The sequence below is a fragment of the Pongo pygmaeus genome, chromosome 14 (assembly GCF_028885625.2).
Source record: "Pongo pygmaeus isolate AG05252 chromosome 14, NHGRI_mPonPyg2-v2.0_pri, whole genome shotgun sequence".
NCBI lineage: Eukaryota > Metazoa > Chordata > Mammalia > Primates > Hominidae > Pongo > Pongo pygmaeus.
In genome coordinates this window covers 98,962,270-99,034,358 of record NC_072387.2, presented here as the reverse complement: position 1 = coordinate 99,034,358, position 72,089 = coordinate 98,962,270, and the positions used below count along the sequence as shown (strand labels likewise).

Below are 72,089 nucleotides of genomic sequence, written 5' to 3'. Positions count from 1 at the left end.
ATTTTTGGTCTAGTCAGGTATATTTTTAAATGTTTATATATTATGTGTTAACGTAATATTTATAAAATAATATTTTGTTTCATAATAAAATATGTTTCCTTCAATTTTTATCTATTGGTTATCTACTATCTAATACTTTAAACTGTAGTTCTTATTAAACTAGAAAGCATTCTGAATGAGTGAACTGAAATTTACAAACATTAGTAAGCAAACACAAGCATGCAGAAAGAAGAGAGAATTGAATGAAACAAAATATTTTTAGTTATAAATTCTATTACAAATTTCAAATATTGATGCTTTCACAGCCAAAAAAACCTTTGATTAATTTTCTTTGAATAGTGTAGTTTTTATACAATAACATACAAACAATTCTATTACCTCCTATGACATCTTTGCAAGTTAAATATTTGAACTTGCTAGAAACTAGAACAACCCCTCAGAGAAATCACACACACAAACACGCACACGGTTTGTCAGTCTTGTCTCAAAATTATTTTAGTTCTAAAGCCAGACAAAATGTGAGATAGAACTTGCCAATCTAGAACAAATATATAGTCAAATCTCAAAATACTGCAAACATGTGTTTTCTTATTTTGATAAGAATCCACATTATATATTTGTGCATGCAAGTGCTCAGACAAATGGAATAGTGAGATTTTGACCAAGTCATCTTCTGAGTGCTACAATTTTCCTAGTGAAATAGGAGGCTACATCAGTTAAATAAGATGGAGTGGGGGGTAAAGTTAGAGGTTGAGAAGAATGTAGAAGTTATGAACTAAGTACCCAGGAGAGATGTGGAGTGAATAATAACGAAACAAAGTAAGATTTTTGGGAAGCTGAAAGGAAGATGCCAGATTGCATTCAGGATAAACTTTCACTTTTGTACTTATAAATTACAGTGAACAATGAGCATAGCTATGAATAACTTTTCAGCCAGGTTCTGCTGCAGAGTTTTGGATGTTTATTATGGAGAAATTTATATGTAATCAAAATTTTGTATGTAATCAAAATAAACAGAGAAATGGAGTTGAGGATACATGAAAGCAATTGATAAAAATGTCTGACTGTGGAATTTCATCTTTAAAAAGCAAAATGTTAAAACAAAGTGTTTTTTTAAAGGTGAAACAAGGTATATGAGGTTAGAGATAGGAATAGGGCAAAGGCAATATAATTAATGAAGCTTAAATATTCATTAGTCAAAAGATTTTGGTGTGAGGAAGCTGGAGAGAATACACTCAAAGTACAAAGGCCAATGGACAGCAAGCAGAATGTATGCTTTTGTAATTATAGACAATGTGTCGCCATTGATAAAGACAAACGGTTTGGTTATGACAAAGGGAATAATTGGTCACAATAGGATGAAGGACAAACTTATAGAGGAAGACAAATTCCAAGAGCTGAGAGTCCAGATTATTGGAAGGACCTCCTACATCTATATAAAATTGACCAAGATTCAAGATCAAGTTAGATTTGGAGATATTGGAGTTAGTTAAAAAAAAATCATTAAAAAAATGAGAGGCTATTGGCTGACATAATGAGAGCACATAAGAGTCAAGGCCTGATTGTTTTAGGCCAGTTGGAGAAAAAAGGTTCTGGAGGTAACTCTCAGAAAGAGAGCATTTTTCCATCCAGTGTTACTAGAGCTGTGGTGGAAAACACACATACTGTCCTACATGAGTCTTCATTAAATTAAACTTATAAAATCAGTCAGTGCCAGTTGTGGGTTGAGTTGTATCCCTCTAAATCATATGTGAAACCGAAACCCAAGTAGCTGTGAAGGTGAACTTATTTGGAAATAGGGTCTTTGGAGATGTAATCATATTAAGACAAGGTCATTAGGATGGGCCCTGATCAAATATAATCAAAGATACTTTATAATAGAAGAGACGCAGACATATAGACACACAGAGAGAAGACCATGAGATAACAGTGGCAGAGAGTGGTGTGATGGAGAGACTCCAAGGAATGACACAATTACTGCCAACTACCAGAAGCTGAAAGACGCAAGGAAGAATTCTTCTGTAGAGCTTTCAGAGAGAAGCACCTGCTAACACCTTGATTGTGGGCTTCTCAACTCCAGTCTTTGAGAATAAATTTCTGTTGTTTTAATCTACCTGGTTTATGGCAATGGATTACCAAAGCCTTAGAAAACAATGCCTAAGATATTTGCAGGGAAATCGATGTTCTCAGGAAAAAATCATGTTTTCTGTCAGAGTAAGAAGGGAAATCTAAGGGACAGAGTTGTGATTTTGGTGATTATTGGACTAAATTCTAAAGGGCAGAGTGAAAGCATGTTAGAAATATTTTCTCGCAGTACAGATATTGACTTAATGCTTAAAAATAGATTCTCAGGTAATAAATATACATATTGTATTATCTAAAAATACAAAAGATAAAGTTTATAAATTAAATTTAATTATTGTTTATCTTAGTATTGTGAATAGAATCAGTCTGTTATTTTCAATACAATTAAAAGTTGGAAGGATATAATCATTTTTCTTTCAATAGGTTTATAATAACCTCAATATATTGATTTCTTTGTTAATAATTAACCAATTTCAAAGAAATATTCTTCATATGTAAAACAAAAAAAGTTATAATAAAAATGAAAAGAAGAACATACATATATTCTATTAAACATGTATAATAGAAATGAAGGACTAATACCCTCATTTCTTTGTCATGGATAATTTTTCACTTTTTAAAGTAAATTTGTTGATGAAAACAAACATCACTTAATTTCATCATAAATCTCAAAGAGGAATGGTAATAAAAATATGTCCATCTTCCTCTGTTCATTATAAGCTAAATTTATCTATGGGAGATAAGGGTGTTGTTTCAATTCAATTAAACTTGGACATAAATTAAGTATTTCTTTTCCAGAAAATATGAAATAATCAAAGCAAGTTTTAAAATGGTAAGATCCATGTCTCTATGGTTTAAATACATCTGTGGCACATGCTGAAAAAATTTTTGCTGCTATAATGAAGCAAAGGTTCTGGTTACTGTATTTCTAAAATATGTCACACGCTAGTCCTTTCACTATATATGCTGTTTGTTATGCTTTGGAGCAATCTTGGTAAATGCCATCATTGACATTTAATTAAAAGGTGGTAGATACTAGCACTGTAAAAAAATTCTCCTCTAGGCTTCAAGTGTATCAATTTATCTAATTTATCTTTTTTATTTAAACTACAGGTAGATAGATATAGTTGTATAGAGATATATATAGATACATAGATATTCAACAGAGGGATGTGAAAGCTGTTAAACAAGTGATACAAATAAAATATACTGATCTTTGAGCACTTTACCCTATCTCTCTCCCTTTCTGTATCAGTTCCTGTTGGTACCTTGTCCATCACCCAATGATACTCAGTTTTGCTCTTATATACTAAGGAGTTTCTACTTCCAGAACCTGTGATTCCCCATGAAGTCTTCATCTGCAGGGATCAGTTCAGCCTAAGTACAGGACAGCTCAGAAGTGCTGCATAGTTAATGATCCCAGTAGTGCCCTCACTCAATGATAGAAAGGAATTGGTGAGTAAATTATTGCAACTCTTGTCCTTTGAGAGATAAAACCCTAAGTGTATTTCATGTGGTCTTTCAGAGGTCTTGGTATTACTAAACACCAATTCCCCACAGTGGTCATCTCACAGCACACACTTACTGGCTTCCTTTCTTCCTTTCCTCTCATTCCTTCATTCTTGTATCATTCAAATAAACTCTTAATATTTGAATTCATTCTTGTTATAAGACCTATTTCTGGGGGCTCCCAAACTTTGACATTTAGCAAAGAACACCAACACAGATACACTCATCTTTTTGATCACTATCAATCCCTACTCGCCACTTCCACTACATTACTTTCACCTTAAAAAAAAATAGTAATAATCCTGACCTGAGTTTACTCTTCAGTTTATGCCCAATTGCTTCATTCCCCTTTGCAGCAAAACTCCTTGGACCTATTGCTCAAATTTAGCTGTAATGGACAGAACACACTCTTATTTTTTGCTTGTATTTGTCAGAATAATGACCTCTGAAAGATATCAACTCCTTATCCCTGGGACCTGTGGATATTAACTTGTAAAGAAAAAAGATGTGTTTATGTCAGGGATCTTGTCATGGAAAGATCACTATTAATTATTGAAGTAGGTCCTCAATTCAATCAGAAATGTCATTATAGGAGAGAGGCAGAGGGAGATTTGACACATACAAAAGAGAAAATGTGATGTGAGACTGAAAGGGAGATTGGAGTGATGTGAACACAGCAAAGAAAACCTGGCAGGAGCTGGAGGAAGCAAGGAAAGCTTCTCCCCAGAGCCTCTGGAGGGATCATGTCCCATTAAAACTGGGTTGAACGTCTGATCTCCACTATTGTGAAATAATAAATTTCTGTTGTTTTATATCACCAAGTTTGTGATAATTCGTTAAGGCAGCCACTGGAAACTAGCACAATGCCTATCTCAAAATTTGCTCCTCAATAACTTTGCCGATATTTCACCTATTAATGATGACTATTCCATATTTCACAGCTCCGGATACTCATCTATTTCCTGTCTAGAATCTTTCCTTTTATAATCTCATTAAATTTTATCTTTAAAAATTATATTTTTGCCAATAATTTTCATTTTTTTCTAGATTGCTGCTTTCAACTGCAAATTCATCTAACCAGTTGACATACAGGCCTAATAGAGATAAATCAATGTCAAATCAAGCTCTGGTCTTTCTTCCTTGAAACTATTCCCCATGCCCCACCTCATCCTCCTTTACTCAAAGTGTCCCCCTTGTACTTATTTAAATATAATAATTTGGGGTCATATTGTTTTTCTTTCTCTTCTTTCTTTTCTTTCTTTCTTTCTTTCTTTCTTTCTTCCTTCCTTCCTTCCTTCCTTCCTTTCTTTCTTCTTTCTTTCTTTCCTTCTTCCTTTCTTCTTTTTTTTTTTTTTCCAAACATGATCAATACCTCAGCAAATCTGCTTGGCACCACCGTGGAAATACACCTAAACTGTAACCGCTGATCATCACTCTGATTATCTTGGTTCAAGCCAATAGCAATGCTTCTCCAGATTATTACACTAGCCTCCTTCTCCTGTCCTTAGAAGGGTACATTCTATACTCCAGACAGCCGCTAAGGTGATACCTTGAAAATGCGAGCCAGTTATGTTACTATTCTGCTTTAAGCCTTGTAGTGATTCCGCATTTTATGCAAAGAAACAGCCAAAGTCACTATAAGGGACTAACAAGTCAGGCTCCCATTTACCTCTCACACTTCGTCCCCCACTATTTTTCCACTGATTCCCCTTTCAAGGTCACCTTAATGTTTTGTTTTGTTTTGTTTTAATAATCCAAGGGTAATCCTTTCTTGTCTCCTCTCGCTTTGCCTCTTCCTTTTATCAGGGATGCTCCTCTGGATATTCACCAACCTAACTCACTTCAAATATTTGCTTAAATTCCACCCTATTAATAAAATCTACCATTTTCATCCTATTTAAAATGAAATAACAACCTATTTCACATCCTATCCACTCATTTCAGCATTCATGATACAATTCATCCTCCTCAAGTTTTCCAAAACATTAAAAAAACATATTATTTGTGCATGATATTTACTTTTCGTTTTCTCCTCACACCACAGAATGTAGGCAAACCAGTAACATATATGTAGCATTTTCTCTTTAAACTGATATACTTAGGTTCCTAGCACAGTGTCTTTCACGGAACAGGCACACAGCCAATATTTGACTGACTGAGGCAATTAACAAAGAACAGCTATTAACATTTTCATTTCTATATATCAAGAGCACAGGAATTTCAGTCTATTTCTGAAGTGCAAGAAACATTTTTATTTACATTTCCACAGTTCTTTCATTGTTAACACTATTACATTTTAAGACTTAAGAACCTAATTGATGAACACAAAGTCATCAAAAAATATACATAAATACCCATAGTTGCTGGGTAAAATTATTAAAAATTTATCAAACCAAAGGCTTAATTATCTAGATTTATGTTCTGAAACAAATCTCTTAGTTTGTGGCTCTCATTTGTTTAATCCAAATGCTCATTCTTCTTCTCTCTGTCCACCTCCTTTATATTGTTACATCAGTTTCACTGAAAGTTATAGGCTCAAAATAAGTGATTAGTTCTTAGTGACCCTATCATTAGATAATTATTGAATTGCACCCTGATTGTTAATTTTCAAAATGAATGATGCTCATTATCACTCAAATTGTTTACTCCTCGTAATAAAATATGAAAATATGCACTTGCCCAGAAGATAAGAAAAATAAATAAAGCCAGTTGAGTATGAGCATAAAAATGTAAGATGTGGAGACTCTTTTATAATGAAGCATTTATACCTTTTGAAATAAATGCAGGTGCTATCCACCTAAATGTGATCTTTGAAAAACCTTGTGGTTTTTGAAGAAAAAGTGGGTAAGCGTATTTTTAGAATGTAGAACAATACTTTATTCCTTTGTTTAAAAATATTGTTTGAGCTACAACCATCCAAGCCAAACCAAACTCATATGTGAAATGGATTTGGCCTGCAGGCTACCAATATGTGACTGCATTACTCCATCATCCCCAGAAAAATGACAACCCATTAATCACTGCAATTTTCTAGGTTAGCAAACATTTAATAAGATTAAAAAGTGTTTGCAGGATTCCTTAATCTCTAAAACCTAGTCCACACTTTATTTTCCACATACATAGTCCCAATCCTTAACAGAGAGTTATCAAGGAGAGAAATTTTCTGATAGTTTATGATTAGCTCATGGTCATATATCCTCTGCATTTTATTAATTCATGTTTTGATTTAAGCAATATACCTGTTTACCTACATGAGTTTGTAATCTAGATGCATATGTATGAATGAGTACCTGCTTCGTTTTCATTCTAAAATGTCACATCAATACAAAACAGTAGTAACATCAAAGGCATAGGCAACAATAAAAGTAGACAAAATGGACTTCATGAAAATTAAAAATATTTGTCCATCAAAAGGCATTATCAAGAGAAGAAAAAGATAATTCACAGAAGGGGAGAAACTACTTGCAAATCATGTATCTGATAAGGGATTGATAAACAGAATATATAGAGAACTACTGAAATTCAACAACAGAAAAACAGCCAGATTCAAAAGTAGGCAAATGGCTTGAGTAGATGTTTCTCCAAAGAATATGTAAAAATGGCCAATAAGTATACAAAAATATGTTCAACATCACTAATCATTAGATAAATGAAAATCAAAGCTACAGTGAAATACCCTTTAGGATGACAACTATCAAAAAAAAAGAAAACAAAATAGAATATAACAGATGAAGATGTGGAGAAATTGGATTCCTTGTGCACTGTGGGTAGGAACATAGAATGGAACAGATTCTATGGAAAAGAGTATGGTAGTTCCACTTATGGTTTTGTACCCCCCTCAATTAAAAGCAGAATCCTGAAGAGATACTTGTACACTCATGTTTTTAGCAACATTATTTACAATAGATAAATGTGGAAGCAACCCAATTGCCCAACGACAGATACATGGATAAGCAAAATATGGTATACATATACCATAAAATATTATTCAGGCTAAGAAGGAAGGGAATTTTGACACATGCTACAACATGAATGAGTATTGAAGACAATATACTAAGTGAAATAAGCCAGTCACAAAAAAGACAAAGACTGTATGATTCCATTTACATGATATACTTAAAGTAGTCAAAACTATAGAAAGTAGAAGAGTGGTTGCTAGGTGCTGGGTGACAGAGTTTATAAGAATTTGTTGTTTAATAGACATAGACTTTCAGTTTTACGAGATGAAAAGAGTTATGGAGATGAGTAGTAGTGATGTTTGCACATTATGAATTTATAGAAGACCATTTTAAGGGGATAAGGTTGCAAATTTTATTATACATATATTTAATCACAATAAAATACAAATAAATAAATAAAACATAAAACAAATCCCACAAGTCATTTACTGCAAACTGGTGGCTTTACACTGTGGTTTAAAGGTATTCAAGGAAAAATATGAGGCATCATTACCATTCTTGGCTTCCTGCTTAAATAATTGTTGATAGAATAACACCAAAAACAACACTGAAAATGAAGCAGTTTAACACAAACAATATTTTGTATTGATCACACTCCATATTCAATGAAGGTTGTTATAAAAAAAATAAAGGTACCCTACAATGGCACTCAGGGACTCAGTTGAATCAGTCTCCCCTTCCAACGTTCCTGGGTATCATAGTAGGAGAAGGAATAGGATTTGCTCACAGTGTGTTGTTCAAAATGAGATACTTGGCCATGCCTAACATCAAGGGGGAAGAATATGTTAGACTGGAGATTAACTGGTGAGACCCACTCTCTGTGCCTGACTGGAACTAAGGCATTTTTTTGGTTGTAAATTTATTCCTTTCAGAATATTTTGTTTTCAATGAAGTATATTGACCTGAAAACAGTCAAATTTTCTCAAAATTAAAATTTTTGTAAATATTGTATTATTCTTAAATGTCAATTTCGAAATGTAAGTTTTCATATTCCAAATCATATTGTATTGATAGGAAGTACATTTTTGTTTCATTAATATTATCTATCTGTCTAGTGACTTCAGTGTGTATGCATGAAGCTTCACATAATACAGTTCTTCAAGAAACTTAAAGACAACCAGAAATTTTAGAGGATAAATTATTTTATAATAACTTAGACCTTGCCTGTGAAATGTGTGTGTCTCTCTCTCTCTATATATGTATGTATTTATATTTAAGTATGTGCACATATATGTGTGTAACATTCTATTTGGTCATTAAAATCCTATGCAGTACATTGCTTAATAAAATTATTTAGAAATGTTTCAGATTTTAATTAAATATGCGGCTTTTTATTTATGTGACAAGTAAAATTGTATGCATTTATTGCGTGCAACATGCTGTTTGAAATATATACATATATAGCAAAATGGTTAAATCTAATTAATTCATGTATTCATTACTGCACAAAGTTATTTTGTGATGAGGACATTGAAAATTACTTTCTCAGTATTTTTTCAGAAGAGATAATATTGTTGTTAACTATAGTCACTATGATGTGATATGGATCTCTTGAACTTATTTCTCGTAGCTAACTGAAATTTTGTATTCTTTGACCAATGTCTCCCCAACACACTCAACGCTCCATTGTCCCAGTCCCTGGTTACCACATTTTACTGCCCTAAAATTGTAGTTTAATGTATGTTAGAAAATTATATGTTAAATGCTTTTTATGAATCACATCTAATTATACTATGTGGCCTAAAAGGGAAAAAAATTATAAGTGTATCATTAAATTTTAAGATCAACACAGTCTTGAAATATGAAAAGAAATGAATGGTGAAATGTGATTTAAAGCAGTGTTTAATCATCTTTAGGTTTTTAATAAATGCAAAATAATGGATGTTTAAAAAGAGACATGATCTACCATGACTTCTAAGGGTAATGGATTGATGATGATGATGATGATGATGATGATAATGATGATAATAATAATGAGGAGGAAAAGGAAAAGAAAGAAGAGCAAAAATAAAAGGGAGAGAAGGAAGAGGAGAAGAAGGAACATTTTTGGGAGGTAGGTTAAAATTCCTTTCATAATTTTTTGATTTACCAACCCCAAATATGTGACTTGGGAAAAGGAAGCATTAGCTTCTCTGAAATATCATGGAGCGCTGAATAAATAAAAAATTACGTACTAAACAAATAAATTAAATGAACGTTTGGAAATGGCACAGTTAATGTATTACTACCATCTTAAAAGTTAATGTGATCCATGACATTCACAATTTGATCTATTATATATCTTTCTCATTAAGTTAATTCCAGTGTTAGTTATGCATAGTTAATTTCATTCATAAATGGCAAGCAGGATTTGTATGAAAAGTGCTTTCTTGCATATAGGATTTGAGGGGTAAAAAATTTTCTCCTGATCTATGTCCAGATATAAATCTTACTGGACTACTTTATTGATCACACCACCCACCAAATGAAAGGCCACTGTGTATCATTATGACTTATCTCCCTCATCACTAATGATTCTTTAGATTAAAAAAAATTATTACACAAATAATTTCCGGAGAGTGCTTATTAAGTATGACACCTCAGACTGGTACATTCTGCCACATAAATAAAACTGCTGCCTGCTTTGAGAACCTATCTTTTCATACCTAAAGAAAAGAAAAAAAAATTTAACCTAGACAAGCCTTCTCTGGGCATGTAGAAGCACTGTTACTTCTTGGCCAATTATCTTGTTCATTTTTTCACATCTTGCAATTCATTACATATCAAGTGCTGTGCTGAGCCAAGTGCTGTGATGCCAAGTGCTGTGCTGAGCACTAGCCATGTACAAGTGAAAATGCATCCCCCATGCCCTGTTCCCAGTGAAGTTAATATTTGACTTCGAACAAATATGATAAACTAATATATTTAATACAATGATGATATTTATTTAATAGAGTGAGTCCAAAGGAAATGGCACTCCAAAGTCAGCGAGAGATTTGGGAACAAACTTTATAAGGAATATAGCATTGGATTAAGATTTACAAATGATGAAAGGGGCAGATTTACAGGTAGATGGAACAACATGAAGTGAAGTGTGTGACACAAAAGAACCTAGCAAGTTCATCAAGAAAACAGTCAATTGTGATTTTTAAAAAAAATTTAATGACAGAAGACATAATTGCAGAAGATGAAGGGCCAGATCCTGGAATTCTTTCTATGCAAAAGCCCAGTTATTGGAAATTCTTGATACATAGAAGAGGAAGAACTTGACATTTCCCTCAAGATTGTCTGTAGTTACTGGATTCTAGATATTAACATTGTCTGAAATAGATTGAAATACTAAATTGATTAAAAATGTTTAGTTTAATATGTGTAGAAGTTAAATGTTGTGGTATATTCAGTTGGAGATGTACAGTAAATTATCACGTACACGGGTAGCCAAGTAGCGAATTGTGACCTAAAGGCTAAAATCAGGGTCTCCGCTTGCATGGCGGTAGAATAAATCATTATGGGTATAAAAAATGATTAGGAGGAATATATGTGATAGTGTTTCTCCACCTATATTTTTAAACATGTATTGAGGTGTAATTGGCACATGATATACTCTCTTAAAGTGTAAAATTGAGTATGTTTTACATGTGTTTAATATTGTCATGTGTACATCAGTGGAGCCATCAGCGTCAAATAAGTAACCAATGTATCCATCACACCCAAAAGTTCCTTTGTGTCCTTTGTAACCTTTCTCACCAGCCCTTTAGGATCCCTCCTCTCCATCCCCAGGCAAACACCAATTTGCTTCCTGTCACTATATAGCAGTGTATATTTTCTAGAATTTTACATAAAGAGACCCAAATAGAATGTATTCATTCTTTTTCTCTAGCTTCTTCTATTCAGCATAAGTATTCATGATTCATTTATGTTGTAGCTTATATCAGTAATTCATTTTTACTCCTGAGTAGCATTTCATTTAATTGTGTTTAAGTCAGGATTCTCCAGAGACATAACCAATAGAATATATGTGAAAGGTGACTTATTAGGGAGTATTGGCTTACATGATCACAGAGGTAAAGAAGTTCCACCACAAGCCATCCACAAGCTAGAGCACCAAAGAAGCAGTTAGCATGGCTTAGTCTGGAAGCCTCAGAACTACAGAAGCTGATGATGCAGCCACCAGTTTGAAGCCAAAAGACCTATTGCCCCTGGGAAGCCACTGGTGCAAATCATAGAGTGTAAAAGCCAATGCATCTGGAGTCTGAGTTCAAGGGCAGGAAGAGAAAAAGCATCCTGCCCCAGAACAGAGAGAGAGAGTCCTCTTCTTTGTTTATCTTAGGCAGGCCCCCAAACAACTGGATGGAGTCTGCCTGCATTAAGGACGGGTCTTCTTATGCTTAGTCCACTGGCACATGTCAATCTCCTCTGGAAACACCCTCACAGATACACTGAGAAACAATGCTTCACCAGACATCCTGGCATCCTTCAATTCAGTCAAGTTAACACCTAAAAGAAAATAAACCATCAAGTGTGTATATACCATATTTTGTTTATCCATGCACTGATAGTGGGTGTCTTAGTCCATTTTGTGAAGTTATAACAGATTACCACCGACTGGGTAACTTATATACAATTTAAAGATTTATTTCTCACTGTTCTGCAGGATGGGTAGTCCAAGATCAAGTTGCTAGAATCTAGCAATGGCTGCTCTATGCTTCTGAAATAACACTTGGAATTCCTCCAGAGTGGAGGAATACTGTGATCTCACATAGCGGAGCATAAAAGAACAAAAGGAGAACTGGCTCCATCAAGCACTTTTATAATGGCATTAATTCATTTATGATGAGAGAGTCCTCGTGACCTAAACACCTCACCTGCCTCACAACATCATTGCATTGGGAATTAAGTTTCAATATGAATTTTTGGAAGGGACAAACCATAGCATTCTTCCCTGACCCCTCAAAATTTATGTCGTCCTCACCAAATATGTTTATTCCATTTCAATAGCCCTAAGTCTGAACTTGTTCCAGCATCAACTCAAAAGTCTAAAATTTACCGTCTCATTTAAATCATATATGCATTAAACTCAAGGTATAATTCATCCTGAGGAAAATTTTCCTCCAACCAAGAGTCAAAATCAAGATATGTCCTTTCAAAATACAATGGTGACACAGTCATAAAATAGGCAATTCCTTTCCAAAAGGGAGAAATAGGCAAGAAAAAAGGAGTAACATGTCCCAAATAAGTCCAAAACCCAACAAGGCAAACAACATTCAACCTTAATGCTGAAGAACAATCTTCTTTGATTCCATGTCCTGTCTTTGGGACACACAAGGCTAAGGGTTGGGCCATCAAGGCCCCAGGCAGCCCCACCACATGGCTTTGCTGGGGGTAAGCCATGCTTCAGCAGTCACATACTTGCAGCTTTTCCAGGCTATCAGTGCACATGGATGGCTCTACAGTTCTGGGGCATTTTGGGCGGTCCTGCCCCCATGGCTCCATTAAATATCCTTCTGGTGGTGGCTCTCCATAGTGAAACTTCTTCTGCACCCTGAGGCTCATTGATGCATCAGTTGAAGTCTAGGTCGGGGAAGCCATGATTTCATGGCTCTTGCACTCTGTGTAAAAGCATCATTAGCACCACGTAGACACTGTCAAGGCACAATGCTTGCATCCTCAGGAGCAGTGGCCCAAGACACACATGAGCCTACATGAATTGTAACTGGAGAAGCTGAATAGCACTGGATCAAAATGTGGGGAACAGAGACCAATGACAGTCCTGTGTAGTGAGTCTCGGTGTCCTAAAGGGGCCCTGGGCCCCTCTCCAAAAACCATTCTGCACCCAAGGCCTTAGCACTCAATGGCCTATCATGGACATGGCATCCCTGAAAATATGGGAAAATCTGTGGGGTCATTCTTCCATCATCTCAGTGAATAATGCCTGGCTGCCTTGAACCCTAATCTCCTTATCAAACTACCCTTTAGTCGCACCCTTGGTTTTCTATCCTAAGCATGCTTTCTTATTTTTTACATGGACAGTCTGAGAATTTTCCAAATATTTTCCTTCTGCTTCCATTTTAATTAAAAATCCTATGTTTAAATAGTTTCCCTCTTCTTGTGTTTTACAATAGTCCAGAGAAACAACACAGTATATCCTTAATGCTTTGCTGCTTAAAGATTTTGTCCACCCCTATATCTTAGTTCATCACTATTAAGTTCTGCCTTCCACAAAGTCTTAGGACATAAACACAATTCACTCAAGTTATTTGCCACTTTAAAACAAGGATGGCATTTTCTCCAGTTTCTAATATCTTGTTTCTCATTTCCCTCTAAGACCTCATGAGAATGGCCTTTACTGTCCATATTTCTACCAACATTCCATTCACAACTACACAAGTAATCTGTAAGAATGGGGCTTCTTTTATTTGCCTTTTCTTCTCAAGCCTCACCAGAATCATAGTTAATGCTCCATTAATGACAATCCAGGCTTTATCAAGCATTTAATTCTAAACTAGTCCAGTCTCTACTCATTACCCACCTCCAAAGCCATATCCACATTTGTAGATATTTGTTTCAGCAACATTCCACTTTTTTGATACTGATCTCTCTTTCAGTTTGTTTTGTGCTACTAAAGCGAAATACCCACAGACTGGATAATTCATTAAAAATGAAGATTTATTTCTAGCAGTTTTAGAGGTTGAGAAGTCCAAGATCATGGTGCCGGCATCTGGTGAGGTCTGCTTTCTGCTTCCAAGATGGAACCGTGAAGACTTCATATTCCAGTGGAGAGGAACACTGTGTCCTCAAATGGTAGAAGATGAAAGAGCAAGAGGGAGAAATTTTCTCTATCAAGGCCTTTTATAACATCATTAATACATTCATGATGGCAGAGTCCTAATAATCTATATGCCTCCCAAAAGGCCCTATTTCCCAACACTGTAGCATTGGGGATTAGTATTCAACGTAAATTTCTGGAGGGGACAAAATATTCAAGCCATGTTAATGGACATTTCAGTTTTGGACTATTTTAAGTAAAACTCCCATGGATATTCACATACAAGTATTTGTGTGGACATCTATTTTCATTTCTCTTATATAAATTCATAGGAATAGAATGGATAGACCATACAGTAGGGGTATGTCTAATTCAGACTAACTTTATTAAGATAAACTAAACTTTATAAAAATAACTAATCAAGTAAGAAAGTGTGATGTTGTTATAAAAATAGATAAATAAATGAATAAGGATAAGAGAGTTCTGAAATAAATAATAGACACACATCTATATATAGACAACTAATTCTTAACAAAGGTACAAAGGCAATTTATGCAGAAAAGATAATATTAAGAACAAATTATTCTTGACAAATTGGATAATCTGTTTTTTAGAAAGTGCTTTTATGCCTTATACTATATTTTTAAAAATCTCAAATATGTAGTAGATTTAAATGCAAAACCTGAATTTATTAAACTTTCAGAAGAAAATTCACTGAAGTAAAACTTTTCAACCTTGGGATTGCAAATATTTCTTAAGTACTAAGCCAAAAATACAATCTATAAATAATCTGCTGATGACTCTGACATTATCAAAATTAAGAATGTCTGCTCTTCTAAAGACAATGTTAAGATAATAAAAAGAAAAAATTGCAGACTGAGGAAATAGTTACAAATAAATTAGTTGATAATGGTACTTTACCTGGAATATATAAAGAATTCTTAAAACACAATAAAAGAATATTTTCTGATATAAAATGTGCAAAATTTAAACAAATACTATAATGAAGAAGATATAGAAAACAAAGAAGCACAAGAAAAGACACTCAAAACTATCAGTTATTAAGAAAATACAAATTGAAACCACAATATGATACTACTATGCACTTATTAGATGGACTAAAATGTAAAAACCTGACAATGGCAATTGTTCATGAGAATGCAGAGCAACTGATATTTCTCTATACTGCTGGTAAGAAATGTAAAATGCCTTATCCATTGAAAGAAACAGCATGGCAATTTTTATCTTTTCAAAACTTCAAACTCTTTTTGAGAAGTGTGAAATGTTTTTGACATTTTTAATGTAATTTAATTTTAATATAATTGAATGTTATGATAAAAGGTATGAAAATAACGATTTATAGTTTTGCTTTGCTTGGAAACTTTCTACAAGTTCCCTGTGAAATAACCCAATTATTAGAGAAAGCATCCGTCACTCACTAGAGTAAAGACAGAAGTATACAAGATTATTTGTTAAATGGCATTTACCAGCTGGAGTGAGAAAAAGACATTCTCAAGTCGGTACAAATATTTGATATATTAAAATATAGTTAACTTTGAAATCACAAATACAGAAAACAAAGTTATACCTGTTAGGTGGAAGTTATCAACTGAGGGTTTCCCATACTCAGTGAATTCAGTCAAGTTTCTTAAGAGAACTGTGCTCACATCCCTTTATTTGCAAAATAGAAAGAGTGAACCTAACTCACTGGTTTATTTTGAAGATCAAATGATTTAATACACAAAAAAAGTTTATACTCTAACTCTCCTACAAGAATTCAAAAGATATTAGTGCTCGTTATTTTAGACAGATAAAAGTTACTAGAAAGCACTTTGTGGTGAGAGGGGCAAAGCAAAATAGCAGAATAGAAGGCTCCACTAATCATCCTCCCTACAAGAGCACCAATTAACAACTGTATACACATAAAAAGCACCTTCGTGAGAAGCAAAAATCAGGTGAGCACTTACAATACCTGGTTTTAACTTAATGTCACTGAAAGAGGCACTGAAGACATCAGAAAAACAGTCTTGAATTGCCGATGCAACCCCTCCCCCACCTCATGGCAGTAGCCGCCTGGTGCAGTGAGTGATTCCGTGCACTGGATAGATGGAGAGTTCAACAACTGCAAGGCACTGAACTCAGTGCTGCCCTGTTACAGCAGAAAGAAAAGCGGGACCAAACACAGCTGATGCCCACACACAAAAGGGCCATTTAAACCAGTGCTAGCCAGATGGGAATTGCCAGTTCCAGAGGTTGGAACTTGATTTCCCACAAGCCTCATCACCATGAGCTAAAGTGCTCTGGGGCTCTGAATACACTTGAAAGGCAGTCTAGGCCACAAGGACTAAAAATCCTAAGCCAGTCCTAGTGCTGAACTGGGCCCAGAGCCAGTGGGCTGGTCAGGGCGGATGTGACATACTGAGACACTGGATAGAGGGTGGGCTAAGGGAGGGCTGACTTTGGGTGTGACCTATCATAGTCCCAGGGGTGGTGGCCACAGGGGTGCTTGTGTTACTCCACCCCCAATCCAGGTGGCAGAGGAGAGAGAGAGAGAGAGAGACAGAGAGAGTGAGAGAGAGAGAGACAGAGAGAGTGAGAGAGAGAGAGAGAGGGAGAGATTCTGTTTGTTTGGGAGAAAATAAGGGAAGAGAAAAAGAGTTTCTAGCTGGTAATCCAGAGAATTCTTCTGGATCTTATCCAAGGTCCTCAAGGCAGTACCTTTATGAGCCTGTAAGAACCGCAGAATTACTGGGCTTGGGTGCCCCCTAAAGCAGATGCAGCTTAGATCGTAACACAAAAATCCTTTCAAACAGCTGGAAAGCCTTTCCAAGAAGGATGAGTACAAACAAGCCCAGATTATGAAGACTACAATAAGTACCTAACTCTTCAGTGCCCAGACACAGAAGAATATCTATGAGCATCAACACCATTCAGGAAATCACGATCTCACCAAATGAACTAAGTAAGGCACCAAGGAATAATTCTGGAAAACAAAGATATGTGACCTTTCAGCCAGAGCATTCAAAACAGCTGTTTTGAGGCAACTCAAAGAAATTCAAGATAACACAGAGAAGGAATTCAGAGTTCTGTCAGATAAATTTAACAAAGAGATTGAAATAATTACAAAGAATCAAGTAGAAATTCTGGAGTTTAAAAATGCAATTGATATATGGAAGAATGCATGAGAGTCTTTTCATAGCAGAACTGATCAAGGAGAAGTAAAACTTGGTGAGTTTGAAGATGGGCTATATGAAATTAAAAAGTCAGAGGAGATAAAAGAAAAAGGAATCAAAAGCAATGAAGCATACCTACAGGATCTAGAAAATGGCCTCAAATCTAAGATGTATTGGCCATAAAGAGGAGTTAGAGAAAGGGTGTAGAGAGTTTATTCAAAAGGATAATAACATAAAACTTCCCAAACCTAGAGAAAGCTATCAATATTCATGTCCAAGAAGGTTATAGAACACCAAGCTGATTTAACCCAAAGAAGACTACCTCAAAGCATTTAATAATTAAGATCCCCAAGGTCAAGGATAAAGAAAAGATGCTAAAAGCAGCAAAAGGAAAAAAAATACTACACAATGGAGTTCCAATTGTATTGTATGCCTGGCAGCAGACTGGTCAGTGGAAACCTCGCAGGTCAGGAGAGAGTGGCATGACATATACAAGGTGCTGAAGGGAAAAAAATAAAACAACAAAAAACACCTTTTACCTTAAAATCATATATCGGGTGAAAATGTCCTTCAAACACGGAGAAATTAAGGATTTCCCAGACAAATAAAAATTGAGGGATTTCGTCAGTACCAGAACTGTCCAACAAGAAATACTAACGAGAGTACTTCAATCAGAAAGAAAAAGACAATAATCAATAAGAAATCATTTGAAGATCCAAAACTCTCTGGTAATAGTGATTATACAGAAAAACAGAATATTATAACACTGTAACTGTGGTATGTAAACTATTCTTAAGTAGAAACAGTAAATGATGAATGAATAAAAAATAGTAACTACAACAATTTTTCAAGACATAGTCAGTACAAGAAGATACAAATAGAAACAATAAAATAACAAGCAGGAAAATAAAGTTAAGGCATAGAGTCTTTTATTTTAGTTTTCCTTCTGCTTGTTTATGAAAATAATGTTAAGCTGTTATTAGCTTAAAATGATGGGTTATAATATAGTATTTGTAAGCCTCTTGGGAACCTCAAACTAAAAAATATACAGCAAATATTAAAAAAAATTAAAAAGCAAGAAACTGAATGATATCCTTAGATAAAATCACTTTCACTAAAATGAAGATAGAAAGGAAAGAAGGAAGAGAAGATTATAAAACACAACCGGAAAACATCTAACAAATGGCAGGAATAAGTCATTACTTATCAATAATTACATTGAAGGTAAATAGGCTAAACTCTCCAATCAAAAGGCACAGAGTAGCTGAATGGATTAAAAAAAAAACAAAAACAAAGCAAGAACCAATAATCTGTTGCCTGCAAGGAACACACTTTGTTTAGAAAGAAACAGATTGAAAATAAGCGTATGGGGACAAAATAGATTTCCAGACAAGAAGTATAAGAAGAGACAAACAAGGTCACTATATAATGATAAAGGAGACAATTAAGCAAGAAAATTGAACTATTTTAAATATATGTGAACCTAACATTGAAACACCCAGCTATATAAAGCAAATATTATTAGAGCTAAAGAGAGAGATATGCCCCCAATAAAATAATAGCTAGAGAATTCAACACCTTACTTTCAACATCAGACAGATCTTCCAGACAGAAAATCAACAAAGAAACATTGGGCTTAATCTCCAATATAGATCCAATGAACCTAACACACATTTGCAGAATGTTTCATTCAATGCTTTCAGAATACACATTCTTTTCCTCAGCACATGAATTATTCTCAAGGATAGACCATATGTTAGGTTACAAAACTAGTCTTAAAACATTCCAAAAAATTGGCATAATATCAAGCATTTCCTCTGACGACAATGGAATAAAACTAGAAATTGATAATGAGAAATTCTGGAAATTATAAAAGTACATGGAAATTAAACAATATGTGCCTGAATGACCAGTGGGTCAATGAAGAAATTAAGAAGGAAATTTAAAAAATTCATTGAGACAAATGATGAAGAAAACACAATATACCAAAAGCTATGAGATACAACAAATGCAATACTAACACAGAAGGTTATAGCAATAAGTGTCTACATCAAAAAAGCAGAAAAATTTCAAATACACGAAATAACAATGCATCTTAGCAAACTAGAGAATCAGGAGCAAACCAAAGCTGAGATTAGCATAAAAAAGAAATAATAAATATCAGAGAAGAAATAAATGAAATTCAAATGAAGCAAACAATACAAAAGACCAATATAACAAAAAAGTTGCTTTTGAAAAGTTAAACAAAATAGCCAAATCTTTAGGCAGACTAAGAAAAAAAAGAGAAGACCCAAATAAATAAAACAAAAGGTGAAAAAGGAGACATTGCAACTGATACCACAGAAATTCAAATAATAATTAGTGTTTACTATGAGCAACTATATGTCAATAAATTGGAAAATCTAGAAGAAATGAACAAATTCCTAGGCACATACGACCTGCCAAGACTGAATCATGAAGAAATATAAAACCAAAGCAGATCAATAACAAATAATGAGATTGAAGCCATAGTAAAAATGTCCTAGTAAAGAAAAGCCTGGGACGTGATGATTTCACTGCTGAATTCTACTAAAAATTTAAAGAACTATTATCAATTCTACTAAAAATATTCTGAGTAATAGGAGGATGTAATACTTCTGAAGTCATTCTATGAGGCCAGTCTTACTCTGATACCAAAACTAGATAAAGACACATCAAATAAAGAAAACTACAGGCCAATATGTCTGATGAATATTGACGCAGAATCCTTCAACAGAATACTAGCAAACTGATCTCAACAAAACATTAAAAGAACATTCTTCATGCCGAAGTGGGATTTATCCCTGGGGTGCAAGCATCCTTGAATGTACATAAATCAATTCATGTAATAAGTCATATTAACAGAATGAAGGACAAAAAATATCATTTCACCTGATGCCAAAAAAGCATTTGATAAAGTTTAGCATTGTTAATGATAAAATCCTTCAAAAAACAGGGTATAGAAAGAACATACATCAACATAATAAAAGTCATATATGACAGAACCACAGCTAGTATCATACTTAATAGGGAAAAACTGAAAGCCTTTCCTCCAAGATCTGGAACATGACAAGGATGTCACTGTTTCACCACTGTTATTCAACATAGTACTTACCAGAAGGCCTAGCTAGAGCAATCAGACAAGACAAATACATGAAAGGCATCTAAATAGGGTTAAATTATCCTTTTTGCAGGTGATGTGATCTTACATTTGGGAACCCTAAGGATTCCACAAGAAAACTATTGGAACTGATAAACAAGATCAGAGATTTGCAGGATACAAAATCAACATTAAAAAAACCCCAGTAGATTTCTATATGTCAACAGTGAACAATCTGAAAAATAAATAAAAAAATTATATTTACAATAGTCTCACATAAAATGAAATACTTAGGAATTAACTTAAGCAAGGAAGTGAAAGATTTCTAAAATAAAAACTTTAAGACACTGGTGAAATAAATTAAAATGCACAAACAGAAAAATGGAAAGGTATTCCATGTTTGTGGACTGGAAAAATCAATATTGTTAAAACGTTGATACCACTTAAAGCAATCTACAAATTTAATGCAATTTCTATCAAAATATCAATGAAATTCTTCACTGAAATTGGAAAAAAAAATTAAATGTTATATAATACCACAAAAGACCAAGAATAGTCAAAGCTATCCTAAGAAAAAAGAACAAAACTGGAGGAATCACGTTAACTGACTTCAAATTATACTGCAGAGCTACAGTAACCAAAACAGCATGTTACTGGCATAAAAACAGACACATAGACCAACGGAACAGAGTAGAGAACCCGGAAACAACTTCACGCCCCTACAATGAACTCATTTCCACAAAGTTGCCAAGAACATACACTGGAGAAAAGACCCTCTCTTCAATAAATGGTGTGGAGATAACTGGATATCCATATGCAGAAGAATGAAACTAGACCCCTATCTCTTGTCATATACAAAAGTAAAATCAAAATGGATTAAAGACTTAAATCTAAGATCTCAAACTGTATAACTGCTAAAAAAAATTGGATAAACTCTCTAGGACATTGGTCTGTGCAGAAACTTTTGAGTAATGCCCTATAAGCACAGGCAACCAAAGCAAAAATATACAAATGGGATCACATCAAGTTAAAAAGCTTCTTTGTAGCAAGGAACCCACAGAATGGGAGAAAATATTTGAAAAATACTTATTTGACAAGGTATTAATAACCAGAATATATAAGGAACTTAAACAGCTATATAGGAAAAAACAATTTTATTAAAAAATGGGAAAAATATTTGAATAGATATTACTCGAAAGAAGACATACAAATGGCAACAGGTATATAAAAAATGCTCAACAACCTTGATCATCCAAGAAATACAAATCAAAATTACAATGAGATATCATCTTAACCCAGTTAAAATGGTTTATATTCCAGAGACAAGCAATAAATCCTGGAGAGGATTTGCAGAAAAGAAAACCCTCATATGCTGTTGGTGGGAATGTAAATTAGAACAACCATTATGGAGAACAGTCTGGAAGTTTCTCAAAAAATTAAAATAGAACTTCCATATGATCTGGCAATCCCACTGTTGGATATATACCCAGAAGAACAACAACAACAAAAAATGGAAATCAGTATCTCAAAGAGATATCTGCACTCGCATGTTTGTTGCAGCACTGTTCACAGTAACCAAAATTTGCAAGCAAACTAAGTGTTCAACAGATGAATGGACAAAGAAAATGTGGTACTTATTCACAATGGAATACTATTCAGTCACAAAAAACAATGAGATGCTGTCATTTGCAAAAACATGGATGGAACTGGAGGTTATTATGTATGTTACCTGAAATAAGCAAGGCACAGAAAGACAAACATCACATTTTCTCACTTATTTGTAGGATTTTAAAATCCAAACAATTGAACTCATAGAGATGCAGATTAGAAGGATGTTTACCAATGGCTGGAAAGGGAAGTGGGTTTGTATTGGTGGGGAGGTGGGGATGGTGAATGGATACCAAAAAAATAGAAAGAATGAGTAAGACCTAGTATTTGACAGCATAACAGGGTACAATTGACGGCAGTGGCCTCTCCAGATGGCCTGCTGCTGCCGTCATACCTGCTGCAGCAGGGAGGCGTGGCCAGGGCTGCACTCTCCATGGAGTCAATGGGAGCCAGGGACAAAAGTGATCCCTGACACTTCTGAGTATGGATGGGAGCTCCCTGGGTGCTGCCGCAGCCACCCAAACCATGGCTGCAGACCTGGGCCTCTCACTCCACAGAGCAGGCAGGAAACCCACCCTCCCAGGTGGGGCTGCAGCCACCCAAGTCGTGACTGAGGATCCAAGGGATCCAAGCCTCCCTGTGCTCTTGGGGGCCAGGAGCAGGCAGGAGTACCACCACCTGCCCCCCTACCTCACTCGCAACAGGACAGTTGCACCGCCCAACCCATGGCTGCAGACTCAGGCATCCCTGCACTCTTTGGAGCCTGGGAAGAGCCCCCGCCCCTCCAGCCCTTGCAGGCTGGGAAGTGCCTGCTCCCACTGCCTGGCTTCTCCCTGCTGCCGCCGCCTGCTTCAACCTTGGAGCAAAGTCCAGGCTGGCCCCGGGCACCATGAAGGGCAGCAGGAGACAGACATATTCCTAGATGGAAAAGAGTGGGTCTCCGGTGAGGCCTCGCCTGAAGGCTGGGAGCCGGGCTGCCAGACCCACGGACTGGAGTGGGAACTTGCGGTGAATTTTTTGGGCCTTCCCATGGCAGTCCATGGACCAATCAGCACACACTTCCTAAAAGCGCTGGGCTTAGCCAGAGCAGAGAAGATGATGGAACAACTAGCTGCAGAGAGGAGCTAGCCTCTAGACATCAGGACTACTAGCTGCAGAGAGGAGCAACCCACTCCAGGGCTTCCTCTCTGCTAGGAGCCTGGCAAACAACGGGATGAGCAGCTGCAGAGAGGAACTACCCTCTCCAGGGACTTATTAGGAGAACCTACCCGCAGAGAAAAGCCACCCACTCCAATCTCTCTGCTGAGAGCTGCAGAGATGACGGGATGACCTGGCTGCACAGAGGAGCCACCCAGTTCAGAGCCTCCTCTTTGCCGAGAGCGGAACACTCAACGGGACAACCTGCCTACAGAGAGGAGCTACCAACTGCAGGTCACCTCTGAGCTGTTCTGACACTCCATAAAGCTCCTCCTCATCTAGCGCACCCTTCACTTGTCTGCATACCTCATTCTTCCTGGATGCTGGACAAGAACTCGGCTAAAGTCACCACTGGACAAAGAGGTTTCCAGCCAGAAAAGCAACATCCCAAAGATCCTGTAACACTATCTCATCAATAATAATTTTAACTGTACATTTAAAAATAACTGAAAGAGTAACATTGGACTGTTTACAACACGAAGGATAAATGTTTGAGGAAATGGGTACCCCATTTTCAATAATATGATTATTACACATTGTATGCCTGTATCAAAACATCTCATGTACTCCATAAATATATACACATACCATGTACCTCTAACAATAATTAAAAATTCAGAAAAAAGAAAGCACTTTCGTTTATCAATTATCTCCTGGACTGTGAAAGAGAAAAATTAGCAACATTGGGACATGGTATTAGTTAGCTAGTGCTGCTGTAACAAAATACCACAGACTGGATGGCTTACCAGAAATTTGTTTCTCACATTTCTGGAGACTGGATGTTCAGGAGAAACATGTTGGCACATTCAATGTTTGGTGAGGGTCCTCTTCCTGGCTTGCAGAACACCTTCTTGCTATGCCCTCACATGGCGTTTTCTCTGTGGGCACTTCCCTGGTGTCTCTTACAAGGACACAAGTCATATTAAATCTAGCCCCCAACATTATGCCTTCATTTAACTTTAATTCATATTGAAAGACCTTATCTCCAAATTCAGGTACAATTGGGGGTTATGGATTCAACATACAAGCTTTGTAGGGACACAAGTCGGTCCATAACATGGCATATGATTTATATAAACATTTCTCAGACAGTTTAAATTTAAAATAGAAACTTCCCAAAATATGATAAACATTGAAATACATTGCAACTATATTGTTAATAAGTCTTTTTATTTAAAATATATTACAATAATATTATGGTGTTTTTTCCTTTTTACTTTCCCAAAGGGCAAGTGTTAAGGTAGGTCAATTAAAAAAAAATCACCATTTTTGGAAGCTTTTCACTTTTTGTTTATACCAGTTTTGTATATTTTTTATACATCGTTGGGTTAAGTGATCATATGCAAATAATTGTAAATAATCTTAAATATTTTTGAATATATAAATATATTGGAGAAAATAGCAGTATTTTGTAATAATTAGTACCATTCATCAATAATTATTATTAAAGATAAATTAGAATTTCATGTTTATACAAAATAAGCCCATTCTGGTACACTGAGACTCTATAACCATTTGAGGACTAAGAGGGAATTGTACGGTGCAATTTTAACAATCAGCCCAAAGAAAAGCAGTATTTTTATTTACTCCAACTATAAAACAAAGTGACACCTATATAAAAAAGGAAAAACTATATTTAGTGGTATGTATTTCTAACCCAAGTTGATGCTGTTCAACTGTGTAATAGCTTTAGAAATGGTGGTATAGACTTACTTAGCTAGAGGAGATGATTTATTATATTTTTATATGCCTTTTTTCCTCCAAATGTGAGGATCTCTGAAAACTTTTGTATTTACATTTTATGGCATTTATATTTTTCCTAGCATTATTTAGCGCTCAGTTCTACATTACAACATGTAAAGGTGATGAAATTGTTGTTTTGTGAGATGAGATAGTGGTATATATTATTTTAGGATAAATGAACATTAATTCAAATGAAGACTGTGTGTGTGAATACAAGTAACTTACACAAATGACAAAACTATACTTAAAAAAATAGAAAATGCAATATTTTGCCAAGTACAACATATCTATTATAGTTAAGGTTGTTGTCAGCAGAAATGTACATATTTATTCCGTCTTGCATTGAGTCATGTTTGACTTTAGGCTTCATGAAATTCTAAGTAGCAAAATTTATGACTTTTCTGTAATAATTCTTGAGACTTATTTTGCTCGATATTAATCTCATAATACCATTATGCATGTTCTCTGATCACTATTTGTTTTTGACCCTGTCAAACAAATGTCCTTCATATACTGTTGAATTATTCTCATTACTATTCTTATTTAAATAGAGATCTTACCAAAACCCATCTCATAATGAAACAATAGTTTCACAATGCTAAACTCACACTTTATTTAGTTTAAAATTATGTTTGATTTCTACCTCTTTCCAATGTAAAGAGACAATATATATTTTTTAGGTTTCCTCAATGGAAAATATATTGTCCAAGTTGCTCATGTTAATGTCAACAATAATACATTTAATCTAACAATGAATCATAATTTCCATATTTTGTGCCTCTAGAATTTCTGGTTTAATTTGAATCAGATATCAATATAAGTCTAGAGGCAGGACATGGGGGCATTTATGAACATGAAGTAGAGGCAATATATAGTAAACATAATGGAAAATATGATAAACATTTTACTTAGTAAATAACACTTTAAAAGTCACAAAAAGAGAGGAGGAGAAAACAAAAAGTAAACCTAACTCTAGTTTACAGAGGCTCCAAATGTGCTAGTTCAAGCCTGAGGCAACAATTTCTTTTCAAAATATTTACTACTTTCACCTAAATTTCAAAACTGAGAAAAAAGATTTCTAAAATTATGTCAATATAATGCTCAAATCTTGATGAAATTATAAGAAAAGACAGCAGAATATTGTGTGTCTGAACAGTATATCATAGATTATGTGAAACATCATATCAAGATATACATTAAATTTTTAATGAACATCATGGAAAACTGTATTTTATGATATTCTCACCCAAACAGGATTAATTCTTCAGAGTTTCACTCCAACTTTGTGTAGATGTCTGACACCAATCACAAAATCAATTAAATTTTGACAGGGAGTGAATAAATGAACAATGAGCTGATCTTCTCACCTGCAAAATTACACATAACATATGGAAGTTTATGAAACTTAAACCAACAAATGAAACAAAAAATAAAACATGCATTGTTAGCTTCAGATAATTGAAGGCAGCACTGTATGGCCAAGCAAACACTCAAACACAATTTCCTAGAAATAAAAGAAATTTAAGCATAAAAGCTGTGGAATTTCATGCATTATTTTCTCTTCTCCATGATTGGGTCAAATATTGCTAATTATTCAATAATATAAACAAAATAGAAACTTTATTTCTAACTACATATAGTAGAAGCTGTTTTACTAGTGTGCAGAATGAGATACACACAAGATATTGATAACTTTAAGAGTAGAAAATGAAAGTTGGAAATTAGTAATAATTGTCCAACATCAGGAGAAGGAATAAACAAATTGTATTTGATATATGAGATATAATACTGGGAATCAGTTAATATCAAGAGACATGAATCTCACATATGTAAATGTAAGCAAAGAAATAGATGGCATAATAATATATGCTAGATAATGTCATTACACAAACACACAATGGAATACTATTCTGAATTAACAAGAAATTAATTATTGATACATGCTACAATATAGATAAATGCCAGAACAATAACTAAGTGAAGGAAGCAGTACACTAAGGCAACATACTATGTGATTCCATTTGCGTGAAATTCTTAGTAAAGTAGATCAATGGCTGCCTTTATCATGTGGTGGAAATAGGAGACTGTAATCTCTCATGAAGGAACTTAAAGGGATGATGGAAATTTTCTAAAACTGAATTTTGCTAATGGTTGAATGAATCTACATATTAACTAAAAATCCTTCCATTACATTGCATTAAATATGCATGAACTGGCCAGGCGCGGTGGCTCACGCCTGCAATCCCAGCACCTTGGGAAGCCGAGGCGGGCGGATCACGATGTCAGGAGATCAAGACCATCCTGGCTAACACGGTGAAACCCCGTCTCTACTAAAAAATACAAAAAATTAGCCGGGCGTGGTGGCAGGCGCCTGTGGTACCAGCTACTCGGGAGGCTGAGGGAGGAGAATGGCGTGAACCCGGGAGGCGGAGCTTGCAGCGAGCGGAGATCGCGCCACTGCACTCCAGCCTGGGTGACAGAGCGAGACTCCGTCTCAAAATAAATAAATAAATAAATACATAAATAAATAAATAAATAAATAAAATGCATGAACTTGCATTACATATGAATGAAATCAACTACATGCAAGTTATACCTTAGAAAAGCTGTTAAAGGTAAATAACAGGATATAAAAAAGTCCCTATATGTCTATGTAATTGACATGATATTGCTAAACCAATCAGTGGCATGCATCTTAACATTAAACAAATTTCTAAACATACAAAAACATGATAATTGATTGGTCATTGTATTAGTTTCTTAGGTCTGCCATAGCAAGTTGTTATAAATTTGGTGGGTTAAAATAAGAGAAATTCATTCGCTAATAGTTCTGGTAGTTAAAAGTCTGGAATCAAGGTGTTGGCAATCAAGGTTTTGGTAAGGCCATGCTCCATCTAAAGTCAGTCTCTGGGGTAGAAGTCTTTTTGTCTCTTGCAGGTTCTGATGGCCCCGAGAGTCCTGGATTTATGGCAGCATAACTCAATTCTCTGACTCCATCTTCACGTGGCCGCCTTTCTGTGTTTCTCTGAGTGAAGTCTCCTATTATAATGATACCAGTCATTGAATTTAGGGCCCTCCATAATCCAGTATGATCTCACCTTAACTAATTACATCTGCAAAACCCTATTTCCAAATAAGGTAACATTCTGAGATTCTAGATGCATGTGATTTTGCGAGGACATTGTTTAACCCACTAAAGCCCTGGTAAGAATATTGCCTCCTTTAAAATTCAAGAATATTATATGAAATGCCCTAGGAAAACATTCAATAATCTTTTGCAAAAATGTTATAAAAGAGTATGCTTTGGTTGTTTCAATAAAATGAATTTGTTGTAGTGGTTTTCACTGTGGCCACTATTGGGTTATTTAATTATTTTTCCAGGAATGATTCATTTGCATTCTCACACATATTCAACTAAGTCAAAAATAAAATTTGGAAAGGAGAGCGTCAACGGATCAATGCCAACACATTAAATTATTGATTTGTTTTGTTTTTTGACTGAAGAGTTTAATTTTCTCAGCAACTTGAGCCAATTTATCTCTGCTTATAGCCATGGCCTCATGCTCTGCTGTAGAAAAGCATTTCTCACTAGTTCCACAGGAAATTAATAGACACGCTGTGAATAATGGGTTCTTTAATTAAATATAGTCAGAGAAAAACTGCGTTCAACAAAGCAGGTTCGTTCCTGTCAAACTTCAATAGCTTTAAATTTGCTCACCTGTATTTTGACACACCGAGGGTGGAATCAGTTATGCAGTGTTTTATGAGTTTACTTGAAATGAAACTCCTGTTGGATGGAATATCATATACACTATGAAAAATTATGTGCCTATGCCATCCCTTAGGTAAGAGACAATTATGTCATTACTGTGGTAAATCCACCTCCAAATTTGTGATCCAAGTTTAGTAAATGGTCTCCCCCCTTGTTTCTAAATGTAAAACTGCACTTTCCTCCCAGTTTATGGTAATTGGATTTCCATCCACAGCTGAAGTTTTGATCTTGATAAACTAATAACACCAAGTGATTTAAAGGGGAGTCCTGCCTTGCATTTGTCAATTCTTTTTAAGCAATGTCACACCTTAAACCAAAAACTGTGCAGCTTCTGAGTGCTTGATTACAGATCTTTTGAACACATATTTCTTAATAGTGTCATCTTGACCATATTCCAGGACAGCAATTAATTTTGCTCTAGTTCACTCAGCCCAGTTGCTCTCCAGGTCTGTCACCACATGCTGGATCTCCCCATGGATCCTGTTACCATATCATGTTATTTCACCTCAGCTTTTAAAATTCAAATATGCACCTCTTTTCCTCATTTCATATCCTTCTAGAAATTTCACCATGTCACTTGCATCTCATTTTTTCTTTATATGTTCTATTAAATCTAGGTTCTTTTTCCCCCACCACACTAGGGAAGTGTTTGTTGATGGTTGACTGCATCTTTGGATGAGTAAGGAGAAGTAAATAGAAGGGTTTGATCTCGTTACCTTCATTCCAATGCCAAATACGGAAGACTTAATTGTGGTTACTGTGCCCGTCATTTAAAAAAATCGGTAAATCATTTTGAAATGTTTTCCCTTATTTTAGCCTAAAGACAAATGATGCAAATCTCAGGGTGTGTGTGTGTGTGTGTGTGTGTGTGTGTGTGTGTGTGTTTGCATGCATGTCAGGGAGAGGAAGATAAAGGAGGATTTTGCAGTTGTCGCACAGTTAGATTTGTAAGTACATAATTTTTTCTTTGGACATTTCTGAAGAATTTCTCGGGAAGAATCACTTGTATAATTTCTCCATGTTTTCTGAAATGTGGCTATCTCCCTTCTGTTCTGTCCCTTTATATATTTGTATCATCTTTGCTTGCTCCTAAAATTTTGTCAAACTCTTTAGACCACAGACCACTTCCAAATCAATTGTTTCTAAGAGGATTGAAATCCAATCTCCTTCTTACATTTCTGCTGTCATTTATATGAATTTTCAGAGGATGATTGCTCTGAACATTTTCTGTTCACCCTGTCGGTGAAGAAGGAATCCCTCTTTATAAATAGTACAAGGCGGTTGAACACAGGACACTTGACAATGAACAGATGCAGTTAGCAGCAGATTATTAGTCATGTTTACTCACAGCCCAAGAAAGGAGAATGCCACATGCAGTGCAAGGCTACACTCAGGAAAAGAGTGAAACACGAGGGATGTGAGAGGCAGGCTTTGTATTAATAGGGGGTGGGGTGCAACCTGGTTCTCATGGGGGTTGTGACTGACTGGTTTGAATAGGATCTTGTGCAGGCGGGAAGGTTGAGGACCAAGCTGGGAGCAGGTGATTCAGCTGAAAATGGACCTAGCCGGATGGGGAGCCTTTGCTGGTGAGTAGGAGGACATGTTTGATAAGAGAAAAGGTTGTAGCACTAAGAATTCGGAGCTCTCAGAGTTTCAGAGGTCAAAGGCAGCACACGGAATGCTGGGTCTTACAATGCAGAGATGATCTATTTACTACTTTGGATAGAACCTTATCATTTTTTTCAATTTGTACAGACTCATAGAAGAGTTTGTAGTATTCGATAATGTTGTAGTACTTTATCATTTTTACTTTATTTGCTTATGAATATAGCTGCCTGTTCTTTCTCTCTGTTTATTCCTGTAGATTTTTCTTCAAAATTACCTACTCATGTTCTATTGTGACAAGGTACTCCTGTGTCTAAACCCAAACATCTTCATTTCATCTTCTCTATCTTCTGAATGCTCTCTCTCCTTCCAAATATTTTCTGAATAGTTTTGAACTTCAAAGATTTGATGTTGTTCTTTTCATGCTACTTATTCTTTTGAGTGATTACTCTCTTTCTTTCTTGTATCAATTAACAACCAAGGCCGATAATTCTTCAGACTCAATCTTGATTCTTCCCAAAGTTATGCTCACTTTATTTTAAACATTTATAATTTCCTTTCTCACAGGCTACCCAAAAGAAACATGTATGAAACTTAAATTATCATTTTTTTAAACAGTATTGGTCTGAGGAGTCCAACTCCTGGTTAAAAACCTACTTGCTATTTTCCAGGTGTGACCATAGATGATTACAAAGACTTTATCTGGCAGGCCTCGAAGTGGAAGCTACCCTTCCCACAGCAGGCTTGGTGCCCAGCCAGAGGATGGCAGTGTCCACAGGGAATGGCAGAAAAGGACTCAGGCCAAGCTGCTCTGGTCCATCATGTTCTTCTGCCATTCGCATTCCAAGCCCAGGCACCTTCATTCCTAGGTGTCTTTATCTGAGATTTTAGGTGGAGGCTTTCTTCAAGCACCTCCACTAAGGCCTCCTTACTGGAGGAAAGACAGAGAAAACATGAAGAAAATTTCCACACTTTTCTAGTACTTTTCCACTCCTCACTCTCTCCTGCATCATCATTCCAGGGTCCACACAACTGCAGGAGCCTTTCTTTCAAGTTCCCTCAACTGAGGGGACCTCCATACCCATGCTGACCCTTCACTGAGGCACAACGCTATGAGGTAAAATAAAACAGGTTTTTATCAGTGCTTTCTCCAGTTTTAGCTTCTTCCACTACAGAAAATGATTAAAGGCTTAATTCTTTTATGTTTGGCTTGTTGCTTTTATAGGCTATGCTGATATTTGCCAGCTCAGCTCTCTCCCACTTCAGCTGGGCTCCTGACAGTCGCCTAAACTCTTTACCGCATTTTTTTGCAGCATCATATATTTTCACCCTAGTTAATATACCAAGAGATATATTTGACTTGCCCCAAATGTTTACTACCCACTAACAATAGTTCAAATGCTGTCCACTTGGCTTCCTAAATATTGTAATTCTATACTGAATTCAACCTTTCCTTTTGAGCACTTCTAATATCACCTAAATCCAGTCTTCATTCTTTAATTCCTGGCCTCCTGAAAAGAAATAATAAATGTACTCAGAGTTATCTACAAATATATCTATACTGTAAACAGTGACAAATTCAAAACACAGAACCTGATATATATCTTCTCACCCTACCAAATCACTGCAGTTGGATGAAATCTTGGCTTATCATTATGGTTTGGACATTTTTACTTTTTCTGCCTTATAACTCACTGGTCTTTTCTATTTACATTATTTTCCAAAAGGGCTGAAATTCTTCCATAGCCAAAATGTATTTTAATTTTTAAAATCATTTATTTACTTATTTAATTTTATTTCTGTGTTTATACTCATGCTATCACCATTGCTTAAAATAATTTACTGCCTCTTTTTTAAAAAAAATTAAAAAATATTTTATGGGTACATACTAGGTATATATATATTCATGGGGTACATGATATATTTTGATACAAGCATACAATTTGTAATAATCACATCAGGGTAAATGGGGTAACCATCACTGCAAGCATTTATCATTTATCATTTCTTTCTGTTTCAAATATTCCAATTATATACTCAGTTATTTTAAACTATACATTAAATTATTGTTGACTATAGTCACCCTGCTGTGCTATCAAATTCTAGATCTTATTCCTTCTAATTAATTGCCTCTTTACTATAAATAAATAATCTCATTTATCAAATCCAGAAAGGAAACTTCCGTTTGTGTGTGTGTGTGTGCACGCGTGTGTGTGTATAAAACAAACCAGCATTAATCACCAGCAGAAGATTCTTAGTGCAAGGAAAAACATACTGGCAGAAGGATCAGCAAAATTACAGGAGGGACCCACTCAGCACAGGAAAGAGTCGAGAGATGGGAGTGAATGTCAGAAGCTACCAGATGGTGGAAGGAGTAAGGAATAGATTTTTCCTTTAAGCCTCTCGGGGGAGTAGAACGCTGAAAACACCTTGATTTCCACCCAGGGAAACTGATTTCAAAGTTTTGACCTCTAATACTGTGAGATAATAAATTTCTGTTATTTTAAGCCACTAAGTAAGTTTATGGTAACTTACTAGAGCAGCTATAGGAAAATAATGTAGGTTTATTGGCCAAATTCAGCCAATTGCCTGTTTTTGTAGAGCCCCAAATTTTGAGTGTTTTACATATTTTTAAATGGCTGAAAAAATCAAATAGAGAATAATATTATCTGACTCGTGAAAATTGCATGAAATTCAAATTCAATCGTCCTCAAAGTTTTGTTGGAATATACCCAGGCTCCCGTTTACATCGTCTGTAGCAGCTTTCATGCTAAATAGTAGAGCTTTGCAGTTGTTGCAGAGAAGAGTGTGTCCTGCAAGGCTGAAAATATATGCTCTCTGGTCTTTCACAGAAATTATTTGCTGTCCCTTGTACTGGATTATTTTATAATTACCGCTTTCTATGTTTGTCCTTTTCATTGAATTGTGAATTACTTGAGGACCAACATTTTACACACAGTCCAAGTTAAACAAATATTTAAAGACTCAGTAAACTTTTTCTTGTCTCTGAACAATAAAAGAATTTCATTCTAATGTCAAATACCAAAGTATCTAAGAATTACTTATAGTTTTCTTAATTTCAAAGCCTTTATATTTTTACTATATTCTAAATGATAGTGGGAATTTAGAATGATGAAATTACTTGGACTAAAATATCTAATATCATCCTGTAAGGAATCAAGATGCCTTGCAATAGATGAATTTTGAGATTATTAAAAATGTCATAATGTTGGTAATGACAAAATAAATAGAAACAAAAGAGTAAATGTGAGAAAAATTTAAAAGGTGTCATCAATAAGAAAAGTTGCATAGCTTCCTATAAGATGTTTATGAAGATAACAAATAAATTATGCTTAAGGACCAAACGTTTTAATAAAACACTGATTTTTAATTTGAACTGAGGATACTTGAGACTTAAATATTTAGATTTTTAAATATGGTAGAGACACACTAATTAAAGATGAAAGAGCATAAAATATTAACCAACATACAATGTTATGGTTTAAGATATTATTGAAGAGTTCACAATTTTATATCATTCTGTAATTCATGCTTTATTGCTAATTGACTTTTCCTAAATGACAAACTTGTAATTGGTAGTTACTGAAGCACATATTCTCAAAGGTGGTGAAACCCCAGAGAATCCTGAGTGAGAAAACTTTCTCATGAGATATAGTTATATCTGAAGTCAGCAGAAAACCAAGCTTTGTGCTTTATCAACTTATGAAGTTTAAAGGTTATGCTAATACAAAATGGATATTCAATTTTATAGAAGAGTTCAAAAGAGAAAAAAAAGTCAAACACTGCTCAATAGAAAGAAATGAAGAGGAACTGGAAAACTTTAAATTAATATCATCTTACTAGCCTCTAAGTTTAAAATTGACATTCAACTATTGAGCATAGAGAACTATAAAATAATGTTGTTGTTCATTTGCTCATATAGTGAAGTGGCTTTTGCACAATTCCACAGGGGAATATGCATTGAACTCTCTCAATTCATTTCATATTTATTACCTCTTCTTTTACAAGAATGCAAAGTATTCTTTTGTTACTGGAAACATGAATTATATTTGCACTTGCAAAGAGGAGGAGGAATTTTCTGCCCTTAATTAAGAATCATACATTTTTTAGGCACAAATCCATGTGTTCAATACCAATGGTAAATTAGCTTTGGAAAGGTGTAATTTAGAGGCTAGAAAAGGCATCAATGGTGGCCCATTCATTTTTCTACTTAAAGTATTTTTTATTTTCTCTCCTCTCTTTATCCTATCATATTTTCTTAACTCACAGTTAATTTATACAAACTAAATGTTTATTTCCCAAAAAACATGTGTGACCATAATTGTCATGTTACTAACAAGTCTCAATGATACTTTTTTAGATGACAGCAAGGCCACAGCTTATTTTGGGAAACAGGCACACATTAAATATTTAGAATAGAATATAGTTTTTCATTAAAAAATATAATAAGCAGTAGGTTTAATTATCTATCGAATTGTGTAGTACAATGGTTCACTCTTACTGAAATGAGACAAACTTATTTCAATCTTAGTGAAAACGTTTTTAGCTTTGTGGTCAAGAAAAAGATATATGAAATCTATCTTCAGATTCTGCACTGAATTCTCGATCTATTTTACAAACTTAATATACTAGTACCTGCCTCATAGTATTATTATAAGAATTAAAATCAAATAAGCACTTTGTTCACTGTCACAAAAATTTGAGATTTTATTTACATGAAAAATAATTGTCACCAAAATTGTTATATTTTGTCTTTATTTTTGAAGGGAGTAGAAAACTATCAACATTTTATTTTTCTGCTGATTGTGTTGTGCTTCAAGAAAAATCAAGTGACTAAATTTAGACTAAGCCCATCTAAACTATTTTGTCATTTTTAGTAATACTTGGTTAATAATGAATGATATTGAGGATGAAAATACAATTTCAACTTAATATTCTTGACTTCTCAGGGAGGATAATTATTTTATAAAAATAAAGTTCACATTTAAACATTAAAAATCAATTATTTCACAAATCTGTGCCCTTTCTTACAAATACTGGGAGACAAAGGTCAGAGGCAAAGTTTATAACTTTCACAATACAAAAATAAAAATAAAATAGGAATAGTCTACTTTTGGCCATGGAGAGCTGTTCAGAATCTAATTCCAGAGCTTCTGTTACATAGTTGCCGACTAAAATTTATGTAGGTATATGATTGATTACATATATACTAATTTATAGGTATATACAGATACATATTGTGTGTGCATATATGTGTGTGTGTGCATATATGTGTGTGTGTGTTAGCAGATCAAGTTACATTGTGTTTATTTCAGGTCCCTTAATATAATGCAGCATATTTTTAAATGTTCTCAGTGAGGAAGTATAGGATAATAAATAGATGATACATTTAATTTAGCCACAGACACACCTAATTTCAAACTCTTATGAGCTTCTTAAATATTGTATAATTTTGGGCACATTATTTGATTTACTTGACCTTTGTTCCCTCATCTATAAAATGGAGACAATAAAGTCTAATATAAAATGTTTGTATAAGCCTTAAATGAAATAGAATGGAAAAGTGGCTGATCCAAAATAAGAACTGAAAAACTTATGATTTTTGTATCAAATATATGATTAGTAAGTGATAGGAATTGCTCAAACCTGAAATCTGTTGTATATATTAAAAGGAAAGCACCAACTTTAGTGAGGAGAGCCAAAAATGAAATTGTGTTATTAAATGCAGGAAAATTGACATGTCAGCACAACAGTGTTAAAGGAGAGAGAAATGACAGGACAGGTTAATCATGTTACCTTTTTTTGTCATGTTGATACATTACCTTCTTTTTATCATAAAAGAATTACATTGAGGGAAGCTAAGAACGTAGCAGCCCCCTTGGGGAGCAGACACGAAGGCCTTGTTCAGAGAGCATTGCTCAGACATCACTCTGGTTGTTCTGGAAACGGGACCCAACCACCTCATGGTGTATTATGACACTATAATAAGAAAAAATATATAGAAATAAGCTAATTAATGATTAGCATCAACACAGATATAATTAGCTCCACAATGATGGAATCTCTGAGGGGAAAAAAAAACCACAAAATGAATTGATCTTCAGACAAAGAATGGGGTTATTAAAGGGCTGACTGAATTAAGTGTGAAAGGAGTGACCTAAACTCTGAGAATTCCAGTTCTGTGGCTTCTCCTAGTAAATTTTATTTCATATTTTTAGGTAATAAATAGTTTCTATATCTCTGTTTTCTGGCAGGTTCTAAACCTTACCATAAATTTTTAGAGGGAAAAAATTTTTAGGGAAGAATTGAAGCACATTATTCTGAGTCCCTATTTTTAAAAAGTGCCCAGAAAAGAAAACAATTGTAAAAATGCTGATTTGGGGGCTACCCCTATCGTTAATAAAACCCAGAGCATCAGACCTAATAACAATAGCATCAGCACCACCTCCTTGATATATGAATTATCTGTGAATTAACAAATCTAATCCTTATTGTAGGATAAAGAAACTGAGATTTTCAAAGATTAAATAATTTGCTTCAGTCGCATACAATAAATAATGAATGGGTCTACATCACAGGTACAAGCTTTGGAACATATTGTCTGTATCTGTTTGTGAAAACACTTTAATTAGTTCAAAATATAGAGAACCTTGCAAAAATTCCCTAATAAAATAACATTTTAATTTTTACAATAAAACTTATGAAGTCTCTTAATGTATCAATCATAAAACAGAGATCTGAAAATGTTTCAGACTTACAGAGAATTAAAAAAATATATTTTTTCCAACTCATATGTGTTTTAACATATGAATTCTAAAAGCCATTTTTGGCAATGCACTGGATTAACCATTTGAAAAGCAATTCTCATTATCTCCCCAAATATTTTTTTCTTTAATCTATTTTAATATAAAGATTAGGCTTTTAAAATTCCTTCAGGAAGACATCTAATTGCTTGTCATCTTCTTCTTCTACAATTAACACCATTTTCCACTGAAGTGAACCATACCTGCAAGCAATGAATACCATCAGGGGATTTTGATAATTAACCTACAATTGTAGCTATTAAAAAGGTTTTAGCAATTGTCTTTTGAAATATTTGCTACATGATTATAATTTATTTACTTAAAAAGTCCCAATTTTAGCAGCTCAAGATATAACAGATCTTATAAAAGCTATATGGACAGCTTTCTCATATCATCTTGTATCATTTTAAGAAAGGCAGGCTGGAATACAAGTAATGCTTACGGTGCAGAGGAGTTTCTCTACAGGAGTAGATATTATTAATGCCCTTTAGCCAAAGGCCACCAAGAACACAGCTGTAGTTAAAAAAAATGGATGTATTACTCTTTGAAGTGAGTATGACTGCTTACTATAGGGAATTGTTGGGTGTCACGATAAGGAGGTTAAAAAATAAATAATCTTTTATAGGATTTGGACTTAGTTTGGGTGATTTAGCAGAAGGTCCAAGGAAGCAGGGTTCTCTGCTAGTTTGAATATATTTTATGTATTTCAAAATAAGAATTTCACATTGATTTTAAGACGCTGGTTGACGTGAAAGGAAAGCAGGAGCAATTTTATGATTGGTTAAAAAAGAAGTAGCTGTCACTAGTTTAGCAAAAGAATGGAAATACTGTTATTTTGTGGGCTGAGAAGCAACTAGATTTTGTTCTGCTTAGACAAACTCATGAAGTAGCCTTGCTTTGTCTCATTTTATCATGGATTTAGGATTGGTCTGAGGTTGAAATTCTGTGGAATTGCTACATAAGAGAACAACATGGCCTACAGTGAGTGCTGGGTCACCTTCTGAATGTCAAGAAATGCTCTTTGTTTTCTTAGTCACTGTACATACTACAAGGATTAAGAAAAATGTGTACAAGATAATGTTAAAAAATTAAAATATTAATTTTCAATTATTCATTTTCTTAGATCAATATTTCTATCCTAATTCTTCAAATGAATTGAGAATGCTTTTCAAAAACAGTACTTGATATAAATTAATAAAATAAAAATATAATTTAAATTAGATTTTTCTGGCAGCAGAGACAGAAATCAAAGTAAATTCAATTATATATTTTCATGATGTAAAAGAAAGAAACAACATGGTGCTGGTTATCTTCTGTTTTTCTCTTCAGAGCTATTCCTTATCCTTGTTCATCCCTCTCCTTGTCCCCAGGATGCTGGCTGGATTGTTGCTCTCTGTCTTCCAGGTAATAGCTGCCAATAGGCATCCCCAGAGGGAGATCAGTAGGACGGAATAGAGTGAGGTCAAAGTAAATGTTAGTCATCATTTTTTTCATGTCCTAGATGTGTCCCTGGACCAAAATAAACAGCTCCTGGCTGGCTGCCTCCCCATGCGGCTCTTTTTCTGGATTCTCCCATCTTCTTCAACCCTTGGCCCCTTTTGGCCTGCACTGTAAAGACACCTATTTTTACCAACCAGAAGGCATTGCACTATTTATTGTGGTTTCACTACACTTTGCTTGTTCCTGTGTATCTATTTCACTCAGTAAACTCTTTGCAAAGTATCCCTTTTTACATTGCTAGCAGTTTTTTTGCTATAGGGTAGAGTGAACACACATATATTATTTATAATATCTTTTGAAATAAAAGTATCACATTGATTTTGATACATTGGTTGATGTAAATATATTTCCCTATAAGGCTTTTACTAATATTTTCAACAAGCAATGTGGAGGATTCCATATAGCTTCCAAATTGATATTTTGAAATAATCCATTGTTTAAAATGCCTATTGTTTATATTATATGCTAATGCTGATAACTAGATAGTCTATGTTTTCACCTCAATCTGGAACAATGGTGTTTAATATTTCTCAAATAATCACATTTTACCTATGTATCATGAACAAGTCACACATCACGACCTGCCTGGGAGGATCCTGGCTTATACTCAAAGTCCCTTTTACCTCCAGTTTAATATATATTAAATGTTTTTATTTTAAAAATGTTTTATTTCTATTTTCATTAACACAAGCTGGAGGATTTGCTATACCTCCCAATTGGACTTTGAGTCTCTGTTGAAGTGTCATGTATTAGTGGATGCATGTGAAATGAAAAGATTTACCACAATAATGCACCACTAAATCTGAAGCAAAGGAGATCAAACCTGTCTTTCTTTTATTGACCTCCCCAAGAAGCTAACTTCTTCCCCAGAAGCTATCATAGCTAACATCTCCTTTGCATGTGTAGACTGCAGGGTGCTTACTGATAAAACATGAGTCTGCAGGGAAAGCTAGCTACTCCGGGTTGTTGCCAGGGGTCATCGAAGTAGGATGCTGCTTTCTCTGTCAGGAATCTGGTTTTAATTTTATAAAAAACAAGGCATGGCAAGAAAGAGGATCAAAATGAAAAAACCCAGAAGAAATGAGTAAGATAGCAATTCATTCCCACAACTAATACATATATTCAATTTTTCAGAAACAAAGTTTATAATTACTTTGATAAGACTGTTCCTTACCTTGTGAGAAGGAACGAGGTGCCCAGTTTCCAGTCAGTGAGGTCGTTGAAAACGCAGGAAGATTATAGGCTGGGGAAAGCAAATTTGTGCAGGAAATCTTAGTGGAACAGCATTATGTGGAGTACATAAAGTATATGCAAAGGTTTAAAAGAGTGGATTAGTATTTTATTGCATAATGTAAATCTGAATCTCTTTATATAATTTATTATTTCTTTGTATCTTTTTAGGCAATAATCACATTTATCAGCAAAAAGCCCGAAGAGTTTAACTAAAAGAAATAATAAAATTTAACGTAACATTTAACTACCGACTTTAATTTACTTTGGACATTTTTCATGAATTTGTAACTAGAAACAGAATCTTTGAGAAATTTATTCATGTTAGGGGTTGTACTAATAATCCTGACAAGATGAAAACCAAATAACACTAGACTAATTAAGAAATGCCATCATTTACTTCAAAAGTAAAAAATGTATTTAAAGAAAATGTGCCCAAAAGTGAAGCTTTCACAAGGTACAATTATAGAAAGGGCATCTTTATTCCTGTGAACCCTGTCACAGAAATACAATGGTTATCTATTCTATATGAAGTTAGAAATAGTTTTATCTAAATCTCACAATTATACTTCCATATTAATATTGCTCATTTTTGCAAGTGTTTTGCACATACATGCAAAGTGAAGCAATAATTATGTATTGACTTTATTATCAGAAACCTTCCACAAATGACTAGTTTTACATCAATATTATCAGAGAATTTAGAGGGAAGATCAGTAAGAATAAATTCTAATAAATGTTTTGAATTTTTAATGGAATTTATTAAATCAAAGTCAAATTTTTGAAAGTTCATTTTGTCAAAGTAGAAAATCTTCATTATCATAATTGTACTTTACATTCAGTTACTATTTTAACAATGCAAGCAAAATTTTTTAAATATAAATATAAATTTGAGTATAGTGCTATTAAACAAAAACAACAGCAATAACCACCTAGATTCTTATTAAATTAATAGATATATGGAGCAGAAGTGTACTTGAAATTGATTGAAAAGAGCCCTTAGTCCATATTTACATCTAAAATTTGATTATTCTATGTTATAATTTAAAATAGGAACTATGTACTAAAAATTCATGTAAATTATACATAATATAATACATATATTTTGTATAATCTATCACTCATGTATAACACATAATTTATGTATTATACATGAATATATAATATACATATGATACATGAATAGAAATATATATACTTTATATATAATTTATACATAATAATGTATATATACATTCACACATACACATTCATATACAAAACGTGTATAAATAATTAAAATGGAAAAGCTGATGTTGACAACAAAAACCCATTTCAGCGGGGTGTACCTGGCATGAGACAGATGCCAGATGAACAGAACTACAAAAGATGAATAAAATATTTAAAAATCACTGAGGCATTTATAAAACAACAAAGGCTGCCAGAACTCCAGAGCCACGATCCTATAGGACAGGGTCATGCATTGAGGTGAGCCCTGCATTTACTGCTGCTTTTTCTTTTTGAGCCTTTATTCAATTCTAGGTGCAAGACATAGGGGCAAACTGAGAGCAGCAATCCAGGACTTGCAGCATTCCCTTGGCTGAGAAAGTAGTCACTAAAATGTATGAATTCCAAACAACCAAGAATGAGAGCAATATCCTAAGAGAAAAGACAACCATAGAGAAATGACCCACACAGTGTGAGTACAGTATTGCTGTAAGACATTATTCAACTTTTACACTGTTCGAGTACAGGTAATGACTCGGATAAAGAAAGCATAAAAACAGCTGCTCAGAAACTACAAAGCGAAGCATAGATTCAACAGTCTCACCACTCAGGAGAGGCAAATACAGAGCTTAGGAGCCCCTCAACACAAGAGAAAGGACCTTTGTACATACCCTAGGATTTCATACCCTAGGGTATGAAAGGACCTTTCATACAAAGGACCTTTGTACATACCCTAGGAGACTTGGAAAGGTTAAACTCTAGATGTAAGCACAAACCAGGTATGTATTTCTTGTTCTGTGCAAGGTGGCGAAAATAGGTAGATCTTCTGCAGAGAAAAATAATACCCTGCACACACTATATAATTTTCCATATATAAGTTTAGAGAATTTAATTTAAAAACAAATAGTGGTTAGAAAGAGGTCCAAATGAACAAAAACCAAAAGAAATGCATAAGATAGTAATTCATACCCACAACCAATAAAGATACTGGAGTTACTGGAGACGAAGTTTAAAATTACAGTGATTTAAATGTTAAAGAATATTGACAAAAATGGAATTTCAGCAAAGAAAAACAAAAATCAATTAGATGGGAGGTTTGGAACTAAATAATTCAATAATATATTATGAATTTAATAGATTGGTTTAAAAATAGTGTAGTCACAGCATTAAAAAGAGCAAATACACTGAAAGTTAGAGCAAGATAAACTGTCTGAACTGATGGATCCAAAATAGATTTTAAATACCCAATAGTATTTAAAAGACCTACAATTCATGATGCTAAGATCTAATGAAGCTCCCAAAGGAAGGGAGAAAAATTAAGTCAGAAACAATACTTGAAAAAATAAAACTGGACAATTTTCTAAAACTTATGAAAACCTAATGTGAATCCACAACTTTAAGGAGATCTAAAACAATATGAAACAAAACACCACACACACACACACACACACACACACACATACACACACACACACACAGAGGCAGGAGAAATACAAAATAAAAACACATCTATGTTGCTTTGCTAAAAAACAAAAAAAAAGAAATCTTAAAAGCAAAAAGAAGAAAACACATTTTCCTTAAAGAGACAATAATAAGAATGATAGCTAATTTTCAAATAGAAATAGTGGAGATAATAAAAAAATAAAAACATTGCTTGAAAGTGCTGAGAGAAAATAACTGCCAAGCAAGAATATTTTGTACAGAAAATATCCTCCAAAAATGAAGGTAAACAAATATATTTTCGGCAAAAACAAAAACAGAGTAAAACATTCACCAGCAGAGCTCTGCCCTTGGAAATTGTGAAGTATATTATTTAAGCAGAAATAAAATTAGTCCAGATAGAAACTGTAATGCAGAAAGGAATGAAAAGTAATACAGATGGCAAATATGTGAATAAATCTAAGATAACATTGACGACTGAGAACAATAATAGCAATATCCTTTGAGGTTTAAAATATATGCAGAAATATAAAGCGCAAGAAAAAGAGTGGGAAAGCTAAGAGGCGACATAAATGTAGGCAAAAATTATGAGGTCTTTGAATTTTTTGGAAATAATTAGACATATACTGATTTCATTTTACTAATCAAGAACAAATATTGCAATGTGTGCAATAACCATTGAATATAAGTAAAAGTAGTTTCAATTAACAAGTTAACAGAGAGGAAGAAAAGAAAACTGTATTTGTTATAGAATATATAGTATTCCATAAAAATAACACATTTTTAAAAGAATAGAGAATAGTACAGAAACATAAAATGATAAAGTGGTACATTTAAATACGAAATCCCTTCATATCATAAAATGTAAGTGAGTTACATTCTGCAAGTAAAAGCAAACATTGTCAAACTAGCTGAGAAACAAAATTCAAACCATATGCTGGCATAACAGGAAACCATATTAAATAGAAATAAAATGGTTGACAGCAAAGAATAAAAACATGCGTAATGTGAGAACATTAACAAAAAGAAAGCAATATAGCTACATTAATACTAGAGAATGTGTACTTCAAAGGAAGAAGCATCTCTAGAGACAACGACCTAATAATGCTAAAAAGTTAAACATCAAGAAGCTAAAACAACTCTAACTTTGTGTATGCTCAATGAAACAGTTTAAAGATATTTAAAGGGAAAACTGCAAAATAGCTTGAAGAATAGACAGAAATACTACAAAAGTAGTTGGTGTTCTTAATGCAACTATCTCAGTAAACAACAGAAGAGCACACAAAAGAAAAATCCATAAGTATACATTTAAACAACACTCAGCAAGCCCCAACTAAATGATATTTATAAAATCTAATATCTAATATTATTCTAAAGTTTATGTCTAAAAGTGAAAAACAGTAGATCATATGTTATTATAAAAATTTGAATTCAGAATAACGGTTGCTGGAGCTACAGGGTAGGGGAAATAGGGAGATTCTGGACAAGGGATAAAAAGTTTTATTTAAGCAGGATGAATATGTTCTGAGAATCTAATGTATTGCATGGGAAATAGAGTTAATAATACTGTATTGTAATTTGAAACTCACTAATGCAGTAGGTTCTTAATGTTCTCATTCTCCCCCACAATGCAAAAAAATATAACTACTGAGATGATGAATATGTTAAGTAGCTTGATTACTGTAATCATTTCATAATGTTTTTATACATCAAAACATCACATGATACATCATATACATATATATACACACACAAAATTTTTAGTTCTATATCTCAGTAAAACCAGAAAAAATAAAACAAAATGAACAACTTGATTAAAAATAAAAGAGCTCAACAGACACTCCATTAAAAAAGATATACAGATTGCAAGTAAGTTTATAAAAAAACTTAAAGTCATATATTATTAGGAAATTGGAAGTTAAAACAGCAATAAGATACCACTATGCATGTATTAGAATTGCCATAACCTGAAACAGAGATAGCGTCAAATGCTACTGAAGATGAGGAATGACAGAAACTTTCATTGATTGCTTGTGGAAATGCAAACTGGTATATTCTCACAACTAAACATATTCTGACCATATTATCCAGAAATCATGATCCTTAATATTTAGCCAAATGAACTGAAAGCTTATGTCCACACAGAAGCCTCCACATGGACATTTGCCTCAGCAACCAAGATGTCTTTCAATAGGTGAGTGAATAATTAAACTGTGGTACAACCCTAATGTAAACTATGGACTTCAGGTGATAATGATGTGTCAATGTAGGTTCATAATTTTTACAAGTGTACTACTCTGGTTGAGGTTTGTCCATAGTGGAAGAGGCTGTGCATTTTTTTAGTGTGGGGTTCATGGGAACTCTCTGTATTTTTCATTAAATTTTACTGTCAACCTAAAAGTTCTCTAAAAATAAAATTTATAAATTAATAATAAAAAAGAATTTATACAAAAAGTGCCTTGATAAGTTACAAATTAATACAATAAAATAACAGAAAAAAGCGCAAATATTTGGAAACTAAACAACAAAATTATATTAAGTGGCTGGAAAAAACTACAGTAAAAATTAGAGACAGCTTGAAATTAATATTAATAAAATATAACACATTAAACTTATGTGGGTACAAATAAATTTCCACTTGAAAGGAAACTTATAACTTTAAATATATGCATTTAAAAAAGGAATCTTAAAATTCATCAATCTCAGAATCTGTGTGAAGAAGGTAGAAAAAGTATTAAAATTAAAGGCAAAAAAATTATGAGATTGGGAATAAAGATAAGCACATATGTGATTTCAAGTAGCAAATAAAAGCAAAAAAGAGAAAATCAGTAAGAAAAGTCTCCCAGTAAAAAAACAAACAAACAAAAGAAAACAACAACAACAAAAAAAAACCCTGGGACTTGATGGCTTCATTGCTGAATTCTACCAAACATTTAAAGAAAAACTAGTACCAATTCTAGTCAAACCATTCCAAACAACAGAGGAGGATGGAATACTTCCAAACTCATTCCACGAGGTCAGTATTACTCTGATACCAAAACCAAAGACATCTCAAAATAAAAAAATACTAGCAAACTTAATTCAACAATACATTAGAAAGATTATTTATCCTGACCAAGTGGGATTTACCACTGGGATGCAGAGATTGTTCGACATATGAAAATAAATGTGCTACATCATAGCAACAGAATGAAGCATAAAAACCATATGATCATTTTTTTTTTTTTTTTTGAGGGGGAATCTCGCTCTGTCACCCAAGCTAGAGTGCAGTGGCGTAATTTCGGTTCACTGCAAGCTCCGCCTCCCGGGTTCATGCCATTCTCCTGCCTCAGCCTCCCCAGTAGGTGGGACTACAGGTACCCGCCACCACACCCAGCTAATTGTTTGTATTTTTAGTAGAGACGGGGTTTCACCGTGTTAGCCAGGTTGGTCTCGATCTCCTGGCCTCGTGATCCGCTGGCCTTGGCCTCCCAAAGTGCTAGGATTACAGGCGTTAGCCACTGTGCCTGGCTGATCATTTCAACTGTTGCCAAAAAAGCATTTGATACAATTCAACATTGTTTATGATAAAATCCATTCAAAAACAGTATATAAAAGGACCATACCTCAACATAATAAAAGCCATATACAACATAACCACAGCTAGTATCATACTGAATGGGGAAAAACTGAAAGCCTTTTCTCTAAGATCTGGAACATGATAAGGATGCCCACTATTCCCACTGTTGTTCAACATAGAACTGGAAGTCCTAGCTATAGCAATCAGACAAGAGAAGTATATGAAAGGCATCCAAATAGGAAGGAATTAAGTCAAATTATCCTTGTTTGCAGATGATGTAATCTTATATTTGGAAGACTCCACAAGAAAACTATTGGAACAGATAAACAATTAAATAAATTTGCTGGGGGCCTGGTGTGGTGACTCATGCTTGTAATCCCAGCACTTTGGAAGGCCGAGGAGGGTGGATCACGAGGTCAGGAGATCGAGACCATCCTGGCTAACACGGTGAAATCCCATCTGTACTAAAAATACAAAAAGTTAGCCGGGCGTGGTGGCGGACGCCTGTAGTCCCAGCTACTCAGGAGGCTGAGGTAGGAGAATGGCATGAAACCAGGAGGCGGAGCTTGCAGTGAGCTGAGACCGCGCCACTGCGCTCTAGCCTGGGCGACAGAGCCAAACTCTGTCTCAAAAAAATAAAAATAAAAATAAATAAAAATTAAAATTAAAATTAAAAAAATAAATTTGCAAGATACAAAATCAGCATATGAGAATCTGTAGCATTTTTGTATGCCAACAATGAACACTGTGAAAAAGAAATATGAAAGTAATCCCATTTATAATAGCCACACATAAAATTAAATACTTAGGAATCAAGCAAAGAAATGAAAGATCTCTATAATGAAAGCTATAAAAGACTAATGAAATAAATTGAAGAGGACACACAAAAATAAAAAGTTATTCCATGTTTATAGATTGAAAGAATCAATATTGTTAAAATGTCCCTACTACCCAAAGCAATCTACAGATTCAATGCAATCCTTATCAAAATACTAATGACATTCTTCACAGAAATAGAAAAAACAATCTTAAAATTTACATGAAACCACAAAAGACCCAGAACAGGCAAAGGTATCCTAAGCAAAAAGGACCAAACTAGAGGAATCACATTACCTGACCTCAAATTCTACTACAGAGCTATAATAACCGAAATAGCATGATACTGGCATATCAACAGACACATAGACCAATGGAAGAGAATACAGAACTTGGAAACTAATCCACACACCACATAGTGAACTCGCTTTTGATAAAGGTGCCAAGACTATACAGTGGGGAAAAGACAGTCTCTTCAATAAATGGTGCTGGGTAACTGGTTATCCATATGCAGAAAAATGAAACTACATCTCTATCTCTTATCATACACAAAATGAAATTAAAATGCATTAAATACTTAAACCTAAGACCTTAAACTATGAAACTACTGGAGGAAAACATGGGGTAAATTTTCCAGAAAATTGTTCTGGGCAAAGATTTCTTGAGCAATACACCACAGTTGCAGGCAACCTAAGCAAAAATGGACAAATGGGATCACATCAAGTTAAAAGACTTCTTCACAGTAAAGGATAAAATCAACAAAGTGAAGAGACAACACATAAAATGGAAGAAAATATGCAAAATACCGATTCAACAATGAATTTATCACCAGATTATATAAGGAGCTCAAACAACTCTGTAGGAAAAAATCTGATAATCTGGTCAAAAATGGGCAAAAGATTTCAATAGACATCTCTCAAAAGAAGACATACAAATGGCAAACAGATATATGAAAAGGTGATCAATATCACAGATCATTAGAGAAATGCAAATCAAAAATACAATGATATATCATCTCACCCCAGTTAAAATGGCTTATATTCAAAAGGTGGGTAATAACAAAGGCTGGTGAAGATGTGGAGAAAAGTGAATCCTACTACACTGTTGGTGGAAATGTAAGTTAATACAACTACTATGGAGAACACTTTTGGAGACTCCTCAAAAAACTAAAATAAACAAAAAATAAACAATAAACAAAAAATAAACAAAAAACGAAAAATAGAGGTACCATATGATCCAGCAATCCCACTGCTAGGTATATATCCAAAAGAAAGGGAATCAGAATCTCAAACAGATACCTGCACTCCTATGTTTGCTGCAGCACTGTTTATAATAACGAAGATTTGGAGGCAACCTAATTGTTCCTCAACAGATGAATGGGTAAAATGTGGTACATATACACAGTGGAGTACTATTTGGTCATAAAAAAGAGTGAGATCCAGTCATGTGAAACAACATGGCAAGAACTGGAATCATTATGTTAAGTGAAATAAGCCAGGCACAGAAAAACGAACATTGCATGATCTCACTTATTTGTGGAATCTAAATTAAGACAGTTGAACTCATGGACTTGGAAAGTAGAAGGATGGTTACCTCAGACTGGTGAGGGTAGTGAAGTTGTGTGGGGGAAGTGGAGGATGGTTAATGGGTACAAAAAATAGTTAAAAAAATGAATAAGACCTACTATTTGATAGCATAACAGAGTGACCATAATCAATAATAACTGTACATTTTAAAAGAACTTAAAGAGTGTAATTCCCCATTCTTCTCATTGCATGCCTGTATCACATTGCATGCCTGTATCAAAATATCTTATTAGTTTACTTTTAATGCCTATATCAAAACATCTCACATACCCCATAAGTATATAAATCTACTAAGTGCCCACAAAAATTAAAAAGAAAAAAGAAAAAAAGGTAAAAGTTGTCAAAATTTTAAAATGCATATTAAATACACTTACTGTCATTTAAAAATCTTAATGGAAATATTGAACTGATTCATGCTTATACTATAAAATTTCAAATTAAATGAAAATACTTGAGAAAATAAATATAACCAAACAGATCGATAAAATTATGACTAGTTCCCTTGCTATTTAAAGCACTGAGTCCATAAATTCAACCCTCAAGGAAACCATTAGCTTAGATGATATCACTGTTAAATTCTTCTAAGGATTTAAGGAGTCAATAACATTCCAGGAAATGTAAGTAACATTTTGAGGCCGATAGAACATTGATAACAAATTATATTAAGAATTATAAACAAATTTCCAAGTGATTACAGGCTAATATTTCATAATCATAATCAAAATGTTAATGAACTCTGTTATAAAAGAATATTAAGGACAATAAAAATTATAATATGTTAATGAAAGAAGAATACCTAATCATAAAATTGATTTTATTTTAGGAATGCAAGTATGATTTATTGTAAGAAAATCAACACATAATGTTAAGAAAATTGATAGAATGATAGAAAAAACTCATATGATTACTTGGGAACAGAATAACCATTTGAAAAAAATGTACACAATTCTGGGTTATGAAACCAAATAAAAAATGTGATAAGCAGGAATGAAAGGAAACTTCCTTAATATGTTAAAATTGTAATTGTAAAATCTATAGAATATTGTATTTAATGGTGAAATTGGGAACATTTTTGACTGAGATTAAAAATAGACCAAAATACCTGCTGTCGCCATTTGTATTCAATATTATATTAGTAGTCTCTCCAGTGCAATAAAGCAAGAAAAGGAAATAAATAATATAAGAATTAAAAAATAAAAAATAAACTTTTTCAATAACTATGTTTAAAAACATTACAAAAGAATCTAAAAATAAATTGTGGAATATTTATGATGAATTTAGTAACATAGGATACAAGGCCCAAAGGGATTTTTTTCTTGCTTATAATGTATATGTTTGTGTAATTATCAACCAATACGTTTTTCTTCTCTTTCTTCTCCTATATTTTTCATATAGGAATTTTGGTGGTGATATTACTGCAATTTAATCCTTAGGTTAAAGATTAACCTAAGATTAGATGTGTTGTGACTGTACGAGATAAGAAATTAGCCAAACGTAAAATCAATAAAGGTCAAATGAGATTGGATTTCTCTCATTTGGGAAAAGTGAATCAGAACATCTTTGTTTGAACTACAGAAATTTAAAATTACAACAGGCAGAATAAATTCTTATCCTCTTGCTGTATTAAAGTTGAACTATGAGTTGAAGAGAATACCTTTTGAAGATTTATGTCTTGGATGTTAGACTCACACTTTCTTATTTTCTGGTATGCACCCAAGACAGGCAAGGGGATCTGGCAGCCATATTTACCAGAATCTCTTACCTATTGGTTTCTTATTAAATTTGGCCAATGAGATGAAAAATCCAAGAATAAGAAAAAATGATCTGTATTCTGCTTCAGAATCTTAGAGCTGAAGTAATGGTCAAGGAAAGGTGACTGGGGCTCTCACACTGTTGTTGGCCCACCCAGAGGTCTCTGTGTGCCTGGAAGGACTCAACCTCTTGTTGACAGTAAGGTGTGGCTTGTGGTTTCCTGCTCAGTGACTGGGGTGTTCAAGGACAGTGTTCCCACATCCGCAGTTACATGTGAGTTTGTGAGCTCTGGTAGCACCAACTCTCCTTTTTGATTCTTGCCTCTAGAGGCCAAGTAACTTTCTGCATTTACCAATTTCTGAGTAGAATCACTTTCTCTTTAAGGTCCTTTATCATTTCTAACTCTTCTGATCAAATTCACTATACTGGAAATACAGCAGGGCCTTGAATAACATCACTGTCTTCAACCACGATTCATTATAACATTGGTGAGAAAATTTAAAAAATGGATTCCTGGCCGTGTCCATTGTCTGTGTGGAGTTTTCACGTTCTCTCTACATCCATATGGATTTTCTCTCCAAGTACTCTTGTTTTGCCCCCTATCCCAACGACTTGTGCATTAGTTCATGTGCATGTCTATACTGTCCCAGTGTGGGTGAGCCAGGGGTGTGTGTGCATGCACCCTGTCATGAAATTGTGCCCTGTCCAGGATTGAATCCTGCCTTAAGTCTTGAACTGCCAGGAGAGGCTCAGTCACCCTCTATCCTGAACTGGAATAAGCGGGTTGGGAAAGGGATCAATGAGTAAATGAATACAAATGATTGTCAAATAAAATTCATAAAGTATACGATAATCACACAAATGCACAAAACCTGAAAACGTTGGCATTTGGAAACAAAATTTACATGACCAAGACTCATTTGTTGGCAAAACATGATGAAAACTGATGTGAAGCCATTTATAGTATTTATTCGTGTTACTGTGAATATTCACAAGAGTGTCTATTTCATGATATCATAGCTAAAACTAGATATTTTAAAAATTATTTTTGGCTACTTGACATAAAATATTTGATTTCATTTTTGCTTGAATTTTTATTTCTATAATGATGAAGGAAGTACAGAATATTTTCATATATTTATGGACCATTTGTATTTTTCTCATGTTTATGTGAATTGGCTACTTTTTCCTTTTTAAACATATTGATACATAAGCTGCGTTGTTTATTAATACAATGTGCCTTTTGATAAATATTGCTTTTCCAATGTTATTGTTTGTATATCTTATTTTCTCCATGTTGATAATTGAAAGATATGTTGTCTTAAGTTTCATGAGGCAAGCTAAAGACCTATTTCCTGGTGGTCTTCATTGGGCCCTTTTTGTTAATTATTTATTTATTTCTAGCCCATATGTAGTCTCCAAGAGGGAGTACCCTTCAGCTCTTTTTTCCAAGAAAATCTAATAAGAAAAATGTAATTGGAGAAAAGCTTCCAGACATTGCCGTTAATGTTTGGATATGTTCTTATAATTTTCTTAATGGTATTACCACAGTTAGCAGGTTATCTGACTTGTAAGTCAGCAGGTAAGACATTAACTGAGGTCTAGCTAAGTCATTGGAAGCATTACCAGATTTTCAACCTGCAAATTCTAGATTCTCTCACTGTCATTCTCTCTCTCTCCCTATACACACACACACACACACACAAACACACACACACACACACATACAGAGAGAGATCTCCTTCATCAGACCAAACCACCACTAGCTTTCTGTTATTTCAGAATCCACTTTCCATATCCCAAATTCTGTACTGATTACAGATTACATTCTGCTTCTAGTAACTAGAAAATTACAGTGGCTTAAGCATCATAGACAATTACTTCCCTTGGGCAAAAATTAATTCTGGATGTAGCCCTCCAGGAATGATGTTATGGTCTTATATCTTTATCACTGACTAGGGATCTTTATATTATTAATTTTTTTGGCACAGCCATTTTTCCTGGAGCTCATTCATCAGGTAGGAGGGGAGGCATAAGGAAGGGCATACCTTCTCACTTTGAATGAGACTTCCCAGAAGTCCCATAAAACTCTTGAGCTTATATCTAATTTCTTAGAATTAGTCACCTAGTCAGATATAGCTGCAATGGATATTGATGATCATACACTTTATTCCGGGTTATACAATACCCAACCAAAATATTCAGGTTTTTGCTAAAGAAGGAAGGAAATACATATTGGTAGGCAATTAGAAGTGACTCCCACACTGTTATTTCTTAATGCCGTTTTCCTGGAATTTTTCTTTATTTTTCTATATATAATAGAGGAGAAAACAGATACCTGCCCTTGCATTGCCTAATAAATGTTAATGAGTCAGTAAACTAAAAAACCCTTTATTTTCTGACTTACATATGTCGTAAAAGCGAAGCAAGTTCCCTTGATGATAAGCATGATCTGTGAAAATTTTATTTTTAAGATCTTACTTGTTTCCGTTATTTATTTTCATTATGCAAGCAATATATTAATTTTATTCTCCCATATATAATTTTGTACATGTAAATGTGTAATTACATGTTTGGAGTTCTCTCCAGAGTAAGTATTCTAGTATTTAAAAGTTTGTCGTTAAAATTCTTGCATACTAACTCCAGGCATATTCATTAGGGTAGTTAAATAAAGGTTCTTTATATTTGAACACAAAATTTCTTATCAGGCACATATTTGACACAGAAAATTTTATATTTAATATTTCCTATTTAATAGTCCAAAGTGAGTTAATATTTTTTCTTAGGGAAAAAAATGAAACAGAAAAATGTCTACTAGTGGACAAAGCAAAGCATTGTACCAATTTTGTAGCCTCCTGTTCTCTTATGCTCTCAGGATAGACCTACACACGGTTTCAGTTATTTCCCTGTTTATGAATGTATTCCTTAAAACCCATTCTTTTTTCAGCAGTGGAAACAGAGGCTACTTGATAAGTGGTTTTAGTTACAAAAGGAATTAATCTCGTATGCTGGCTGAGAAGACGAAATACTATAAGGATATGAGTACAGAACCCATATAAAATTTTACAGCCCACTCTATACATATTTAAACATATGCCAATGGAAAGCAAAACTGTATGACAGCAGACTGGAATATTTTAACTAAGCGCTTTAGTTTAACATTTTTCAAGTCGTTTTTCTTGTTCCATTTCCAACTAGCAAATTCTTTCAATGCTTCTAGGTTACATCATGAAAGAAAGAAGAAAGCAAGAATTAGATTCAATCAAGCAATAAAAACTGCAATGCAATTGCTTAGACAAAAATCTGGCTGCATTTTAGTTTCAGACCACCTAGGTCTAGTGCCCAATCTTAGCTACAATAAGGGCAACCCAAATAATTAGCAATCCAGTAAAGGTCCTCTTAGTAGATGATGAATGAAAATGTGTAGCAGCCTGGGAAACTGGAAGAGACACTTTCTTTATATAAATACAATCTAATAATATATTATAATTTTACCAGTTACTGGGTGTTGTTAAAAATAATAGCTGATCCTGAAAACACAACATGCTTTTTTTATTCATGAAGATTTAAAGAACATTTATTTGAAATCTGCAATTAGCATGTTTCTATGTATATCAGAATGATTTTCTCTGTGATATAGGCATTCACCAATTAAAAATATTAAGGATTTCTCTAGGCTCATGAATACTGATTTGTTCTTTTTCTTTTTTAATTAAAATTTGATAGCATGAGTCCTACAAATTTTCTTCCTAAATTAGGAAAAGCACAAGTAAATAAAAAAAAATGAAAATGTTTAATTTTTATTTTACATCTATACTTCTCTGAAATCTCACAACCCAAACCAGAAAACTGTAAAATCTATGGATAACATTTAGCAGTAGATCAAATTATTTAACCAGATATACTTAAACTTTAACCCTCGAGTCATCTGGATGGACATCATTACATGACTTCCAGCTCTGCTAAGCCAAATATAAATCTAGTTGATAAAACTGCTCCCATATTTCCATGTCAGCATAATTTACGTTACTGGAGAAAGCAAATCAAATTAAATATTGTTACCCTATGGCATAGTTGGATTACAGTCAGTGTTTTCCAATTTCACTTCTTCTGTTAGCAACATAATTTTTTCAGTTTTAGTTAATGGTCATTGTGAAGAATACTTTCTGAATAAATTACAGGAAACTCCTTGGCTTTAAAAAATTTCTAATCAAATTTGATAAGGCAGATAACATTATCAGCATACCTGGCAAGCCTTTTTCCTATATTGTTACTCATGAATTTTTAAAGGGTAAAACAATACAATGAGATATATTTTAAAAATACTTATTAATAATTATATGCATAATTTTTAAATTTAGATATCAATTCCTATATTGATAAGCATTTAGGTTATTTACAAAATTTTACAAATAATGCTGTAATACACTTGTATGTGTGAAGTAAAACTACAGAACTATGAATAGAAAAGTTGCACACCAGTTTCAGAAGAGTGATGTACTCAGTGACAGTGGAAGGGATGAGCAAAGTCACATAGTTTCCCTGACCTTTATCAACAAACATAATCAATTTATGAAACTACATACATCAAATGTGACATTAAACATTCCTTGTGGCATAGTGCTCAAATTATTCTTATATTTTAAATATCATTAAATTTAAAAAGCAAGAGAGAAAAAATGAATATAAGCATTACTGCACGAAATCAGTATTTTAAGTGTAGGCCTTGTTTAGAACTTGTTTCTGCAACCATATTTAATTACACACATCTTAATAATACTTCTTAAATTTACTACTCAGTTTTCTGTTATTAAAACTGTTCTCAGAAACTGGGACTATCTCATGACTGTTTTTGTGTTAGTCTGTTCTCTCACTGCCAATAAAGACACACCAGAGACTGGGTAATTTATAAAGGAAAGAGGTCTAATTGACTCACAGTTCAGCATGACCGAGGAAGCCTCAGGTAACTTACAATTATGGCAGAAGGGGAAACAAGCATGTTCTTCTTCACAGGGCAGCAGGAAAGAGAAAAATGAGAACTGAATGAAAGGGAAAACCCCTTATAAAATCATTGGATCTCGTGAGAACTTACTATCATGAGAATAGCATGAGGGTAATCACCATATGATTCAATTACCTCTCATCAGGTCCCTCCCATGACGTGGGAAGTATGAGAACTACATTCAAGATAAGATTTGGGTGGAGACACAACAAAACCATATCAGTCTTTTAAAAGGTAAGTGAGTTGAATCCATGTGTAGTAGAAGTCATTATGAATGCTTTTATTTTAGCAAGGAAATTAGCAATGAAGGTGGTAGTAATGAATCATGAGTTTTAAGTGTTATCTTAGGATTCAGACCCCTTGACTCCTGAGATAAGAGCTTTGGGGACTTGGTTAAACAATGTCTTAAAGACATTTATTATTAATGTCTTAAATAGAATGTCTTCAATTAGTATTGAAGGATATCTGGGATGACCACAGTAGCAAGTACCACATTTCATCATCCGGGGTTATCAAAAAGAGTTAGCAAATTGCTCAAAGTCACAAACACTTAGTAAGTCTCAGAAGCAGTATTTGATTCCAGGTGAGAGGAATTCTAAGTGGAAGAAAAACCTCCAAATTGAGTGTCGCCAAACTTGTCCAAGGCACTGATATGGAACACTTAAAAATGTGGATCTTGAAGTTAGGCTACTTGGCTTAAAATCCCCGGGAAACCACTGGCCAGCTGCTAGCCTTCGCACACAAGTCTCTAAATTCACATGCTAACATCCCCCTATCTGCAATTCCAAAATTCAGTAGCTTTAACATATCAAAGATTGTAAAGGTTTGGTACAAACTTACTTGGTGTCCTTTAAAAGGAAATTTACAATTTTTATTAACTCTGTTACCTATGCATATCCAAATGTTTCATACAGACATGCTAATATTTTTATTCATATGTTTCTCAATATGTTTGATTGTACTGCTATAGATACCTCTAGAGTTATCAAATAGAGAGTAAATGGGTCACATCATATTTCTAAAATATTTTGGATGCTCTAGCATGTCTAGTTTAAATAATTCTATATAATACATTCTTGGTCCTTTCCTATCAATTGTAGAATTGGAGGAAAAAAGTATCTCTCATATAGAATATTAATGGCAATTAAAATAATGTCAATTAGTTACTGAGCTCAATATCTGCCTATTAATAATTACTCAGTCCATGTTTACCATCATTAATATACCCTCAGGGTAAAAGTCAAAACTGACTTGTAAAGAAACTGTTACAAGATATTCTAAGTAATTTGAAATTTCTATCTGACCCAGATCGTTGCCCTACTTCCATTTCTTTGCATACAGATGGTCTATGTCTATAAAGAAAAGCATATGAAATGAAATGAAATGAAATGAAAAAATGAAAAAATAAGGTTAACTTGAGATAGAATTTTTCTCAGCATCAAGATTCATAAAACAGTGGTATGATATATTCAGACTATGCAAAGATTCCAGAACTACCTGACCTAGGATTTTTTTTTTTTTTTTTTGGTCAGGAGGTGAGGCAAAATATAACAATAAAGGACAAATCCTAAAATATAAAACTCAAAACTCAAGCTTCAAAATAGGAAGACCTATTTGATGGTGAAAACTTGGAACAAATATAAGAAAAGTCAAAATAAATAATGCACATTTGCGTTTCTGTGGCGACAAAAGATCAAGCTCTGAGTGCTGTACTCACTTGCAACAGGATAGGCAGCTGGTAAGGGCCTCCTGATGGTCCCTGCTTCCTGGTACTTAACACCCTTGAGTAATTCCTCCTCTTTGAATGTGGGTTACATTTAGATGTTTCTTTCTCATGAAAAGAGTATGGCAGAAGTCAGTTTCAAGTATAGGTTGCAAAAAGACCATGTCTTTCATCTTGTGTCCTGTTTCTCCCTTGCTTGCTCTGGGATAAGCCAGCTGTCATTATGTGAGCTGCAGTAAGGTGATGCGTAAGTGGGGAGGCCCTGAGTCTGTGAGAAACTCAGGGCTTCTGCCTACCATCAGGTGTGGAATCCTGCCAACAACTGCATTCCAGCCTGTAGCTTATGAAAGATCAGAAACCAGAGGCACTCAGCTAAGCAACATTTGGAATCTTGGTCCACAGAAATGGACAAGTAGCAAACGTTTGCAAGTTTACCCCATGAAGCTTTGGGATAATTGCTTACATGGCAATAAAAAATATTTAACTATAGAGATAATGCTAAATGGCTTCCTTTATGGAACTGAATATAATTTTTATGAATATGAATAAAGCTAAAATGGATAGTGCAGTTGGAGGTGACAAAAGAAATAGAATAGTGTGAGTGAAGTGCTAGTACAAAGAAATACATGTGTTCTAATTTTTAAATGGATATTATAGTGGAGTAAAAATACTATCTAGATTTCAAAAATTACAAAATGTAAATATAAGAACATGATCTGTCAATGTGCACTAAGTGAAACCAAATAATGTAAAATAGTGCACAAATAATGCGTAATGAAACATGGATATTATTAAGAATAATAATGAACAGAAAGAGGAAAGGGGAAGTAGCTAACATACAGTGAACAATTTTGATATTGCTGTATTAGTCAATTTTCCTACTGCTATGAAGAAATACACAAGACTGGGTAATTTATAAAGAAAAAGAGGTTTAATAGACTCAGAATTCCACACGGCTGAAGAGGCCTCACAATCATGGCAGAAGGCAAAGGACAGGCAAAGACACATCTTACATGGCAGCAGGCAAAGAAAGCATGTGCAGGGGAACTGCTCTTTAAAAAAGGAACAGATCTCATGAGACTTATTCGCTATCACAAGAACAGCACAGGAATAACCCACCCCCATGATTCAGTTACCTCCTACCTGGTACCTCCCATGTGGGGTTTATGGGAGCTACAATTCAAGGTGAGATTTGGGTGGGGACACAGCCAAACCATATCAATTGCTGTCTGTCTTTTTAGCCCTTTATGTTCATTAACTCATTCAATCCTCACAGCAACCCTAGAAAAAGTGTGCTATTTATTTATTTATTTATTTTTAGTTTTTTTTTTTTTTTGAGATGGAATCTCAGTCTGTTACCCAGACTAGAGTGCAATGTCACTAACTCAGCTCACTACAACCTCCGCCTCATGGGTTCACGCAATTCTCCTGTCTCAGCCTCCTGAGTAGCTGGGATTACAGACACCCACCACCACGCCTGGCTATTTTTTTTTGTATTTTGAGTAGAGGTGGGGTTTCACCATGTTGGTCAGGTTGGTCTTGAACTCCTGATCTCAGGTGATCCACCCGCCTCGGCCTCCTAAAGTGTTGGGATTACAGGCATGAGCCACTGCGCCCTGCCCAATGTGTGCTATTTTTATCTCCATTTTATAGACGAGAACAGTAAAAAAAGGTACTATACAGTAAAACTCATGTTACATAGTTAAATATGTGCTCAGAAAAATAAACCCTCAAATGTTTGTTAAAGAGTAAAAGAAATAACAATGTTAAAAAAAGAACAGAAAGAAAAGCACAAGAAAGGAATGGAAGATTTAAAAAGAGACTATGCACCTTTCCATGCTAAAAAAAAAAAAAAAAAAAAAAAAGGCAATGTCATGCGCAATCAGAATCCTTCCCAACTTAGGAAAAATGTGCTTTCTCCTTTCTCTTTCTGGAATTCTCTCCCCAGCAGCCCAATCTTTACTCACATGCCCATCTTTCCTTTATCTCCTTATTGGTCTACATCACTTCCTCCCATGAACTTCTTTGATCACCAAAACTAAAATGTCCTTCTTGTAGTCTCCTTTTTTCTCTTTAAATCTTTGATAATTCAGGTACATTAAGTTAATCATACCCCTCATTTATTAGTCATTATCTCTCATAAATTGATAATTATCCTCATTTTGTGGTCTGTGAGTGCCTCTAGGTACTCAGTTTAGTTTATATCTCTTTCATTACTTTTCTCATTCGTGTTATCCTCAATCTCTGTCTATGCCTCAATAGTCACCACCTGCAGCACTCGTTAGAAGAACCATAATGGATTAATTTAGGTCTTGTAATTGTACCTATAGGTAGGATAAGAAGGCTTATTCTTAGAAAAAGAAATCGATTGCATTTTAAAGATTAATTCTAAGTAAACACAAAATATAGACTAAATGTTAAAATAAACTCTTTTGGGATTAAGAAGTTAGCTTATTCATTACCACCATTGATTGTATTAAAAATTGTATGCATATGTTTAAAGTAGCTATTTCATCTGCCATTTCTTTGTTGATGATAAAAAATATCTTGTCAGAAAGTTTGAGTCATAAATACATCAAGTTTACCACATAATTATTTAAGAAAAAGTTTAGCACATAATTATTTAAGCAGTAAAAAAAATAGGCAGTTCACAAATATAAGTACATTGCAGAAAAATATGTTTCAAAATCAGACCATTTAGATATGGGTTTTTTTGGTAAGAATTTTCATTTGTTAAATAGAATTTTTATAAAAATTAATATTTTTGCAATAGGGAAACAATTAGTCACATGGGAACCATAGTGACAGTTGCTATTATAGGTGAAACATTTCTGAATAAAATTCAAAAGATGAGGAAAGAAAGTATTATATTGTATATTCTGAGTTTTTTTTTTTCTTTTATCCCTCAGACATACCTACAGTTGATAAAATGGCAAGGCTTACTTTGATAAGTAAAGAACTGCAGACAGATAGTATCTACAGAGGTGATCAAAAAGGAACTAGCAATAGTAACTAATAGCAGCACTTGGAGAAATTCTATGGTCCCTCCAAAGGAAAGTTGGCCTTAATGTTGGAAGTAAGCAATATATTTATTGACGATGCAAAAAAAAAGGCACCATATAATTCTGATAAATAAATAAAATTTATACATTTTTATTATGTTCTTTTGTTCAATCCTTGTTTATATAACTGAAACCTCAGGGCTTCAGAACTACATAAAACACCTATCCTTTTAATTTAGCATTTTCTATAAAGAACATCTTTTATAGTTAAAATTGTATGTCACACAAAGCATTTTCTTAACAAGCAAACAAATAAAATACTTTATTTTTCTAATCCTCTAGATTTTCTATAAAAACGTTTGTGTTTCCTAAAAAGTTGGGAGCAATGTGATTTCATGTGACTATCTGTTCTTGTGCCACTGTTGTTTTTACATTATTTAGTGTCTGTAGATGTAATATTATTTTCATGGATGAAACTGACCATCCACCTCTTTATTCATCCTTCCCTCAACTTTTTCCGAGAATAATAATAAAAGAAAAAAGATAATACTTGAAAAAAAGTAATTAGAAAAAATGAGTTTTGCTGCAAAATTTATTTCATATAACTGAAGAAAAAGAACAAAAAACCTAGAAGAAATACTGCAAGTATGCTATAATTACTGAACTTAATAGAGGTCCCATAATGAACTGCAAAGTTTGAACTACGAAACCATTTGAATCTAAACTGTTAAAAAAGAAAATATAAGAACATACATTTCCCTGTCTGGTCAGAATAAACTTTCTGAAAATGGATAAATACTGAGAATTAGAAAAAAATATTAATAAGCCTAATGTGATAAATATATATTTAGGGTAGAGGATGACCAATAAAAAAAAAGCCAGCATACACCCTTCAGGAAGCACTTTTGTTCATAATCCCCGGTAATAAACATTTCAGGTGCCAAAAAAATGAAATGAAGAAGCTTGAAATCTATACTTTGCACAGAAATCTGTTTAGGGGGAAAAAGGCAAATTTAAGTCTAAAACAAGTAGCAATTTTTAAGAAGATAAAATTAGAACAAACTACTGAAGTCTAGAAACCAAAATGTTAAGTTTGTAGATGAGGAATCAGATACCGAGTGAGATTAAATGACTTTGTTAAAGTCATGGACAGCAAATTCATTAAAATCCAAATTTCTCTGTCCAAGTTCATGTGGTTTTTACTTGTTCAAAGAGACTGTTCTATTTCAGGACTAGTAAAATTAGGCAGAGTCCTGAAAATAATTCTTTAGGGAGTAGCCATTAACATGCTTTGTAGTTTCTAATATACAATGTTAAAGCAATGTCAGAGTAAGTCACATATAAAAGATAGTTTATAAACTTAAGGGGTAAAAACTAACCTTTGAAGAAAAATAATTTTTACAAAATTTGAAAAGAATTTACTCTCTTTGTGAGTAACATCTTAGTTGAGATAATTGTCCACTTCGTCCACTGAAATAATACATTTTTCTCTAATATGGGACATGTTCTACAAACTTTTAAATACATAAAATGAGAAAATATGTTATAATTCCAATATTCCTTAAGAATTTCTGAAAAAAAAGAGAAAAAAATTCATAAAGTATTGATTTTTCACTGTAGAATGAAAAAATGAAAATATAACAGGGAAAATGAAAACTAAAACACATACATTTGCTATAAATATAAGGAATTTCATATGGAATATTTCGGTAATGTATAAAACACAATTATGTAATATCCATTCTAAACTCCCAAGTAGAAAACCTACATTTGAGAGCAAGTGTGCATTTTTAAAATGTAAACTATAGATATAGCAAATATATTTTGAAAGACAGAACATCCGATTGTACTATAAAATAAATATCTGATATATTAATTTTTAGAATATATTTTAGTCATGACACACCAATTTATCATGCATTGCCATGCCATTACTAGATATTCTTGGACCTCAAAAATGAACCAAACAATGAAAAACAACAAACACAAATCTGTTTTCAAGGATTTCAGACCTCAGGATTTATTCTAGGGAGTAGACAATTACTAAGAAAATTAAATGAAAATAGAACACGATAAGTAGTGATGAGTATTAAGGAGAATCTTCAACAAGGAGTGAGGATAGAGATGCTCAGTGGGAAGGTGTAAATTTTAAGCCTGAGGTAAAAAGGGACTCACTGGAAGGGTGGCATTGAAGTCAAGAGGTGGCCTATTGAAGAATGTGGATCTCTGGGGAAAACATTAGGCAATGGAAAGAAAAAGTACAGTGTAAGGAGATGTTATGAAAAGTGGTTTATTTAAGGAACAACCAACCAAGAAAGCAGTGCATCTAGAGAGGTTAACAAGCAGAGAAAAAGTATGAGAAGAAAAACTATCTTTAAGTTCTAGAGAATTGTAAGGATGTTTACTTTATGAGGACCCATTGCAATATTTTGTGGAGAGCAATGGCTGTTAACACTTAGTTGCATTAAAATTACCTGAGAGGACAGTCAAAAATATTGCAGAGCTCTCTCTCCAGAATTTCTGATTCAGTAGACATGAATCTGTCTCCAGAATTTGTTGCTGGACCAATGGCCACACTAAATATCATGGGCATGGAAGAGTAACATGACATGTTTTAATCCAATTAATCTGGTTTACTTTTGGCAATAGACTAAAGTGGGTCAAGGGTAAAAGCAAAGGTGGCAAACTTCTTCCTCTGAAGATTGTGGCTGAATTTATTTTCAGGTTTACATGGTTTAGTTGTATCGTGTTAGTGTGTGTGTGTGAGTAGTGTGTGTGCGTGTGCTTGTGTGTGTGTATGTGCGCGTGATTTTCAAAAGACTATAGAGGCTATTTCCAGGGTAATCCTCAATCATGGTGTGGACTGTGTGTGCACCGTTTTTGCAGAAACCCATCCTCAGGGGCGTGTTGGGGTTTCACCAGTCCTGGGCTGAACATAACTAAGAGGCTTCTGCACAACCTCAGGCCAAAGTCTCTGAGCTATTTACTCCAGGCAATCAGTTTGTCCCATTACCAGATAAAGTTAGTGTATTTAGATGTCTATATTGTAAAGAAATGATTACTTTCTTGGACCTCTGGCTACTTTCTTGAAGAAAGCCATCGTACTTAACTTTAGGTGGGCTGATATATGATGGACATGCAAGCTTCTGGAGCTAAGAGGCAGAGGCCTAAATGAGACTTTGGTAGGACCAGTGAAACCTAGAGCCAGTCAGTCTTTGAGGTTTCCAGGGAGATATCCATTTTCACTCAGACTTGAGCTCTAGAGACGGAGGCCTTGCTTTCTGTAGCCCACCACATTTGGTTATGGCTTAGTGGAATTTGTGACAGCCCTTGAAAATCTCCAAGAGGAGTTTAGCTGGCCATCCTTCTGGATTACTTGAAAGACTCAACTATGGGCACAAATCTCTATGGCTCCTGCATCAATATATCCTGGAAAGTTCTAGATAATACCTTTTCCAGTTCTGTCTGCCATTTTTACCGCCCAGACGAAAACTTCAGGCAAAATCTCTAGCTTGGTAATTTGACTGAAATTGATAAGATACTACAGATCAGAAAAAACAACAAGAAAACACAGGATAGAATACCAGGCATAATAAACATAATCAATTTCTGGCTTTTCTCTGTGAAAAGGACCTAGAGATTCTGTAAATACAGTGCAATTTCCCTCAAAACAATGGAAGCACTACATTTGCCCCATTAAGAATGCTGCCTCCACCACAGGAAAATTCTTAAACGTAGCATTGAATTTGAAGAACAGTGTGGAAGGAATTGAAACAGTGATAAATTTGTAAGCCAACAAATCAGTGGAGCTGAAAAAAAATGCAGGAGAGAAGAAATACATTCTGAATTTGAGCAACTTAAATTGTTTTTACTGAGTGATCAAGAGACTATTATTAGGCAGATGCAAGACGAAGGGATGGAAATTATAAAAACTTAAAAACCTTACACAATTCTCAGATCATGTATTCACATTAAAATACCTAGGGAGGGAGGTAGAAAGCACATATGTACACTCTGAACTGGAATTACTGAAGTTACAAATATTCACCTGAATGATAGAAACTTAAAATATCCTAATTTATTTTTATTTTGATTAAGAAATATGAATTCTGTCTTCTACAATATTCTGGGTTGGATGAAGTTATTAAGCTATTTCAAGCAGATATGATTCTGTATCTTGAAACAGCACATCCTCAGCTTAACATCTTTGAGTATAGAAAAATTATGTAATATGGAAAGACAAAACACAATCTTTATTATAAAACAAGAAAGCTTTATTTCTGCTCTGCTGTCCAGATTCTAAGAAATGTAATTATTGCAGGCATTACTGGGAGGTAAAATTGAGTAACAACCCTAAATGGATGTTGAGGGGTACTCAAGACTGTCTTGATCAGAAATGACAGAATCAGCTATTATTTCTGGGTGTTCTTGGGCAATTGGGGGATATACTCAGAGCAGTTATATTGTATTGAGTCGAAGAGAATCCAGCTTCTTCCAATAATAAGACCCAGTAAGATGGGCATTTTTCTATACTATGAGTTTGGTGAGGTTCCCTTTAATATTAAGAATTTATAGATTTCTTCTGTACACTTTTAATGGTTATTTTACAGAAGCCTTTTGACTTTATTTTTATACTAGAACAGATTTCTGAAGCTCTTAAAAATCTCTTTGGTAACAGACTATGGAAGACAAAGTACCTGGAACACAACTGTTTCTTTTCATTTTCTTTCCGTTTGCAGGTATAACTTAGCCAGTAAATTTAGTCTCAGTGATTTTGATTCGTTTTAAGTTTTACACCTAAAAAACCAGAATAGATTCTTTTTCCTCATTTTCAGCAACTATAAATACATGGTAGCAATACAAATTTCGTAGAAGCTTTGGGTGTCGACCATCAAGTGTTTTGAGATTCTGAGACTAAATGTTTGAGATTTATATTATTTAGCAAATGTATGCTACTATAATTTTATGTGTCAATGTGGCTAGGCTATATCAGAATATTCAATCAAACATTAGTCTAAATGTTGTTAGTGAAGTTATTTTTTAGACAAGACTAATATTTAAATCAGTAGACTGAATAAAGCAGATTATTCTTCATAATATAGGTGGGCCTCAACCAATTAGTCAAAAGATTTAAGAGAAAAAAAAGACACAAATCCCCTGAGGAAGTGAAAAATCTCCCTACAGTAAACCTTCTGGAACTGGAGCTGCAACATCAACTCTTCCCTGGGATCTCCAGCCTGCTGCTATTCTCTGCAGATTTTGGACTAGCCAGCCTGTGCAACTGGGAGAACTAGTTCCTTATAATAGATCTCTCTCTCTGTGTATATATCCATATATTGGTATATACACATACATATATATACACACATACATAAATACACATATATATTCTATTGGTTCTGTTTCTTAATCACACCTTGATTAATACAACATCTTGTACTTTTTTTAACTAAAAAAATACAATATGACTGGGTGCATTGGCTCACGCCTCTAATCCTAGCACTTTGGGAGGCCAAGGCGGGCAGATTACGAGGTCAGGAGATCAAGACCATCCTGGCCAACATGGTGAAACCCCATCTCTACTAAAAATACAAAAATTATCTGGGTGTGGTGGCACATGCCTGTAATCCCAGCTACTCAGGAGGCTGTGGCAAGAGAATTGCTTGAACCTAGGAGGCAGAGGTTGCAGTGAGCTGAGATCGCACCACTGCACTCCAGCCTGGCGATAGAGCAAGACTTCATATCAAAAAAAAAAAAAACCAAAAAATAAAACAAAACAAAACATAATGAGCTTGTATGGTATTACTTATTTAGAACCTCTTTTCTGGAAATTTTAGCCTTTAAGAAGCCTTCACAGAAGAGAAACACCCATCCTCGATGCCTTGCTTTAAAATAGTCAAAGCAAACAAGCAGTGATTTTGTTAGATGGGAAGACTTTTAGATAGAATCACTGATCTAAAAAAAAGACTCAGATAATCATGAAACATGATGAAACACTGCTACATAGCATTTATACCTGAAATTACAATGCTTGCTAGGAAATTATGGACATCTATGCATTGGAATTAAGATATCTCAGGGGAGCCTCAGGAGTGGGAACAAAGTGATCTGAAAACTACTTCCGAGGTGTGCTACATCTCACCCTGACCAGTCCTTATGTATTTTCCCACTATGATTAAACAATGTTAGATTAGAATGCATATTGATCTTTGTGATGACATTTCACAAAGAATATTAGTCATACCAGATAAACATATCTTTTAAAGTTGTTTAGATCTATGACCTTTGAAGCAATTTTTTATGGCTTGATAAGATGAAAATAAAATCACCATTTTCCACTAACAATAAAAACTTAAAGCATATACCTCAGCTTTAGATAGTGATTTTAAGAATTTGGGAAATTCGGCCAGATGCAGTGGCTCATGCCTGTAATCCCAGCAGTTTGGGAGGCCGAGGCGGGTGGATCACCTGAAGTTGGAATTTCTAGACCAGTCTGGCCAACATGATGAAACCCCATCTCCACTAAAAAAAAAAAAAAAAATAGAAAAAATTAGCCGGGCTTGGTGGCTGGAGCATGTAATCCCAGCTACTCGGGAGGCTGAAACAGGAGAATAGCTTGAACCTGGGAGGCAGAGGTTGCAGTGAGCCAAGATCATGCCACTGCAGTCCAGCCTGGGCAACAAGAGGGAAATTCTGTCTCAAAAAAAAAAAAAGTATTTGGGGGATTCAAATAGTATGTTTAAGGAATAATTATGAAATTCAGTGTTAATAAAGCCCACAATGTGAAATAAATAAGTCAACTGATGTTTAAAACGGTTATGAGTCTAACAAAACACCAAGTGTTACGAACAAGAGGTTGTTAATATTATCCTTCTGGAAAAGGCTAGATGCAGGAATCTACATAAACAGAAATTTGTCAATTAAGGCAAAATAAGCTACATTTAGCTGTTCTTCTCAATATCTTGCTTATTAAAAAAAATAATAGGAGGAGGTCAATAATTTGTGTCTGTTGACTGTTACTTCTCTTATGTATATCAGAGCCCTTATCCACTTAAGATATTTTCTGGCATAAAGACCATTGCAAAACTGCTATTCATTTCCCAGTTTGGTAAATATGAAAGTTATGAGTGATCTTCCTTTAACCGCCTATTGCATACATGGTACTTGATGGTGGTAAAATATCATCATTAAGACGTTAGTTTGCAGAACCATTAGACCAAAAGCTGAAGTAAGTGTGTGAACTCACAATAGTAGCCACCCCTCAAACCCCCTAGTTACTACAGTTGGATATTCATTTGGATTGTGTTCCTTATTTAGGCATGTAATTGCCTTTTATGTGGAATCATTGCAATGCATTCAATAATGTTAAAAGTCATTTGTGGAAACAAGAGTATAAGTGTTAAGACTGAGTTTATGCTTTGATTATCTGATATCAGATTTTCATGTAGACAATGACATTATCTGCACAATATAACTTTTCCTGACTTTGCCCTTTTTCTCCCTTCATTTCCTGTTAGTTTACTTGCAAAGTGTTTTTGCCATCTGCAATTGGTGGCTGCTGTACTATAATAAATCAGAGTTCTAAATAAGAACTTTTCAAACAAGGATTCAGAGAGAATTTGGTATCTTGGCTTGTCAGATACAAAGCTTTGAGGATAACTTGTGTAATTTACTATTTTATAAACTAGAAAAATTGAGAGTTCCAGAACCCAGAAAAAGAAAAAAAAAAATAAAAATAAAAAAAAAACAACGAAGAAAGGATGAGAGCTAAGACAGAGGAAGTCACAGAGAAAAATACAGACAACAACCTGATTCCTATGTACATTTGTCCTTGATATTCAACCATTTTTCTTGAGTTTTATGATATGTCCAAGAATATTTTTTATCTTTCTTTTCTTAATTCTGTCACATGCAAATGAATGACATTCTAGACACTGTTATTTCCCTCATTCCAAAACACAATCATTGGCCACAATTGAGAAACTTTCAACAATATTTTTACCCACAAGAGGAAATATAAAGTGACTTTTAATAACAGGTGGGCAATCACTTAAGATGTTGAGAAAAGTTTTGGCCATCCACTTATTTTTTAATGCTGTATTCAGAGAGCATTATTTGATGTTGAAATTCTAATTTTCATGTATCTGTACTTGCATGCTGGCATAGGCTAATATATGTTATTGCTCACTAATCATCACTTCTTATGACAATTGCTCCTCTTGCGTTTAAGCTGGTAATTGTTTTTTCATGCCGATAATGTACAGTTCTTTAAATAAACTCGGGAAAGGATTAACCCACTTTCCTCGATCACAAGCAGGGAGATATTTTTCACTTTCTCAGCCCATCACTGGAGTGGTTCTAACACCTCAGAACATTTTTCAATGGGGCTAAAACGAGAGCCCTGAGTCAAGGTAATATTGCATTTCAATCACCATCTTAGTTTGTATTTTATACTATTAATTTTGAACAGAGAAGAGGAAAAGTTTTCATCCACCATCATCAATATCAAACATTGTTTCAGGAAGACGATAAAGTATGATCAGTGAGATGATGTAAACTTAGTGGAAATGTAATTTAGGGGTTATTGTATTTGTAGTAAGATTATAAAGTCATTCATGTATATGATGAATATAACATGATGACATGGGTTGACAGAGGAGGAGAATGGGACAAGATACCTCAATCTTCAATAATGGATTTTTTTCATTAATCTGTGTAATGTATGAAAAATGTCTTCTATATTTTGGCTTTGACTTTTGAATTTAATAAAAAGTATAACATATTTGAAATTCATTTTACAAAACAGTATGTGAAGTATGATTTCATGCTTATGTTGTACAAAATAAAATTGAAATGCTAAAAATAGTAATGTTAATTTTCTATACACAGACACATTTTCCCAATATCTAAACTTTTATTGTTTATATTAACTTTACTCTTATGAATACTTTCTATTTTTAAGACAAAGATATTAGTCCATTCTCACACTGCTGTAAAGAACTACCTGAGACTAGGTAATTTATAAGGAAAAAAGGTTTAATTGGCTCATGGTTCCATAGGCTGTACAGGAAGCATGGCTGGGGAGGCCTCAGGAAACTAACAATCATGGCAGAAAATGAAGGGGAAGCAGGCACATCTTACATGGCCAGAGCAGGAAGAAGAGAGTGAAGAGGGAGGTGCTACACACTTCTAAACAACCAGATCCCGTGAAAACTCACTTACTATCACAAGAACAGCAAGCGGTAAATCTGCCCATTATTCAATCACCTTCCACCAGGCCCCTCCTCCAACACTGGGGGACACAAACCCAAACCATATCAACAAACAAACATGCCTTTTATATAGTTTAAAATTAAGTCAAAGACAAAATAATAACATTGGTGAGAATGAATGAAATAGGCAATATCATACATGTGTAGGATTTTCTGGTATAATAGTTGAAACAGCTATTGTATGAATGCAAATTTTTAAAATATATTTTATTTGATATTTATATTTATATAGTATACACTAGATAATGTATAACATAATGTATAAAATTATTGCACATATTAAATATATTGTATATATTATTCATATATTAAAATAAATACTATATACTATTATAATAGTCTGTGATAGACATGTTATATGTAAATAATTAAAATATTTAAAGGGAGATTTGAAGATTTTTTAAAAAGTCAAATCTCAATTAATTTCTCTCTAAGGGTTTAATATAAATATCACCAGAAACCTTTGAAAAATGTTTTAGTAGATTTTTACACATTAAGAACAAAACATGATTATGCAACTTTTAAGATGGTTTATAATCACACATTTTAAAATACAGACATTGAAGAAAAATATGAGGGAGCCAGAGCTAAGGAGATAGTTAAACAGGATAGGAAGGAGGCCAGAATGTTAATATACTAAAAGATGCAAATAAATATTGAATAATTACTGTGGTTAAATTTATGAGTACTTTAATCCCAGTACTTTTCTTGGTTTTACTTCTTTAATATTTAACAGTTGTGTGTCCTTGAGTAAATTGCTTAAGTCTCTGCTGCAGCTTCTTTTTATATAACATAAATATAATTGTACCTACCAAATGGAGTTCTTTTGAAAATAGTTGATAAAATATAATGCAATTGTGGTGTAAGGATATATACATAATATTGTTTTTTCTTCCCCGGTTCCTGGTTCCTAACACCCATAGCCCTTGTTATAATTGATGCTGCGTGTGCCTGGCCTCAGGAGCAGGCCCCAGGAATGAGAATCTCTCTGACCTACTCCTGCCCTCCTTTCACCTGCCCCATAGCAGGACTTTAAACTTCCCCTGCCTGCCTTTCTGATTGCAGGTCATAAGACTCCCATTCTAGAGAAGAACCTGCCCCATACCCTTGGAGAAGGAATGCTGACATCATGAATCTTCCATGAAAACCCAAGAGGACTGGGTTCAGAGTGCCTCCTGATAACCAAACCCATGGAGGCTCCTGGAGGGCAGCGCACCCAGAGGCGACACGTAAATGCTGCCCTGTCCCCCATACTTTTTCCTGTGCATCTCTGCACCTTTGTCTTTTAGAATAACCTCTATAATAAACTGGTAAATGTCAGTGCTTCTCTGAGTCCTGTGAACTGCTCCAGTAAATTAAACATAAAGAGGGGGTTGTAGGAACCCCAACTTGAAGCCAGTTGGTCAGAAGTTGCAGAGGCTTAAGCTTGTTACTGGTGTCTGAAGAAGGGTCAGTTTTGGGGACTGAGACCCCAGCCTGTGGGATCTGACATTATCTCCAGGTAGACAGTGTTGGAATTGAATGGAGAAAACCCAGTTGGTGTCCACTGCAAAACTGATTGCTTGCTTGCTGGTGGCAAGATATCGCCACGTATTTTGAGGTCACAGAAGTCTTCTATGTTGTTGTGCTGGTGTGAGATCACAAGGAAAACACAGTTTAAGAGCTCTTCCAAAACTACAACACAGTATAATTCAATAGTCCAAAAAGAAAGCAAAAAATAAAAGTTTGATACATAATTACAATAAAAATATTTTTCTACATCATTTGCATTATTTTTATAATTAGAAAAGATATCTGAGCTAAGGTTATTCTATCATTTATCTAATATCAAGCTTCTTTGATATCATTGGTTCAATTTAGGATTTGGAAGTATATTTTGCCTCCCTGGCAACTCACTATTGTTAGTTGCAGAATTCTTATCATGCTCGTGATTGGTCAATGAGTTCCACTATGTGCTTATATATTCAATTGAATTTTTACATATAATTTATATTAAAAAGCTTTATGTAAGGGTAAATCCTTGCTACTGCTTTTTCTAAGGGAGAAAGGCCATAAATCGGTAGATTAGGCCTGTTGATGGCCCATTCACATAGTCATATGCTGCATAATGACGTTTCAGTCAAGTAGGGACTGTATATACACTGGTGGTCTCATAAGATTATGATGTAGCTGAAAAATTCCAAGCACCTTGAGACATCATAGCCATCTTAATTTTGTAGCACAATCCATTACTCATGTGTTTGTGGTGATGCTGGTGTAAATAAACATATTGTTTTGCCAGTGGTATAAAAACAGGACACATGAGATCATGGACAGTCCACAATACTTGATAATGGTAATAAACGATAATGTTACTAGTTTATGTATTTAGTATATTTTATTTTTATTTTATAGTGCACTGTTTCTACTTATAAAAATTGTGAACTGTAAAACAGCTTCAGGTGGTATTCCAGAAGGAAACATTATCATCATTGGAGATGACGGCTCCGTACGTATTATGGTCCCTGAAGACCTTCCAGTGGGGCATGATGTGCCAATGGAAGACAGTGGTAATGATGATTCTGACCCTATGTGGGCCTAGGCTAATAATGTATGTGTTTGGGTCTTAGTTTTTAACAAAACAGTTTAAACTTTTTTTAAATACAAAAATAAAAATAATAATA

At 34.2% G+C, this 72,089-nt stretch overlaps 1 long non-coding RNA gene across 1 annotated transcript; it reads right to left on the bottom strand.

Annotated features, from left to right (window-relative positions):
- Nucleotides 1-29,565: 29,565 nt before the first annotated feature.
- On the bottom strand, nt 29,566-40,081 carry LOC129011711 (uncharacterized). The gene is made up of 3 exons (XR_008493409.2): nt 40,013-40,081; nt 36,358-36,514; nt 29,566-30,145 (listed from the first exon to the last, which is right to left on the bottom strand). It is a non-coding gene; the product is annotated as an uncharacterized LOC129011711 (long non-coding RNA).
- Nucleotides 40,082-72,089: the final 32,008 nt, after the last annotated feature.